This window comes from Corvus hawaiiensis, chromosome 22, assembly GCF_020740725.1.
Source record: "Corvus hawaiiensis isolate bCorHaw1 chromosome 22, bCorHaw1.pri.cur, whole genome shotgun sequence".
NCBI lineage: Eukaryota > Metazoa > Chordata > Aves > Passeriformes > Corvidae > Corvus > Corvus hawaiiensis.
The window spans coordinates 3,861,621-3,931,338 of NC_063234.1; the positions used below are offsets into that span (position 1 = coordinate 3,861,621).

The 69,718-nt window shown below is 54.3% G+C and overlaps 1 protein-coding gene and 1 long non-coding RNA gene across 3 annotated transcripts in view; one reads left to right on the forward strand and one right to left on the reverse strand.

Annotated features, from left to right (window-relative positions):
* Positions 1-2,070: 2,070 nt before the first annotated feature.
* On the forward strand, positions 2,071-40,842 carry AJAP1 (adherens junctions associated protein 1). The gene is made up of 6 exons (XM_048326225.1): positions 2,071-2,176; positions 19,204-19,874; positions 27,110-27,197; positions 30,000-30,242; positions 31,414-31,544; positions 36,195-40,842. Exons 1-5 carry the CDS (start codon positions 2,148-2,150, stop codon positions 31,484-31,486), a joined length of 1,104 nt encoding a protein of 367 aa, XP_048182182.1. The 5' UTR covers positions 2,071-2,147; the 3' UTR covers positions 31,487-31,544; positions 36,195-40,842.
* A 19,253-nt stretch (positions 40,843-60,095) lies between these two features.
* The window catches only part of LOC125337175, a 16,128-nt gene continuing 6,505 nt past the window's right edge, over positions 60,096-69,718 (reverse strand). For both annotated transcript variants that reach the window (XR_007207987.1, XR_007207986.1), the window contains exon 2: positions 60,096-69,718. This exon is cut by the window's right edge. This is a non-coding gene — a long non-coding RNA (uncharacterized LOC125337175).

The following is a 69,718-nucleotide window of genomic DNA, read 5'->3' on the forward strand; positions in this document are numbered from 1 at the left end:
CTGTGCCGCAGCTGCCGTAATCAGCAGCTGAGAGCACTGTGAGTACAATCCTGGGATTGTTTGTAATGAACACGCCGGGGCTCGAGGCTCCTTCCCTTCCGGAGGCAGACTGGACAGAGCCACAGCCCGTTTGTAAGAGGCTCGCTCCAGGAGGTGGGGAGGGGACAGCATCGGCTTTGTGGCACCACCGAAGGTGGGATTCCTTTGGTGAGGGAACCAAGCCCTAACCACCCCAAGAAGTGAGGATCGTGCTTAGTGAAAACCAAACACAGCTCGGCCATTATTTAGGTACTTTTGTAGCCCTGGATCTGCCTGGGCTGGGATGGAAGACTTTGTTCCCCGGGCAGCTGCCGCGTCCCAGGATAAGCTGGTCCGCAGTTCAACCCCCGAGATTTCATCCTTCCCACATGAGGTTCCTTCTGACCAGGAATCCAGCTCCAAGGAACGTGGGGATTTGGATGCTGAGCTACAGCACTTCTAGCGGCAGCTGGAGCCGATCCAGCGGGAGCGCACGTGAGGAGCAGGGGCTGGCAAGGCGTCCAAGGGACAGCGCTGACCTTCCATCCAGCTGCCCTGTTCACAGGAGGCTTCTTCTCTCCGGAGAGTAAGTTTCTCTGGAGGCAGAAAAGAAACCCAGTGAGTCAAAAAGGCAGCAGAGAGACTCATCTCTCCACAAGCCTTGCTTTCCGCTGTGGCTGTTCAGAGCCGAGTGAGCCGTGGTCACTGACGTGCTCCTTCCTTGCAGGTGGTTTGTCCCCGTGAGGAACACCCCGGCAGCGCTGGCTCTGGGCACCACGGTTCTGCTCCTCGCTTGTAGCCAGGAGCAGCTTTGAAGAATGTGTCCCCAAATGCATACAAAAACTTCTTTTATTGCAGCAGCTGAACAGAAAAGCAGCTCGGCTTTTGAGAGACACACTTTTCTTACAGTACACCAGGAATAATGTCGCTCCTTACTGGCAGCACCCCCGGAAAGAGAGAAAACGCATCAGGCTCTGATGAAACACCTCCCAAAATAACCAGCGCCTCTCCCCGCAAGCTCCCCTTTGTGCTCGGCTGTCTTTGGGCGAGCACGGAGCACGAAAGGCACTTCCAGCCGAAGGGAATTCGGTGGTGGCTGCGTATCTCTCGGTGCGGGGGCCCGAGGCGGCGGTGGCGGATCCGCGCTCCCGCTGGCCCGACACTGTACCTGCGGGCCAGCTGTGCAGATCAGGATGGAAACTCTCCCAGGGTTTGGCTCGGGAGCAGGATGCCCGCTCCGGGAGCAGGATGCCCGCTCGGCCGGCTGGTGGAGCCCGCTGCAGAAGCAGCCGGGCCCGCTCCGCCGGGCAGCGGGCCGGGGCTCCCCGGGGCTGCTGAACTGCGGGGGACCCCTCGCCCTGCCCGCAAAGCACGGATTGAACCCGCACTCCCCTGCTGCCCGCCCGGCGGGGACGGGCTGTACGGGACACCGGGGCTCCGCGCGGTGACACCGCGGTCCCGGGATGCGGAGCTGCTGGGCCAGTGCCCACCGGCGGAGCGGGGGCTGCGCTCCCCGGGGCCGCCGGCGAGCGACTGCTCGCGGGGTCCGGGGAAAGAAGCTCTCCAGCGGGGGAAACGGCTGCCGGAGGCGGCGTCCCGGGGAAGGACGGGCCGTTCTCCGGCGGGGTCCCGGCACTGCCCGGCGATCCCCACGGAGACGGAGCCGCAACCGGGTCCGGGCGCGGGTGCCGATCCGGGTCCACCCCCGCTCGGCCGCGGCGCGGAGGGGCCGCGCTCCGCCCCCGCCTCCGCCCCGCGCAACTTCCCCGCGCCGCGGCCCCCCGCCCCCGCCCCGCGGGTGCGCGCACAGACGCGCGCGCGCCCAGCCCCGCCGCGCCGAGCCGAGCCGAGCCGAGCCCCGGTGAACCGCACCGCGCCGAGCCGCACCGACACGCGCATGGGGCGCGCAGCCTCCGCGGGCGCGCAGCTGCCCCGCCGGCGCTGAGGGGCCGGAGCACCGGAGCACAGACCCCCGGTCCTCGCCGCCGCCGCCGCCGGGCATGCCCGCCCCGCCGGCCGCCGCCTGCCCCGCCGCTGAGCGCCGCCGCGGGCGCGGGGCGGCGCGCCCGGATGGAGCGCTGAGGCGCTGAGCCCCGCCGGGCCGGGCCGGGCCGGGCCGAGACGTGACGATGTGGATGCGACGGCTCCCGGGAAGCAGGTAGGGCCGGGGAGCGGTGGCCCCGCGGGGCAGCGCCGGGCGCATCCCGCCGCCGGGCGCGCTCGGGGAGCGGCGGAGTTAAACCATGAACTTGGAATGGGGAGCGGGGAGAGGGCTGGGGAGCGGAGCGGGGTGCGGGACGGGGAGCGGTGTGTGGAGCGGAGCGGGGAGCGCACAGCGCAGCCGGCGGCTGCCGGCGCCCGGGGAGGCGGCCGGTCCGCGCTCCGCTCGGTGCCGGGCTCCCCCCGCCCGGTTTCCCCGGCCCCGCTCGCCCGCCCTGCCCAGGAGATGGATCCGCGGTCAGCGTCCCCTCGCCGGCTGCTCGCTCCCCCCTGGCCGCCCCGGCGGGGGCCGCTCGGGGGAAGGGGCTGGAGGGGCGGCCGGGGCGCGGGCAGATGGATGGATGGATGGATGGAGGGATGGATGAATGAATGGATGGATGGATGGATGGAGGGATGGATGGATGGATGGATGGATGTGTTCGGGAGATTAATCGAGAATTGCAAAGCAGAGGAGACGGAGGCAAAGTGTTACGTAACACATTTTCATTACCGCTGCGAAGTCATCTGAGCCGAAATCTTGTTATTTCCATGGTGCTGTGGCTGGAGAGCCCTGGCCCCGGACCCTGCCTGCGTGCGGCCCCGGGGCCCCAGCAGTACCCGGGCTTTGGTGGCTTCAGCCCATCTCAGCGGAATCGAGTGAAAGCAGCAGTGGGTTAAACAAGTGAGACCCAAAAGAAAAGTGAAATCCACGATCTGTTTCGTTCTCCCCAACCCGGTTTTGTATTTGGAAAGTCCTGGTTTTGAGCGGTTGTGTTGGGCAGGGGTCAAACATCCAACGTCCCTCCACCGAGCGGGACGGTGGTTCCGGCACATCACCTGCTGCTGGGGAGAGGGGTCCCAAGGCGAGCAGTCCCGAGCCGCCACCTCACTCCCGCAGCTCGCAGCGGGCCCTGTGGCTGCTCCCCGGGGAGCAGGACTGGGTGGGCAGGGGAGCAGCGGGGTGAGCGGATGGGTGCGTGTAGCCCCCACCGCCAGCCCTACCCCACGCAGCACCTCGGGGAGCCCATCAGCTCGCGCCGCCCCCCGCGCCCCTGCGCTCCGGCAGAACATGGCTGCAGCGTGGGGGCACGGAGGGAGGCGGGCAGGGCCCCCCGAATCCACGGACAGCGAGTAGTGATGCGAAAAGCCTTTGTTCGCCACCCTCGGGAATCGCTGGAGGCTTTGCCCCTCTGCCCGGGCTGTGGATGGAGTCCTGGAGGGTGAAACCTGAACTGAGGTTTTGTCTGTGCTGAGCAGCTGGGGGAGGCCCTCGGCCTCTCTGTTACACTCCCGTGCCGCGCCGCGTATTCCAGAGGCACGTGGCGAGCCGGCTTCCAATGCCCCCCTGTCTTTGTCCCGTGCCTCCGGCTGGTGCACCCCGACAGCCCGGGCACACCGGAGATGTCTGACATCGGAGACAGCTGCCGCCGGAGATGTCTGTCCATCCGTCAGCCGAGGATGCGCTGCTGCGTGTGGGAAGGACAGAGTCTGTGGTGATGTAGTGACCTTAGGAATTCCTCCCGGCGAAAGCACCCGAGGGTTTTCTCAGGGTGCCACGCGTTTGGATTTATCGTGTGTCCGGTGAAAAGCCCAGTGGAGCTGGAGGGCCGTTTCCCAAGGCTGGCGCGGCAGAAAGCTGTAATCCTGGGAACAGAGGACGCCCTCTGCTTTGTTATTTTTGAGGAGAGTTTAGCAATGGAAACAGGAGCCCTCTGCTTGCTTCCCTCCTCGATTCATTCGCCTTGCGAATTTCTGTGTTGTGTATCCTGGATCCCCAGCACCAGGCTGTCCTTTCTGCCACCTCATCAGCTTCCAGTCCCTCCATGTTTTATTTTTAATAAGAGATAACTTTACTGCTAACCTTGCCTGCTGCTCTCCCTTCTCTCTAACTCTAATTGCTTCTGGCTTTATTTCTGACATTTCCCATGTCATTTCTCCTCATTTTCTCGAAGACTACTAGAAAAATAGCTCCAGGAGAAGCAGTGGAGCTTTGCAGCGCCCGTTTCACCCCACGCAGCCTCTGCCTGGAGCAGCTGCCTGCGGCGGGGAGATGGTACCGTGCTGCTCCTTTCAAGTCGGATCCCTTTCGCCCGGGGCGGTGGCAGTGCCTGACCTCGCGGTGAGACGTGCTCCTCCGCCGGGGAGGGCAGGACCTGTGCAACTGCATTGCTCAGAATTATTCGGTTCCTGTCAAGGGGAGCTGCTGCTCCCCGGTTCAGAGCAGGGCTGAGCGAGCAGCGCTGCCCTGAAAGCCTCTGCCAGGTCCCAGGGATGCTCCAGCCTTGCTCTGCTCTTGGCAGGTGTGGGTGCTGCGGGGCAAAATCTGTTCTTTGGGGAGGTGGCAGTGGCTCTGTCACTCCCTGAGTGTGCACAGACATAGGTGTACGTGCACACGCCTGCGTCAGTGCCTGCGCCCGCCTGTGAGGGCACAGCAGCTTTCTGCAGCATGCCAGGCTTCCAGCGCTGCCGAGGACTTCCCCTCCATAGCTACGAATATAATGTTTTAAACAATATGCCACGGTTTTTACAGCATTGAGCTGTGGAGTGATTTGCAGTAGGAGTAAAACCACCGTTTGCAATTTCTCGGCGATTGTATAAAACAACTCATTAAAAGCATACATCCCTGCACATTGGCTCCGTGGAAACTTTATGGGCCTTGTAGTTACTGCCAAAGAAAACATTTTCCATGAATTTCACTCATCAGGTTCACACTGTCAAATGTAGATTCAGCCGCTCGTCAAAGATGCAAGCCTTGCAGTCTGGGAAGTAATGAGAGCAGTAAGAAGTGGGAGTTAATGGCCTCCACTGAGGAGTCCTTACTCATCCCGCATCCACACAGGGGCTGAGCTGGCTGCTCCCGGGTGGATTGATTGCCACAGAAATTCATCTGGTGTCACTGGCTATGATACTTAACAGCCACAATAATGCTTGAATAAACTGCACTTTTATGCAGCGGTTCGTACCTCCACGCTGGCAGCAATTTCCCAGATGAGGCGAGGGGAGCGGCGCGGGGCTTCGGCAGCCGCTTCCCGGAGCATGAATAATTGTTGTAATAACGCCGGAGCCACTGCCTTGTCTTCATGGTGTCTCCAGTGGGGTGGCGGGTGGGAGCTGTTGTGGTGCCACCGCTTGCCTGGGATGTTTGGGGGCTGCCCCGTGTGGCAGCTGCTGTGCCAGCCTTCGGCAGGCAGGACACGGGACGGGCGAGCTGCCGGCCCAGCTGCTCCCGGTGCCGGAGTGCCATGGCTTGGCTCTGCCTTATGTACATGGTCATCTGCTGGAAAGAAGGAGTTGCTAATGTTCCTTCAGAACCCAGCCTGTAACAGGGAATGGCAGCCAGGCAGAGGCCAGCTCTCCAACCTTGTTCCCACCTTCTCTCACCCAATCTGATCCTCGAGCTCTCTCAGCATGCCTTATTTACCTTGGTATCTATAGGTAGGTACGGATACAGGGCAGTGGTGAGCACTGCCAGCAGCTCCCAAGGGCAGCTCCATAGGGTGTGAATAAGCCGTGGGACTTCCAACAGGTTTGAGGTTCATTATGAAAATGTATGCATGCTTAAGCCTTTAAATATAGCTAATGGGAGAAGGACTGGGAGGAAAGATTACCAAGATTACCGGAACCTCAGTGTGCCGAGCAGGAGGAGCAGGAGCTGCTCTGCTCCGGGTTGTGGTGCCTGTTGTTCTCCTCGAGGGCTGGTGGTGACCAAGTGGGCAACAACAGTTCCAGCCCAACAGAGTTTGGGTTTGACAGCAACACTCTTCTAGCAGGATAATTTCTGGAGGCTGAATGTGTTGGGTGGGATCAGTGGATGGTGTGACATTGTTGGCGCTTTCACCCCCTCCTTTAAAACAAAAGGGCTTTCCTTCTGTTCTGCCTTCCATCCTTCCTCCCTTCCACCTTCCTTCCCTCCCACGCTGGGTGGTGCTGCTGGGAGGGGGCTCCTGGCCAAGCCCAGCATCCCAGCAGCCACCATGGGTTATGAGGGGTTGTTCCCGAACCTGCTGCTTGGCCCTTCCTCACCTTGGCTCACTGTTTTCATCAGAGCAAATTTTATCACTAAGAGGATGTAAACTCTGGACCTGAAGTGACTCCTTAAAAATGGAATTTGAGTTTATATGAATATTTTTCTGTGGCTCTTCTTACTGGGACTTGCACCTACAGACTTTGATAGCTTATATAATTTCCTGTGATGGAGATGTACTTCATCTAATTTCACTTGGAAATGCATTGATTAAATCAGAACTGCTGAGAGATTTAAACTGAGTCTCAGTGGCCTGAACTTAACTGTGGGAGGTTTACCTGCCTTCATCCTTCAACATTAATTTGGTTTTATGAGGATTCCTTGTGAAATGAGGTTTTCTCTGCTGCTGAATCTCTGCTGCTTTCTGGGTTTGTCAGTTGCTTTCTCTGGCCTCAGAGGCTCTGCAAGGCAAAGCTGCGCTAAAACCTCCGTTCAGTGCAGCACTGAGCTCCTTCACTGGGGATGTGGTGGGGACTGACAGGCATTTTGGCTCCATCACCCCCCAGTGCCCCTCGCACTCTGCCCAAGCTGGAGGCAAAGTGCCCACACTGCCTGTGGCGTGGTGGCAGGGCCGGGTGCTGTGCAGTGGGGTGCTGACATGAGGCCAAGGTTGCTGGGTGTGATGCTCTGGGAGCAGGGTGGAGACCTGCCCCAAGTGCAGCTGTGTGGGAGTGTCCTACCGTCAGTGCTGAGAGATTTGGCATTTATGGTCCCAAGCAACACTGAGAAAAGGAGGAATAACCCAGCTTGGCTGGAGGTGGGTGAGCAGGGGTGGGGTCAGTGGGTGATGGGTGCCCAGGGCAGGAGGCCAAAGCACTCACTGGGACTCGCCTGAGGACTTACAAAAATAAATAAAGCACATCATTCACAAAGTGCTCATTTCCAACTCTGATCTGCAAAATGTCTTCTTGTGACTTGGAAATGATGCGTAGGCAGGAGATACGCTTTGACATGCGATGATTTTTGTTGAAGTTTGCTCTGAAGGTCTTTCTTGGCAGCTCCGCTTTCCTGGCAGTGCTGGAGCATCCCAGGGGCACTATGTCCCTGCTGCCAATGGCTGCTGTGTCCCCACGAGCCAGAGCCACTGGGAGCAGAAGCTGTTCCCTGGCACAGCATCTCTGTGGGTATGGAAAGGACTCTTCAGCTCCTGCTGCAGAAACTGGCAGGGAGGAGAAGCAGCGCCTTGGCTGCAGAGCTGCTCCGGACCCCGGCTGAAGCATCCGTGGGATGAGGCTTAGCCGTGGCGAGGCGGGAGCAGTGAAGCTTCGCTGGCCTGGCTGCTCCACTGCTGGAAGTCAGCTCCACTGACTTCCAAATAAAGGCTGAGCAGAAGCTGCTTCAAAGACAACACGTAGCCTGGGAGCGGCAAGGCACTTCCTTCAAAAGGCAAGTCTGGATCCTTGAGGTGGAAAAACAGGAGCTCACCAGAGGGCAGATGCCCTAGCACAAGAGAAGCGTGGAGATGGGAACGTGCTGGTGCAGGGGTGACCGTGTGCCGCAGGACACCGGCAGCACAGCACATGCTGTGTGAGGAACCACCTTGTGCCACGCAGGAGAGCGGATTTGTAGCTTTTATCTACAGCTTGGTGAGAATTGATGGCTCCTGTCCCCAAGGGTATTGGCTGTGCCTCTTCTGCAATATCCTGGGATGGTCAGGAGAAACTCCAGCCATGTTTTATAGCACTATAAATAGGGGGTGTGGCTGTGTGATGCCAGCTGAGGAGCTGTGCAGAGCTGCTGTGCTTGGCATGGGAAGGCTGGGGACATGCTGCTCAGCAGCAGCGTTCGAGGCACTGGTGAGAGCAAATGCCGCTAATTGATGTTGCCACTTCACTGCACGCCATTCAGGTTGAAGATGTGACAAGGTCGGGGGCAGCTCAGGTTGCCCCCCCGGGAATTGCCTGCCTGGCGAGCACACGCAGCTTCCTCAGGGACGCGTTCCATAATTGCCTGAGTCCCGCGCGTGACCCCAGCCCTGCTCCCGGAGCCTGCGATAGCATCTCTGCTCCCTTTGCAGGACTCCAGTAATGAGGCATCAGTTAATTGACATGGATGAGGACATCCACTTAAGGACCCACCGGAACGCGGGTGATGAATGCCAGGAGATGAAGCCGCGCATCCCGCCGGGAGCGTGGTTGGCTCTGCCTCATCCTGGCCAGAGCCAAAGCTTGGCTGAGTCCGCAGTGGCGGGGCGTTCATGTAGGGAAGGTGTGACCATTCCAGATGCCAGCAAGTGTTATTTTAGAAAGAGCTCCCAAAATGAATCAACCTGTCTTCTACAAGTAGCTGTCATTCATGCATTTCCTTACAAAGTTTTTAATGGAAAGGATAAGGATGACTTATTCATCTTCCTGTTTCTTGTCTTTGTAAGGGGCTCTATTTTAGCATCATCCGACATGATACACTCAGGACTTACTCTGGGCTCCTGTCAAAGTGACATATTCTCTGGCAAAATCAATTTTGCTAATTTTGATGGATGAGGATGGATGCGCATAGGTGCCTTTGAAGGAAGTTGAGATTCTGAGGGATGCAGGAGGTCATCCCTTGCTGCCAACCCATTGGAGATAATGCTGCAAAAGTTTAATCTCTCCCGCAAAGGGGATTATTGTTTTTTAATGAGATGCAGAGCGCAGTGATCCCTGACTCACTGGCAGTTGGGCTCTGAGGGGCTGTGCCCCCAATGGCACAGTGTTCTTGAGGTCCTGGAGGCAAATCCTCATCGTCACTTTGATCCATCAGGATTTTGCCATGGCTGCAGTTGGGAGAGCCTGTGAGCTGCCTGGCTTCTGTATGCGCAGTGAGATGGCCATGGCAGGGAGAATGGCTCTTCTCCATGGAAAAGAAACTGCTCGGTGCTAAAAGGGATTTAAAACTCTCTGTGACAGGATCAAGAGTCTTTGCCCTGGAGTTCATTCCCGCTGCCTTCACTTTCTATTTTAGCTTGGCTTTTTCATCATCTTTTTGGGCTGTTCTTTCTCCATGCTGCGTGTCACGCTGACCCTTCTCTGGCAGCGGGATGTCCCTGTGGTGGGGCTGGGCACAGCCGGTGCTGTCTCAGAAGTTGGGGGGGGGGGGCAGTAGCTCCCCAGGACCACCAGCCAGAGCCTCGGCTGGGCAATGCAGTGCCCTGCACTGAGCTCCCAGCTCCCAGGCCTTGGCTTTCTCCAGGCTTCCCTACTGACGAGTCACACCTTCAAAGAGAGCTCTGCTGCTCCATTTTTTCCTATTGTATTTCTTGCTCCATAAAAGCCATCTGTTCCTCTTTCTGCGTTCAGAGTCTTCATTCCTCTCATCTTCTCCATTTCTGTTAGAGTTTATGGAGCTTTTGAAATTATTGACGTGTTGCCTGTGTTCATTCCTGGGGATGGCTGCTGAGGTTTCCGGGCAGGCTGTGCATCTCTGGGCTGCCGGGGACTTCCCAGGAGAAAGACAGGTTTGGATCTCAGCCACTGCAGTGCAAATTGAGAGCAGCTCCACCAGGAGACTGTGGTGCTGGAGTGAAGACCCGAGTTAGTTGGACTTCCATGTGTGGACATCCAGCCTTTGCTGTGGGGAAGGGTCGGCTGGGCCTGTGCTGGTCAGCCAGAAGCTTCCAGCAGGTCAGTGCTTGTCTTTGCTCCTGGGAAAGCAAGGCACTTTGGGAAGCCATCATTAAAAATCCCGTTATGAGGTATTTTCTCCCTGGGTCTGTTCCATGGTTGGAGGCGTTTCCCGTTGATACGGATACCACGGTGCGCTCTGATGCGCGGCTCCTGCGAAGACACATTGTGTTACAAAGCCACCACAGACCTCTTTTAATTGTTTTGTTTTAAAGCTTGTTAAGCTGCTACTTTAGATGTACTGAGCCAACTTATCTTATTTTTGTTTTAGATCAAAGCGTTTCCCGCATTCATTGTAATGACACGCTCGAGCACATTCATTTAGAAAATAAGATCAGTGCTGGGTTATTTATCTGGAAAGCGGTGGGGTTAAAGGGCAGCATAAGCTGTAGCTTTGTGCCATGGTTTTCCTCTCTGTAGGTCCTCCAGAGCCGAGGGCTGGGTTGAATTATTTGCTATCCCTTGGAATCACATTGTGAATATGTATTCAGAGGAACAAAATCCCTCATAAGCTCCGGTCTGGGATCTGGCAGGACTATTGCCATTCTGGTGGGGAGAGCCTCGCTTCTGCCATGCCATTCCCATTCCATCCCATCCCATCCCACCCCATCCAACAGTGCTGGGCATTGCATCCTGCTTGGACACCCCAGTGCAGTCCCTTTATCCAAGGGAGAGACCTGATCATGCTGCAGTTGATTGTACAGGAGGCAGATGTGTGGCAAAGGAAGAAAATTCATGAGCAAAACAGGGAAAGCAGAAAATCCTTGGATGGCAGCTGTGGGGAAGTGCGCTGTCCTGCCTGCGCCTGTGTCCACAGCAGGGAGCCCCTCAGCTCAGCCGCTGGCCCTATTTATTGTGGTTAGCATTAACTAACAGCAGGGATGATCTCTAAGCTCTGGTTTTAATGTGCTTCTACATATGTTGCAGCCCTGTTCCCTCAGCAGACTGATTTTTGTACATGGGGGAGTGTTTTCTGTCCTGTGATGGGGATGGGAGAAGGCGGCACTGTCTCGTGTGCCAGGACCTCCTTGGTCACCATCAGTATGTAAAGCCTGGGCAGCAATTCTGTGGTGCACGAGAAGGTGGAATACACGAGGAGGTTTGGGTAGAAGCTAAAATGAGGGGGGAAACCCCTGATTTCCTTAGGTTTATGGATTGTTTTTAATATCAGCAAGAGCAGAGCTTGAGACTGTGGCTCTTCAACAAGATTTTGGTGGATCTGGATATCTGAAACTTCCCAGCAAGTTGTGTCTGAGCTGGACCTCTTGCTGCTGCCTGGTCCCCAGCGCTGGTGCAGAGCTCGAGGGGGGGGATGAGTGGGGTAAGTTGGCGACAGGTGCCAGTTTGGGCTGGAAAGCCAGCGCTCACAAACCCCCTTTATCCGGGAGGGACAAAAGCCGAGTGTTATCGCTGCCGGGTTGATGAAACGCCCCACTGTCCGTCCCTGCCACGCTAAATGCACGCAGTGTTTGCTGGCTGGGGCGGCCGGGTGGCAGTGGGGGAAGCAACGGCCGTGCTGTGCCCACTGAGGGGGATGCTCCAGCAGTACCCACACCATGTTTGCTGGGAGGGATGCTCCAGTGGTATCCACACTGTGTGTGCTCAGAGGGATGCTCCAGTGGTACTCACACTGTGTGTGCTGGGAGGGATGCTCCAGTGGTACCCACACTGTGTGTGCTGGGAGGGATGCTCCAGTGGTACCCACACTGTGTGTGCTCAGAGGGATGCTCCAGTGGTACCCACACTGTGTGTGCTCAGAGGGATGCTCCAGTGGTACCCACACTGTGTGTGCTCAGAGGGATGCTCCAGCAGTACTCACACTGTGTGCTGGGAGGGATGCTCCAGTGGTACCCACACTGTGTGTGCTGGGAGGGATGCTCCAGTGGTACCCACACTGTGTGTGCTCAGAGGGATGCTGCAGCAGTACTCACACTGTGTGTGCTGGGAGGGATGCTCCAGTGGTACCCACACTGTGTGTGCTCAGAGGGATGCTCCAGTGGTACCCACACTGTGTGTGCTCAGAGGGATGCTCCAGCAATACTCACACTATGTGTGCTGGGAGGGATGCTCCAGTGGTACTCACACTGTGTGTGCTCAGAGGGATGCTCCAGTGGTACTCACACTGTTTGTGCTGGGAGGGATGCTCCAGTGGTAGTGATGGGCTGTGCCCATCACGGAGGATGCTCCAGTGGTACCCACACTGTGTGTGCTGGGAGGGATGTTCCAGCAATACTCACACTATGTGTGCTCAGAGGGATGCTCCAGTGGTACTCACACTGTGTGTGCTCAGAGGGATGCTCCAGTGGTATCCACACCGTGTTTGCTGGGAGGGATGCTCCAGTGGTACCCACACTGTGTGTGCTCAGAGGGATGCTCCAGTGGTACCCACACTGTCTGTGCTGGGAGGGATGTTCCAGCAATACTCACACTATGTGTGCTCAGAGGGATGCTCCAGTGGTACTCACACTGTGTGTGCTGGGAGGGATGCTCCAGTGGTAGTGATGGGCTGTGCCCATCACGGGGGATGCTCCAATGGTATCTGGGCTGTGCCCACTGAGGGGAATGCTCTGGCGGTACCCAGGTTGTGCTTATCGTGGGGGATGCTCCAGTGGTATCCAAGCTATGCCCACTGCAGGGGATGCTCAAGTGGTACCCAGGCTGTGCTGCTGGGGGAGATGTTCTAGTGGTACTTGCCCCATGCCCACTGTGGCGGATGCTCCAGGACCACCCACACTGTGCCTTGCCAAGAGGAATGCTCCAGCAGTACCGTGGGGTGCAGGGCCTGAGCCTGCCACTGTGCTGTTCCCCTTGGGGAGCACTCAGGCCAGTTCATCCCCTGGCTTGTCTGGGACCTGTCTTGCCATGCTGGCAGATGAGCCCGCAGCACTTGCCAGGGAGCCAGACTGGGCTCAGAGCTCCTGCTGCCAGAGTGGTGGCAGATAAATGACCGAGCACTGGTTTTGCACAGAAATTTGCTGGAGACATCTTTGTCTGAAGATGCATGCAAACTTCTGGGCTTCCCACCCACTTTGGCACTTCTCAAATCCTGCCTGAAATAATCCCTGAAGACCAGGGAAAACACTCTCAAGCAGATGTCCTGCCCTCTCTAATCAAGCTGAGTTGGACTGGCCATAATGGGCAGTGTTGGCCAGCTCACTGTGTTAGCTCTCACACTCATCATCAGGCTGCCTGGAGGCACTGGGCCCTTTGTCCCGCCAGTGTCTTTTAAAATATTTGAAAATGGGAACTGAACTTGAAACTCAGGGTTAAAGGTTGGCCCAACTTTGGCAGCAACTGGGCGCAGCTCTTGCCTTCGCAGCGATGCCACGCACGCCTGCTCTCTGCCCGCTCCCTTTTACTCTTCCCCACATTGCTCTGTCAGATCCTGACTCTTCCCACTGTGTGGGTGTGGGATGCACTGGAGACGTCCTGCGCTGGCAGGCCCCAGCACCAGCCCCAGGCGCCTGCACTGGGGCTTTGCCCTGCCTCTGCCTCTGGCAAAGGACGGGTCTGGAGGCAAGAGCAGCCGGGGCCGCGCGCTGCGGAGCCAAAGCTGTGTGCTGACGGCGTTGGCAGGGGCTGCACCTCCCGCATCAGCACATTGGCTGATGGTACCACTGGGTATTAATTATGCCTTCCGCACTCGCGGCTATTCAAATGGTAAAATTGTTTATTTGCAGCTGGGTGAGCTCAAGGCAGAGGCAGAAGAGCGAGCGGCTCCCCCCCCGCCACGGCCGCCCTCCTGCCCCCCTCTCAGGGGGGATCACCAGGGATGGATCCCACTGCCTCCATCTTGGCATTCCCATCCTGGGGGGACCCGTGGCTTCCCAGCCCCACCCAACCCCTTTCTGCCCCGTTTTCCCAGGGAAGTGGGTGTTCACTGTCTGCCTGGCTGCAGCAGCGTGGCGGGGAGGATTCAACCTATTTCACCCTCTACTGATTTCCCTCCATGATAAATCCCATCCCCTCCACCGTGGGAAGCCGCATCAGTTTAATTACTTGTGGGGAGAAAGGGGCAGCGGAGGAACTTAGGACTTGTTTTAAATATCACTTTTATTAGCAGGTAATCCTGAAGCTCAGGACTGTAATATAGATAGGTAGTGATGTGGCACATTTAATTTACTTAGGTGCTATTGTGTGTCAGCCTTTGTGCCTTAAGTCCCAGTCCTGGCTTTAAAGAGCTTGGCAGCCATATTTTCACAAATTTATAATTATCTAGGAAGAAGCTGGGGCTACAGATGGCACAGTGGGTTGTATGTTCCCAATTCCCATTGGGTCTGGGATCAGAAAAACTCATCCCATAGCAGAACACAGCTCAGGAGAGAGGTCTCCATGGTGCTGCTGATGGCAGGGGTGTGGGGTGGGACGTGGTTGACGCCATGCGGGAGTGGTCCACAAGGTCTCCTGCTGATCCCACAGCATCCATCATCCATGCCGCCCTCACACGGGATGGTGCATCTCCCCTCCTCCCAGTCTTGGGGAGGGTCCTGGTCCAGCCCAGAGTGCAGGATGGCAATGCTCCATTTCCATGGTGATGGTTGGTAGTGTGACAAGAAAGGACAGCCGCTGCACTGCAGGGATCATCACACAGGACAGAGGGAAGGAGAGGAGAGCAGCTGCAGTGGTGGCTGCAGTTCCCACCTCAGCGAGGACACACAATCGCGGGCCAAGTATCTGCCACTGAAGTTTTCCCCTCTTCTTCCTGCTCCAGTGTGAAAGTCACCCGCTGGGATGCAGCGGCCTCGTTCTATTCTGTATGGAGCCAGCGAGTTCCTGCACGTACTCTCATAACCTGCCCCGCTCCGAGCACCTTTGTAGGACACGCCGCGCTGCCAAGGATGCTTTTCCTAGAGCTTCCTTGCCTTGTCTTGCCTGGGTCAAGGAAACATCACCCCAGCTCTCTGACCACAGCTCGTGCTCCGGGCATTCACAGGAATATTTCTGTCCCTGCCTCGCTTGGTGTTCAGAGATATGAAATGCTCAGAGTGCGTAAATCACCCCAACAAGGACATAACCTTGATTCCCTGTGCAATACCGATAGATTACCTAACAGGAGGCATGAAATGGAAGAACGGCTCCATTTGTATAATTCTGCATTAAAAATCAGCCTATTCTGCAGTTAATGCTCCTCTGAAGTGTCTCCACAGGCAGGGGAGAAAGGGGCCGATGCTGGAGAGCAAAAAAGGACCTTATGAAAGGGACTGCACTCAAGTGAGCCTTTGAGGCTTTGGGGAAGTGGGTTAGTGCTGACGGGTGGTGTTTTGATGTTTGTCAGAGCCGTGATCCCAGTTAATTTTCAGACACATTACCAGAGCCAGGGGGTTCTGGGAGCACAGCGGGTGCACTGGACTAATCCATGTCCTGTCTACAGCATCAGGGTTGCCTGAGGTGCTGCCACCCCTGAGAGTGCCCAGGACTGGGGCAGGGGCTATTCTGTCCCACTCCATGCTGGATGCTTCTGCTTTCTCTCCCTGCACGTGGAGGTTGGTACCATGTGCGCAGTGGCGGCAGCAGCCAAGCTCCACAGCAGCCTCTTCCCGGCTGCCGAAGACCGCGGCAAGCTCACGTCCTCCAGCATCCTTGAAATTAATCTCTCTCTCAAGAGCCAACTGTCCTTCTTCAAAGCACACAGCTGCACCTGGAAGCATTCAGGAAGGGGTTTCATACAGGGGAGGACTCTGAAAGGTGTGTTGGATGGGGAGGCCGTGGTGGCTCCAGTGCAACACCCACTGTTCCATCACCTTTGGAACCAGGATGGGCTCGGGTGGGCTCAGGAAATAGCCCCGGAGTGCCTGGTGTGCCTGATCCGTGTCATTAGCCCGGCAGTTTCCTTGAAATCTGCTCTCGTGCTTCTCGCAGGTAAATATTTGTGGGAGTTCCATTTCCTGTGTGTGAGCGCGGCCGCCTCACCATCCGTGGAGCCAAGGGAGAGGATTTGTGGCTGCTGGGAGCCAAGGCCTTGGATGAGGAGATCAAGGACAGGATTTCATTTTCTCAAATATATCCGCTCTGTGTTGCTTTATCTAACCCAGTTTCAGAGTTTTATTGAGTTTTTCGTAGAGTTTGAAAAGTATTTTGGGATACCATTCCCATTCACCTCCAAGATGGGAAAGGAAGTAATGTGAAAATTGCCCACGCTCCTCAAATTTCTTTGCAAAATAGGTTGTGTGTGCTTATAGGGGGGTGAGGAATAACCAAAGCCCTGATTCCCGTGCGAGGAGCGTAACCCGATGCAACCCTCTGGCCCATGTGTGCCCCCGGCCAGGACCGGCTCCGTGCCCCCAAACCGAGGCAGGCGGGTTCTGTGTGTGGGTCTGGATGATGTGTTCCCTTCCCTATGACGGAGCCCCTCTTTGAGTGCAGTTAGGGAGTTATCCCATGCACTGGGAGCAGCACAGGGGGCTCTCCCTCTGCTCTGCTGTCCCTGAGGAGCAGCTCGTGCCACTGAGGAGGTGTTTGAGCTGTTTGATGTCTCGGCAAAGCAGGAACGCCCTCCCGGCCTCCGAGCAGCGGTGACTTTGTGCTGGCGCTCCCGAGAGGCGTGCGGTGCTCTCCTGCCTGCTCGGGCGACGGGGAGGCGGAGGCGCGGGGGCTCCCGGGGCGCTGTGCCGGGCCGGGCCGTGCTGTGCCAGCCGCAGCGGGCTCTCCTGGGACAGCCCAGGTTTTCTGGGGCAAGGACAAGGTGGCAGGAGCTCCGGGCGGGATGTATCCCCGCTGCCTGGGTGTCCTTTGGGACGTGTCGCTCCCCCTGCCAGCCTTGGCAGGGTGCTGGTGTGGAGCGGGGGCAGGGGTGGCAGGGGAGGGCCGGGTGGTCCTGCCTCTGGCCGCGCCACGCGCTGCCGCATCCATCCCCGCCGCCGCGCCGGGCACATCACGCTGCGTTGCCACGACAACGGCAACTCCTACACGCTGCTATTTATTCTGAAGGACACTTGCTCTTATCTGTTGTTGCAAAGCCCTCAGAAGATCGCATGCCACGCAAAATTCCTCCGAGGTAACCGGACTTGGCTGCTTCTGTCCCTGAAGCCATCTCCTGGGCACATGCCAGCCGATGTGGTGGCGAGGAGGACACTCCTGGGGTGACAGCCCCTTGGGTGGCATCACTTGATGGGACACTGGCGGGACAGTGACCCAAGCTGTGCTCAGGGCAGAACGGGGTCTGCCCCATCTGGCTGTCCCTTACTGCATCCATCCCAGAGCCTCTGGCCTGGGGAGCAGTGGCAGCAGTGAGGGACACTGGTGTGGGTGTCACCAGCGCTGCCTGGCTGCGCTGGGACACAAGTTTCCAGCATGACCCAGGGGAAGACAAGGGTTGGAGGTTGTTTCTGCCCACAGATCCTCCTGGTGCTGCTGTGAATGATGCAGCCACGCTCAGGCAGGTTCTGCAGGAGCAAGCCCCTGCAAGCTCATGCTGCCATCACTGCAGCCTGGAATGTCACAAGGAGACAGCAGGAGATGGAAGCAGGAGGAGTATCTGTTTTTCCTGTGAGCTGCCAATCCCAAGCACCGGCATTTTGTCTTTCAGAAGTTTCCAGGCAGTGGCTGGGATGCAGCAAGCACCAAGTTTGGGCTGGGCACATCTTCCCTTGCTCTGTTCAGCAACCGTTCATAAAAGTTCTGAGTGTGACAACACAGAGAGCTGGGAAGGGGGTGAGGTCTGGGGGTGTGCACAGATGATGTAAGAGGTGGCACTTAGGGTGAGTGACATGCCAGGAGGTGCCCAGCACCTTTCCTTCCTTGCAAGGAGAGGTGTCAGGTGATGCTGGGGAGTTTGGCAGAGGCTGAAATCAAGCCTGACACACTACAGGAGTGATCCTGAGCATTGCAAAGGTGAGTAAGTGTTTGATGATCCGGCTGGAGCATGAGCTTGTGACTCCTCGCCAGTGGAAGCACGACATTGCCTACAGCACGTGGGGGACACTCTTCGTGCTGCCACCACTCTGCTGGCCTCTAAAAAAACCCACCACCACCACCACGGTTTGGGTGGTTTGTGGTTTTTTTGAAGCCTTGAAATCCTTCCTCCCCCAGCCTGAACTATTTTGGTTTCTGTTGTCTGTTTCTGGCTCTTCCCTTTCTCCTTCTGCGCTCTTTCCTTGCGTTGCCTTCTCCCTCCCCAAAATAAATGCTGTTACGCTTTGAAAAAATACCCAATTAGGAAAAAAGCAGAGATCCTCTGAGCAGAAAAAGCCTGTGCCTGGGAGTATCCAGGTCAGCTCCTTTAGCTTCGCTTGCTCAGGCACGGAGGGAGTGTACAAATGCTTCTGTCAACCAGATGCACATTCTGTCGTGCTCCCAAGGACTGTGCGGGCGCCGCTGCGGAGGATTAGCCTGTTTAGCCATGTAAAGCTCTCATTAACTCCTGCTGAGTTCAACAAAAGTCTTTCTCATGTAAAAGCTGAGTAAAATGGAGGAAAGATTTTTGGGCTTTGGCCTAATAACTTTTTTTTCCGGGGGGGGGAAAAAAAGCAACAAAAATTTGCCTATCAGAGATTTTCTTGCTGCTTTACGTGGGGCAGCATCGGAGGAAACATGAGGCAAGCAGGGCCCTGGTGCTGTGCCACCGGGGAAGGGAGAGGGCTGTGACGTGATGTGACGTGATGGTGACATGAAAGCAAAATTGTAACTACTGAAGCTGCCAGCAGCTCAGGGGGGTTCCAGCTACTCTGTGGCAGAAAGGGCAGCAAAAGGGGCTGCTCCTCCTGCCCTCCGTGTGCTGCAGGGTCGTGTTCAGCTCTGGGTGCCCCACGCCGTGGGAGGGGATGTGCCGTGCTCCGTGGGAGGATGTTCCTGCTGCGGCGTGGGCGACTGCCATAGTGGGAGATGGGCTACACGTGCAAATGCAAGAGCCCACGGACTCATCTGCTCCAGCCCTTTGAGGGACTCATCGTGCTGCCTGTGGGCTTGGGAAGCAGGGGATGGGCTCTCTGATACCCCCACATCTCAGTGTCCCTGGAGTGAAAGCTTGTGCTGCTGGAGCTCCACTGGGCCGTCTGCTTTGGATAATTCACCCAAAAGGGCTGAGTTCAGACAAAGCAGGCACTGGCTGCTTCTCCAAGGTGTTCCCTGGTAAAACCCATCCTCAGGTCATTCCCATCATTCCCAGACCAACTGAAAAGTCACAGTTGCAAATGGGGATCCTCAGCCTGCCATGTTGGCAGTGGTAGTTTTCAGGGGGAGCGAGTGCAGGGTGCCCCACGATGCCATTTTGGGGGACTTTGGCTGGAGAACCAGGGAGGATAATGATACCCATGGAGCTGGGGGATGTTTTGGGTGGCTGGGCTGGGAGATCTAGGGTGTGCCATACTGAGAGGGAGTGCGGGGTTGCCCCACTGCCCTTCTAACACGGTCGCTGTCTGTCCACAGGTCAGGTTGCCCGCTCGGAAGCCATGCTTGGATTTTAATAGCCATGTTCCACCTAGCCATGGACCTTGCCAGCTGCCAGCCCCCAGCCACCGGCACTGGGGGGAGGCTCTCGCCACGGCCGGCGCTCCGGCACAGACTGTCCCGTGGCTCGCCGTGGGGCACGGGGAGCGGGGAGGAGCTGCAACGCCCCGGCCCCCCCTGGACCTGCGCCCCCGCGCCCCCTCTGCAGAGACCCCGCTCCCGCCGGCCGCCCCCCGCTGCCCCACTGCCCGCTGGCCGCCCCCTGCGCCGGCCGCGCTCCCGGAGAGGCCGGCGGCACCTGCGCGGCCGCGGCTTCGCCCCACGGGACGGGCGGCCCACGGCGCTGCCCGAGGTCATCGTCTGGGGCCCCACGGGCGAGGAGGACTCCCTGGAGAGCAGCACGCTGCCCGGCGCCTTCGCCACCACCACCACCACCGCCGCCGCCACCACCGCCGCCACCACCGCCGCCGCCGCCACCGCCGTCACGGCTGCCACGCCGCCCCGAGGGCCTCCCAGCACCCCGGGCCCCGCGCCCGGCGGGGACGTGCCCCGCAGCAGCCCCGGCCGCAGCAGCACCGCCGAGCCGGCCGCCGGCCACAGCAGCGGAGGCAAGGATGCTCGCCCGCCCCGCGGGCTGGGAGACAGCACAGGTAGGGTCTGCCGGGGGCCGGGGTGGTGGCGGGGACATCAGGAGGGCTGGCGGGTCCTGGAGCAGAGCACGAGTGTCCCGGTGGCAGCGCTGCCTGGGACAGAAGTTAGTGTGACATTAAAGAAGCGCTCGGAGGAGAATGGCGGTGCTGATTATCGCTTTTATCCGAGGCGTTTTCCAGCCACTTGCTGTGTTTTCCCATTACAGTCTCCATCCACAGCCCATCTCCCATAATCGCCCTGAGCGCCACGCTCGGCACAGCAATGCCTTCCCCCAGTGCTGGCTGCTGTGTGGACATGGATGGGAAAGCTGCTTCCCATTTATTGCAAATTATATTTGTTATTGCTGATATTAAACCGTGGGATACCGGTGGATAGTTTACAGAATTTACTCACTGTGCATCGACTGCTTTAAGCCCACTGCGATTTTCTAGTCGAAATGAAAAGGAATTTTATGGCCTAATCTTAATCTCAATTAATTTATCCAGCCTGCCCTGCTTGGCAGAAAGAGACGATGCAACCAGGATGTTGTTCCTGACTTAAAGGAGTTATTTATAGCCGAAAAATAACTGCCAGCCTACACACCTTTTACAAAACGCTGGAATTGCCTGGATAGATCAGTGAGGGAGTATTGATAAGGGCTGTGGCTTTTGCTGTCCCCTGCATGATGAGAGCATCAGCCTGGTCTCCCCAGACCTGCTGTGGTCAGTGCCTCTGGCTTCAGTGGCATCACCCAGTCCAGGAGGGTGGGGTCCAGTGGCTTGTTGCCATCAGCCAGCTGCAGGAGCCCCTCTGCCTGCGCCAGCTGTGGGAGGATGGCTCCTGGCATGTGCTGAGGCTCTGGGACTTATTGGAGTGGGCTGCCTTGTTTAGGTGAGGGCGAGCTGACAGTGATGCCACCCACCCGCCGGTGCCACCACTGCTGTCCTGCGTGGCCGCAGAACAACGGGAGCTGCAGCCCCGGCAGCTCCCAGAGGGCCAACTGCTTTAATCTTCAGGCTTTAGCTCTCATTAGGGGCTTTTTCCAGGATCGGAGTTTTTGCTAATTAACTTCTCTTCGAGCAGTGAATGCAATAAACTCCTTCCCGGGTCTAAAGGCCCTGTTTGATCCCAGCTCGTCCACCCTCAATTGAAAAGCTCCTGAGCTCCAGATCCACTTTTCCTTCCAGTGCTGGGGCTGAGCACCCAAGAGAGCTCTCAGTATGCTCCCAGTGGGAGCACCATGCCCCTGCCATGCCTCAGGACAGCGTTTTGGGAGCGAGCAGCCGACACTGTCTCAAAGCAGGGTCTGTGCCCGTGCCAGTTTTGCTGGTGCGGCGCCTGTGCGAAGCCGTGCAGCTTCCCAGCCCTGCTCCACTCTGTTATATAAGCTGTAGCGGCTGGAAGTGTTTGTTCTCTGCTGGGAAAAACATATGGCTACAAATGAGGATGAGGTAACTCGCCTGTACGGTTTATTTGCCTCAGCGAGCATTGCCAGTCCCTGTCCGGTGAGGCGCCTTGACGGGAGCCTGGGGCGGGCGCGGTGCTGCTCACGCTGCCTGTGGTCCCTCAGCTGTCCCTGGCAGCTGCCTGAGGGGCTCAGGTTAGTACCACCTGTGTGTGGCACCCACGGGAGCCGGGGTCACTCCGGGAACTGGCAGAGCTGTGCCAGGGCTCCTGGAGCCATGCAGATCCACACTCTCCCGTGCTCGATTCCATCGGAGCAGGTAGCTGCTGTTGTGCTGCTGCCCCCATGTCCCTCCTGTGCTGTGCCCTTGTATCCCTCTGTGCTTTGCCTCTGGGTCCCTGGTGGTTCTGTGGGACCGTGGGGTCCTTGGGGTGCACGCAGGGTGGTAAAAAGAGCCGCTTCACTTCAGCAGAGGCAGCAGTGCTCGCTGAGATGAGCAATGGGAGCAGCTCTGCTCTGTCAGATCTTCCTCTCGCCCCCCTTCCTCCTCGCTGAGAAGCGAGAGAGAGAGAGAGAGAAAAAAAGCCAGAAACAATGCCTTCATGAGTCGCTGACAGCAAAAACAGGCTTTAAAAAATTCCCCTGGAAGAGGAATTACTCGGCTCATAGGCAGGAGAGGCGGCAGAGGAGCGATGGCTGGTAATGCCTGGGATGAGAGGAGAGGCTGGCGCGTGCCGTGGCCCGGTGGGTGCTGCCACGGGGGCTCAGGTGACCTGCGGCTCAGGTCTTCCTGTCCCGGTGCCACCCCTGACGCGCAGCACAGCGCTGCTGGCATCAGCTGGGCGTGCAAGATGTTCACCCAGGCATAGTTTATGCTTGTGCTTTTCAAAAATGTGCATCCTTCTTCGAGGCTGTCGTAATCATTTTACTCTGGAGCAGGGAAAGAGAGGAATAATTAAAATTCCAGCATGCTGCAAGTGGGAAGGGCTGTGAGGAGCTTTCACCGGGCACTCTCCACGTGGGCTGGGCTCCTCCGTCAAGGCAGAGCATCCCCGGGTCCCGCAGCCTCAGCCAAAGCAGAGAAGAGTGGAATGAATCAGAGCTGTCAGAGCAAGGCAGGAATTGCACTCGCTGGTTTGTCCGAGGCTCCTTTCAGGAGCTTTAGGATAAAGCCGTCTTTAATTAAACCTTTAAGTGCTTTATAAAGCAGAAAACTCCATGTGCTGCCTGCTGCTCTTAGTGGTATTTGATGGCTGGTCGTGGCGCGTTTGGCACCGCGCTCTGTGAGCAGCGAGCTTGTGGCAGAGCTGGTGCTCAGGGACACCCCTTCCCCAGGGCTGCCGTTCTCCTGGGAGGACGTGGGGATCATGTGGGTGCTGGCAGCTGGATCTGAGCTGGTGGTGGCCCCAGGCCACTCACCACCCCCTCCCCACTGCCAGCCAGCAGCGTGTCAGGAATAAATAATAATAGAGGCGTTGCTTCCCACTGGTGATGACCCTGCCTCCAGAAAGAGGGGTGCTGGAGGCGAGGAGATAGTGGATGCAAAAGGCTTCAAAGGAATTAATTAAAGATAAAATGTGTTTAAAAGAAAACCCTGGGCAGTGAGGATGGAGCTGCCTCTTTGATCTGCAGTGCCAAGGAGTGGGGAGATGCCACAGCTGGGGGACGGAGAGGAGGTGAAGGGGCTGGACAGTGTCTCCTGGGCCGGCACCACCGGTCACCCTCCCTGGGAGGTTCCCAAAGGATCCCTTGTAGGGCCGTGCATCAGCTGCAGTTCTCCAGAAGGGTGGAGGATGATGGTGGAGGCAAGGAAGGAGCGTGGCCATCAGCTGAGCTCTCCCTGCAAGGGAGACAGGACACTGCCCGGGATGTGCAGATGGCAAACGTGCCTGTGCGCATCCTCCCACATGCATCTCAGTGAGCCAGAAACTCTCCTCTGCTGCTCTCCAAGTATTTATTGCTCGGTGATATTTGCTGTAACACCTGAGAAGATAAGTCCCAGGGTCTTTAGCATAAGCCTTCAGGATCTTCCTTCTTGGTAAGAACATTTCGCAGCAGCAGCAGTAGTGGGAAGATGTTTTCCTTCTTTCATCAGTCCAGCTCAAAATACCAGGAAGTTAACCAGGAACCTTGGTGGGTTTTTCACTGAAAAGCTGCATTTTCACCTCAGGATGACTAACGCTCCCTCGGCTGGGTTTCGGAGTGATCACTGATTTACCAGGTGGAAAACCAAGGGGCTTTGCTGCCCCCAACTTTGCCAGCAAGAAGGTGTTGGGAAGAGCAAACCCAAGGCGGTTTGTGGTGCGGTGGATTGGGCAGCAGAGGAACTGGCTGTGTACTGTAACAAGGCTTTTCAAGAAGGCTTCTGCTGCATCTCCACCCCTGTATCAGACCCTTGTGGCTTTTGTAAATTATTCTCCTTACAAGCTATTAACCAGCAGTAGGTTCATGTTACGGCCAAATCTGGCTGATCCCCCCTGGGAAAGGCCGGCGGTGGCAGCAGGGAGGCCACACCACGCTCCTGATTGAATTGTTCTGTCCGCAGGCAGCTTTGTCAGGGGATGAGGCTTTAGGGGCTCAGATGTGATTTCTGATGGCTGGGGAAGCTGTAAAGCCTCTTGAGTCCAGCCGGGTTGCCCCAGCTTCTCCACGACGCTGACGAGGAGGCATTGGCATCCTGGTGCCCGGGGCATGTGAGAACAGAGGAAGGAGACTCATGGCAGGGATGAGGATGAGATACTGAGGAGAGGGAGATCCACACAGCGCACCTGTGGGAAGGGGCTGGGGTGCCTCCGGTGCAGCCCTGGCTGGGGGTAGCCGTATCAGGCCCGTAAGAGTAACTCCAGTTTTCTCCCTTTCAAATGAAATAGAGCTGTTTTCTCCTTTCTTTAATTTTATGCAGCTTCAAGGCCTTGACGAGAGTCTTCAAAGAGTTGCAGCTCGTAGCTGTTTTTATTGGGAAAATGAAAAATACAGGCTGCCTAACCAGAGCTGTTGAAATAAAGGCCTTGGGGGATAGAGGTTCTCTTTGTTTTTAATTAAGAGCTTATATCTCCTGTTCGCTGCCATTGCGCGCTCCTGCAGTAGCAAGACATTAGTCTCAAATGGATTTTCTCGTGGAATTAATTCCATTGATGCAGAGCTGTCCGGGAGCCGTTTCAAAAGGTGGCCAGAAAGGCCAAACCTCAGCACTTTCATCTCAGCAGCAAATATATGGTCTTTAAAATAACAGATAAAAAAAGCCCTGGCATTGGCTTGCTCTGAGAAGATTGGGGTTTTGCTCGGGATGTGGGGAATCGGGAGCTGAGTTGTGCTGCCTGCTGGGATTCTGTGGCCCCTCTCCCCCTACCATGGGGATGAGAGGCCCCGGTGAGAGCGGAGTGCACACGGATGGCATGAGAGTGGAAAAACCCAGCGATATTTCAGCATTTCCGAGGGTTCAGAGAGCGCCTTTGAAGAGCTTTCCCTCCTGGCAGGCAGCACGCGGAATTCTGCTGCACTAGCAGAAGCGCAGAGGCTTGGACACACTTTCAGTTCCATTAAATACTTCTCCTGTAATTACCCTCCAGTTAAATGGTCACTGCGTCAAATTGCCTGGTAAAAGCCTTGGCAGGGGGAGCCCTCGCCGGGCCCTCACAGGGCTGAGGCGTTCGCAGGTGCCAAGGCCGGTGCTGGGTGTCCCTCCCTGCCCTCCCGCTGCTGCTGTCCCTGCAGCTCCCGGTTTCCACGGTTAATAACGTGTAATTATGTGGCCGCCGGGTTCCATGACCCACTGGGATCGGAGCTTTTGCCGTGGAGATGAGCAAACAAAACCCAGGCACTGCAATCCCTGCTCCCAGGGTCTCTCTCTGGGGGCACGGGCTCTCCCAGGGAGTTATGCCTGTGCCAGGCAGCTTCCCACACTGGAGGAGGAGGATTTTGCTCTATGAGCTGTTGATTTTATCTTCCAAGTCCCCTTCCTCCATCCAACTGGGCTTTAAGGGCTGTGTCTAAAATACTGCTTTGCCCTTGGCAGCATCTTTCTCCATCTCACCTCACCCCCCAGGGTGCTTTATGTCCCTTACAGGACACTCCCCTCTCAAAGGGTGCCCCATCCATTAACCCCACCCCTCGGAGATTGGATATTTGTTTGATCTTGATCCGTATGGCCCTACATTCTTTGAGGGCCTAGAGGAAAGGATTTGATATATTTATAAGTTAAGAATAAAGACCTGGCAGCATTTACTGCAGCAGGTATCGCTGTAGGGCTTCCCAGGGAACCATCCTGGGCCACCTGTCTGGTCCCTTCCCTCTGTCCATCACCACCACTGAGACAAAGATCTCCTGTCCCCTTGAAATCCCCCTGGCTTCTGGTGCAGAACTAATACATGATGCAAAGGAACTTTGCTGTGCCGGTACATATGGCAACTTATGTGTGTGATGGAGTCTAAAATTATCCAGCCTTTCTTAAAATCCATGTGTCCTGCTCCGAGGAGCTGCCATCCTTCCCAGTGCTCAGCCACCTGCAATCTGTTCTGCCTGTGCCTTTCCCATTACGTAAATGCAAGGATTAATTGCATCGTTAGGTTCTCCCTCGGCCCTGCCACCACTGCCTGAGCTCCCAGTGTTGCGGAAGGTCTTGTCCCTGACTCCGCTTCTGTTTTCAAAGGAATCGGGCACTGGGCTGGTTTGATTTTATTTTTAGAGTCTTTCCTTTTATCTCTCTCAGCAGCGTCCCACTGGGAGCTGCTCCAAGACTGCCGTGCAGGATGCGGCCAGGCTGGCTGCTGCCGGGGTGGGCGTCACTCCTGACCTGGCACGCGTGGGCACGAGCTGCCACCGCGCTCCTCGGGCCCGTCGGGACATGCTCCCATCGTCAACACCCTCTGGGAACTCATAGCATGGGGCCAGAAGTCTTTCTCCATGCCTCACCTTCAGGAGGTGGGGTGCCAGTGGGCGGTGGGGAGCCCCTGTGGTATTTTCCCTGTGAATTCCCCTGGGAGATGAAAGCCAGAGGTGGAGCAGCTGAGGAGTGAGTGCCATGGCTCCGGCTCTGGGTGGAATTGGCTGCTGCCCACCCTGCCAGCACGGGGGCCATGAGCGAATCCTTCCCCATGAGCGGTGGCTGCCCCAGTGCTGCCCGGTGGCCCCCAGGCAACCCCAGCCCCAGCTGAGCTGTGGCCCTGGCACTGACGCCTTCCTTGCCACAGATGCATACAGATATATATACATATAAAACTGCTTATTTTCCTGTCATTCTAAGACTTATTTATTTATTAAAACTACCATCCATCAGGAGCTGCAACATCTGTTTGTGAAAAATAGCACATCCTTGGGCTGCAGCCAGGAAAAATCATTTCATTATGAAATTGCAACTGTAAGGCAGCGCAAAATCACAAACATAGTGTACAGCGAGCTGCTTTTGTTTCCAAACTGCTCATTAGGAGTGATCCACGAGCCAAAATGATACCCCATGGAAGGTGAAGAGGGGGAAATGAGCCCACCCGACCTGCAAAGTGAGCAGCCGTCAGTGCCGTAATTATTATCCCTGGTGAATCCCACAGCCGGTGCAAGGCTGCGCTCGTCTCCCTTTCCGTCCCGGAGGGGAGACGTCTTCACTTCTCTTCCGTTCTTCGTGCCTAATTCGGGCTGACAAGGAACATACTTGAGAGGATAGGAAATGAGGAGCCTGGCTTACAGATTATTTTGTGTAAGGCAGGAGAGAGGATTGCAGCACCGCTGCCGGGGGCTGTGTGTGGCCCTGCACCAGGAAGGGCTGGGAGGGGGTGGCAGGGGGGCTGTGTGGGGAGGGGGACTCTGCCGGGGTCCCCTCAGTTCCCATCCCCACTCTCTTTTTTCTTCTGTCTGCAGGTCTGGCAGTTCATCAGATAATCACTATTACCGTGTCCCTCATCATGGTCATAGCCGCGCTGATAACAACCCTTGTCTTAAAAAATTGGTAAGGTCCCTCCTGCTCTGCTTGGTTTGGGGGCTGGTGTGGGACGGAGACAGGATGGGGATGGCGGTGCCCATCCAGCTGCAGGTGCCAAAGCCCGTGGCACCTGCCGGGATAGTTTTGGAAAGGCATCGCAGGAGAAAATGGGGGGTTTACACCAAAACCTCCAAAGGAGGTTGGCTCATGAGGGTTCGGCTGTGCCCCCGCAGCTTCCCCACCTCACACCACCTGGCCCGTGGCTTTGGGGACCAGCACATGCCCGGGGTTGGGTGGACAGGTCTCACATGGGACACGTGCGCATCGCCGCTCCGGGGCTGAGTGCCTCAGCACGATGCCGCCTGGAGAGGACGGAGCCGTGTGTTGGGCCACAGCGGATGTTCCCAGGATCTGCCCGGTGCCGGCAGCAGCTCCTCCACCGCCTTCCCTAAGGAGCTTTGATGCTGCTCCTAAAATCCCCAGCCTGGCTTGGCAAGAAGCAGCTGCATCTCCTGCCCTTCCTTGGGACCCCAGGGGCTGAAGGGCACCTTTGAAGCCCCTCAGGTGCCACGGTTTGAAGCATGCCCTAACCCCCAGGGCGCTGCTGTGCTCCTCCAGCTTCATTTTCTCCCGTTTATTCTCTCAGTGTGGCTGGGCGTATGGCAAAATAGGTTAGCTTTCGCTCCAGGCACTCCTCACTTTACCTATTTTCCCAGAGAAACTGGCCTACTTTGAGGTCAGCGTTGCTGGCGTAGCGACACGGCTGCAGCACGGGGCTGAGGCGAGAGAGAGCGGCCGCACGGCCCTGTCAGTGGCTCTCCCCTCTGGCCTGGCCAAGCTCTGCGTGGGTGCTGCAGCAAATCGATTCCTGCAGCCAGGAGGAAATTGCAACATCGGGTTGATGAGGAGCCTGCTGGCTGACTGGGATGAGGGAAGAAGCCCTTTGCAGGGCTATGGAGGTATCTTCATCTTGGCAAAGCCGTAATGCGGCGCAGCAGCCGACCAAAAGCGCCGAGGTTCTGGCCCCACAGCTGAACTTGCTTTGGGGAGCAACCAGTGACGCTCTCTCCTGTAGCTCAAGCGGGATTTAATTCACTAAACTTCCCTGGTTGCCACAGTGTTTCAGTGAAGGAGCAGGGAAGATAGTTTATAAAACACTTGTGGGGTTTGTCTCCCGTCGCAGCAGTGAGCGGTACGAGTCATTGATCCGGCTGACCACAGCTTGGGAGAACAGCTCAGTAACTGCTGCTGAAGCCGAAAAGGGGAAAAAATAAATCCAGTGATCAGTGTAGAATAGAAATGCTTTACAGTAAGTGAAATTGAGAGCTCACCAGAGAAAATCCCTGGCAGGGGAGTGTGGGCAGCACCCAGGTGTGTCCCAGGTGAAGAAACAGTACCTGGGAGTTTGCTCAGCTCTGACCAAACTGCCTCGGTTCGTTGGGTGACCCCGGGCCGTGTGTGCGTGCTCCGTGGCCGGGCTGACCCACATCGCACACTCCGGCCCCATCCCCAGCAGGGACACAGCCGCCGTCCCGTCCTTTGGCTGGCGCTTGTCGCCCTCGGGCAGGACGGGTGAGCGATGGCTGCGTGCCAAGCCAGCGTCCTTCTTGTCACTGCTGCTCCTGCACACGTGCCGTGGGGAGACAGCAGTTGGTTAAGGGCTGTCTCTTTCGGTTGCATCAACCGGAGCAGAGCCGGCAGTGCCCTGCTGCTGGCAGATGCTGCGGCCTTGGCCAGCGCCACTCTCGGCACAGCCCCGCGCTCCTGTCCCCAGAGTGTCCCCACGGGTGCCCCTCTGCAGACAGTGCCAGCATCTCCAGCTCCCACCGCCCTCAGAGCTGCCACCTCCCAAAACTCCCGCATTCTGCGAGGCGCTGTCGATCCGATCTGGAAAAAGTGGCATCTTAATTAAATCAGTGTCTAGACCCTGAAATAGGACCAGGCTGATTGAGGGCGGCTCCTGCGAGCTGGGGTTCTCCTCGTCTCTGACATACTGAGCCAGAAGTGTTGTGCAGCCACGAGATCCTGATGAAGCCTCCAGAGCTGGAGGAGCCTCCAGAGAGCAGGGCTGCCCTGCCAGCCATCCCTCTGCTGTGTCACACCAGGTCCTGAGCTCATTTATCCAGAGAAGTTCCAACCTGTTGGTGCCTGCCAAATGGAAAGGGTTTCACTTCATTGTTCTCACCTACATATTTTCACTTAAGAAAAGGCTTTTGCTTCCTGCAGGTACAAATGTGTGACTCATTAAGTAATTCCTCTGATGGGAAAAAGCTTGTGTCTAAAATATAAATTTGATTCTTAAAAAAAAGCACCAAGCCAAATGACTGCTTGTGGCTGATCTTTCCAATTCTGAATTGGAATTGGAATTTCTGAATTCTAATCTAGTATTGAGCAATCTGTAATGACTGGTCAGTCGGGTGAGTCCCCTTGCCAAGTTTCAGGGATACACTATGCATCCTGTCCCTTCTGCTCTGGCCTTTCAGGCCATAACAGACTTATAAAAATGATGGAGAGCAACATTTTACACAGGCAGACAGTGGGATGGTACTGGGGCAATGGTTTTCAGCTAAAAGAGTGAAGACTTAGGTTAGATCTTAGGGGAAATTTCTTCCCTGTGAGGATGGTGAGACCCTGGCACAGGGTGCCCAGAGAAGCTGTGGCTGCCCCATCCCTGGAAGTGTCCAAGGCCAGGTTGGACGGGGCTTGGAGCAACCTGCGACAGTGGAAGGTGTCCCTGCCCATGGCAGGGGGGTGGAACTGGATGGTTTTTAAGGTCCCTTCCAACCCAGACCATCCCATGATTGTCTGATTCTCTGTCCCCCGGCCCAGCTGCGCACAGAGCGGGCGCCCGCGGCGCAACAGCCACCAACGCAAGCTGGACCAGCAGGAGGAGAGCTGCCAGAACCTGACTGACTTCGCCCCCGCCCGTGTGCCCAGCGCCCTCGACATCTTCACCGCCTACAACGAGACGCTGCAGTGCTCCCACGAGTGCGTCCGGACCCCCGTGCCCGTCTACGCAGAGGACACGCTGCACTCGCCCGGGGATTATAAAACGACCTTCAATGGAAACAGGTGAGGTGGGCGCCGTGGTTTCCCGGTGGGTTGGGGAGCGCCATCCCGCTGTGGTGATGGGGTGCTCAGGGGTGATGTTCTGGGAGCATGTGGCAGAGCCACCTGCCTGTCGGGTGCTCACGCACTCATAGTTCAGTGTGGGACTGGCCCCTGACCCCCAGTTCTGGCAGCAGCGCTGGGTGGGTGCCTCAGCAGCCCTTGGCCCTGCAGGGCTGGGCGAGCTCAGCACCACACGGTGTTCAGTTCCCAGCTACTGCTGCTGCTGCCAGCACATAAAATGCCACTGGATCCATTTTTCCAGCGCCCAAGCTGTCTCCTCAGTGGCACCGGCAAAGCTGCCGGGCTGCAAACGAGCGGGTGATTAATGGAGGAGCAGGCGGCGAGAGCCAAATGAACCGTTTGGCTGCTGTGAAATAACGGCGGAGTGTTAATGAGGAGCGTCACTGGCAGCCAAGGGATGTGGCCGTGCTCTGCCAGCCCCTCGCCTGCCCAGAGGGAGGGGATCGGGAGCAGGATGGGGAGCGATGGGGTTGGGAGCGAAGTTTCCCACACCAGAGCCCTTTCACTGGGTGCTGGTGTGGTTTCACCATATGGTAAATGTGTGTCCCCATCAAAGGTAGAGGGGAAGCCAGGCACAGAGTTTTGAGGGAGAAAATAAGCAGCTGATGCTCCAGGCAGCCTCAAGGAACCACGGCATGCGTGGCAGCCACAGCCCATGTCTGCCTGCCCCAAGGACAGGCCTGGAGCCAACAACTTCATCGATGCCTCTTCAATCAGCAGCTCTTGCGTGTGTTTGGGGTTCTGCTCATCCGCATTTTCCAGGGCTTCCTCACATCTTGGAAGGTGGAGAACTGGCAGGGATTGTCACACCTTTTTGTTGGGTACCCACAAGCCTTGGTCTGATGTGAACCCCCCCCAGCCAGGTGACAGAGAGTTCCTGTGTTCTGGTTGGCAGGGATTATGGCTTTTCTGCCAGCCAGGGATGCTTTCTGGGACCCTCTATCCCAGAGCACTTCCAGACAGCCTGGCAAGCCCAGGCCCACTCAAAGCATCACTCTAGAGAGGTGTAATTTTTTCCCCCTAAGAAGCTGATTGTGCAGCAGGCCACCCCGGCTTGCACCGTGTGTGTTACGTACCAGCGTGTACAAGCCCCTCTTTCTGCTCGCTGCAGACCCTCTTCTTCTGACCGGCATCTTATTCCCGTGGCCTTTGTGTCTGAGAAATGGTTTGAAATCTCCTGCTGACTGGCCGAAGCCTGTTTGACTTCTGGGGGCAGGGCAGACGCCAGCGGGCTGTTTCCTGGTACGTACCGCGCTCCCCGCATCCATCCCGCATCCATCCTGTGCCCCCACTGTGCCCATCATACCCTGCCTGGTGCCCTCCTCCCATCTGCACTTCTGTCAGTGTGACTGGACATATTTCCTGCCGTGGATGGGGTGCTGGGAGCCAAATGGCTTTTCCAGGGAGGTTAACTGCAGACAGGCCCACGCTAACAGACAGGGACTGGGATGGACACGGACTCAAAAGCAAAGGGTCCCTGGGGCAGCCTTGAACTTCAGCATGATCCCATGGTTCCAGCCCACCTCTAAAACCTCAACAAGCCACAGTAATTTCCATGCTGGGAAATGGCTTGATCTGTAATTAACCTCTGGTGGCATGATGGACAGCCCGCCTAGTCCGAGCACCAGACATCCGGCATGCATGCTCCATCAGTATCTGAAAGCTCATTTGGTGATGTTTGCTGTCATGAACACTTCCATGCTCACTGCCAGGGTGCTGGGGTCCTCCTCCTCCTCCTCTTCCCTTTCTTCCTCCTCCTTCTCCTGCTGCTCTGCAAAGCCAACCCTTCGAGCACAGTCCCCAGCAGCCAGTCACACCTGGGGTGTTGCTGTGACTGAAGGAGTGCACTGATGTTGTTCTGGTTGCAAGGGTACAATCTTTGGGGATTTTCTTCTTTTCTGTTGAGTTGGCCTGAGCCGTTTCCACCTCCTTGTGTCACTTTTGAAGGGGGCACAGCTGATAGCAGTGGCAGGAAAAGCCATTGAGGTCTGTGTGTGCCAGCTCGCCCTGGGCAGAGGTGCCCGCTCCGAGCCACATGCTCAGATGAATTAATTGCTCTGTCTCAAGTCCCTGCTGTAATGAATCATATATTCAGTGTAAATGAAATTTCCAGCCTTCCCTGGCTGCAGCTTACTCGGAATAGCCTGTTTAACATTATGCACAGCTATTGAACACAGAAATATAATTAGATTAGAATGGAGGGGAATAAAAAGTTAATGGTCTCGGCCGTGCCGAGGCTGGCGGTGTCTGGACAGGGCAGGTGAGGTGTGTGCCAGTGCAGTGGGGCAGAGAGCAGGGGTTTGTCTGGCATGGCCCCACTGCCCCCCAGAGCCTCCTCTGGCTGAAGCAGCTTCACTGGTGAAGGTGAAGGGCTCTCACTCCCCATCCACTGACGTGCTCATGTTTTTTCTCTGACTCTTTTGTTGTGGCCACTGTCTCAGGGGACAGAGGGCGAAGGAACCCAGGCAGGAGCTGGTGCCAGGACTGAGGACAGCAGAAGAATGAGCAGTGCAGTTCTGCAGGGAACACCAGCCTCAGCAATAACCCATTGGGCCTTTTCCACCCTCAGTTTTGTAGTTTGGGATGTCTTTCCATTGACTTAAAGTGAATTAAAAAAAAGAAAAAACACGTAAAGCAAGCCAGCTACACTCAATGCCATCTACAGCTCTCCATGCCTCAGGTAGAGGGAAGGAAGGAGCAGCTCGAAGCACTGTAGGAATCCTCTGTGGATCCCATTGCTCCTGCCCCCAGTCCTGTGAAACCCCAGGCCAAAGACTGTGCCCTGGTCACCTCCACAGATTTCTTTAAATAGCCTGAAGCCGTTCCATTACGCCTTATTAAATCCTTGAAATTCTCATTGACCCGTTTTCATGGAATCCATAAAACGTGCATTGACGTGCTCTGGAAAAATCTATCCGGCTCGTACCTGGAGCATTAGCTCTGTAATGGCACTTCAATTACAGATGCAGTTCTGGAAGCTGCTGTTTGGTTTCATTAACGATAACAAAATGAGATTGATCCCCAAGCTGTTCTACCTGTTCTCTGCGTGTTTACTGTGCATAGGTGTATTTGCACCAGGCTGTTTCTGGGACACACTTGCATAAGTGGTGTGTCCCAGTTGAAACCAGGTGCTGGTGGGAAATCCCGCAGGTGAAATGAGCATTCCAAGTTTCATGTGCCACTGTGCAAGGTGCAGATGGCGTTGAGATGAGCTCCCTGCTAGGCTGTCCCTGCCACCGTGGTTGCCTTGTGCTGTCACCAGCTGCCAAGTGCCAGAGGAGCAGTGGGATGGAGGGAAGCGCCAGAGGAGCAGAGGCATGGAGGATGCCTCTCCAGCTCTTGTTTCTAGAGGAAAGGCTGGTGGAAAAGGAGATGCAGCTGCTTGGGCTGCACCACTTCCGGGGGAATGAGTGTTTCCTGGCTGGCATGCACAGCTGCAGCAAGGTCACCTGAAGGGGACAGTTGCTGTTGACCCACTACACCACAGCAGAGGCAGAGGATGCTCTGGAGCACATGCAGCTTTTTGGCTGAAGGGACTACATGCAGCTTTCTCCTCACAGCCCCTTTGTCCTGGTGTTTTACAAGTTTTAATAGACAGCACTTCACAGCTCTGAGCCGTCTGGTTGGCACATTAGTGCTCCTGATGGTGTGGGGCCAGAGCTGGAGGCACAAGGCAGGTGGCATGTCCCAGGACGGGGATGGCAGGACAGAGGTGCTGCAGGTGTTTCGTTGACACAACCACTGGGAGCCAAGTTGGAATTTAATGTGAACTTCACATCTGGCAGTCCATCAGCCTGGTGTGAGGACTGACCGTGGTGCTGCCCAACTGGCACCCTGGCCTTGGGTGATGCTGAGAGCCTCATCAGGCTGGGCTGAGCACTTGAGGCAGCAGATATAAGGGACAACACTGCGGAGCATCTCCAGCCCGGAGAGCTGCAGGGAACACCAGGGTTGTGTCACGAAACCTGGTGAAACTCATCTAGTTACACAGGGAGCAGATGTTGAAGCTATTTCCTGGGGTCAGATTCCTCCTGCACCTGCAGGAGCCGTGGGGAGGGTTCCTGTGCTGCAGGCATGGTCCCCGCCAGGACACCGTCCCTCCTCACAGCAGGCGACACTGCCCGTGGCAAGCAGCTGGTGGAGCTTTCCAGCAGATTGCTTGTGCCAGCAGCCAGGCCCCACTGGAGCACCAGCTCCTTGGTAGATGTCACACCTCGGTGGATGTCACGCCTCAGCAGTGGCTGCCAGCAGCTACTCCTGCAGGCGGAGAAGCTGGTGCGTCTGCAGCAGCCTGGTGTAGCAGTGCAGCCTCAGTGTGGCCCTGGGCTGGGTAGGTGAGGAGTGGAGCAGTCCGTGAAAGCTCTCAGGAGTTACCTGCAGGGAGGGATGAAAAGGAGAGCTCCCCTTGCCCTGGTGCCAGTGGTGCTGGAGGAGCACCCAGACAGAGGCAGGAGCACTGCCGCTCTGCAGACCAGCACGGGACGTGTGACAAAGACTTGAGTGGCTTTGTCCGAGCACCGCAGCACAGGGTGGCTGGTTTGACTTGATCTCATCCTGGCTCTGGGGCTTTCTGAAATGGAGTTTGAGATTCCACATTATTCTTGTCCTTAATCCCACTCTCTTTGACTGAAAAACCCCATGGAATGAGATTATACAAAAATCTGTAAGGTTGATCAAGCGCTGACCTACTTTGCACAAAGAGGCTATTTGGGATACAATACCAATTGTACATCCTGCCATCGTGCATTAACCAGTGCTCACCCGGAGCCACGGGAGGCTCGGCACCGCTGGCAGGGATGGGGCAGTTTGGGACCCAGCAGCTGTGCTGGTTCAGTGACATCGGCCTGACCCTGCCCTGGCACAGGGCGGTGAGAGCTGACGGCGTTGTGTGGTAATGCCGCGCTCAAACACGGCAGCAGCTGCTGTGCTGGCCCCGTTCTGCCTAACAACAGCAAATGGTTTGTGTTAACATTAACAGATAATGAGTCATCATAAAAAATCCCGGCTTGTCTTCGGAGGAGTAGCAGCAGTCCCAGCACTCCCAGCACAGGAGATTAAGGACTCTGGAAAATCTGTCTCGCTAATTAAGACTTCAGGGTTGTTCTTGGCGATGGTGTATTGGGCATCTTGCTTTAAAATAGTGGTTTTTAGAGAAAGAACCTTGGGACAAAAAGCATGCCACGTTCTGGATGCTGATCCCAGCCAGGCAGAGAGCACAGATTAGGGATGTGTGAATTAGGGATCCTGGGATTAGGGAATCCTGAGCACTGCTGTACGGGTTGTAGGTACCTGCTTGCAGCTGGCTCTGGCACACCCAGCTGTGCTACAGCCCATGAAATGTCACGGACATGTAAAGCAAGTGGCCACATGCCAATGATGCGGAGTGATTGTCTTCACACTGAGGGTCCAATATTGTATACAGAGAGATCTTCCAGTAGACGGTAAATAAATAGCTTAAGGACTTTGATAGGATCTCTGGTTTGGTGCTTAACCAATTCCTTATTGATTCTTTAGATTTAACTTTAGAAAATCTTGTTAGTGCTTGTCATCATCTGCTCGTCTGCCAGAGCACTCGCTGCTCAAGGCCCGAGTGTGAGAAGCTGCAGAATGCAGGGATGATCAGGAGTAAATCCCACTCTGGAAAAGGCCTTGAGGAGAGAGAAGTAGTGGTCCCAATCCCCAGCACAGACTGGCAGCTGCGGAGAAGGAGGAGGAGGTCACTGGTACCCTGCTCCCTCCATGCTCCATTCCCCCAGGAATCCTGCAGCTCCACAGCCAGGGGGAAGGAGGAGGAAACCTCCAGGTAGTGGGGGATCATCTAAGCAGTGACACAAGACGTGGTGCAATTCCCTGTCATGACATAATCTTTCTTTTTCTTCTCGTCCTCAACAGGATTCCATTGGTGAACCTGTAAAAAATATAAAAAAATAATGGGTTACCTGTACCTACCATTTCTGTTTACCAGTAGGAGACTCAAAGAGCAGCGTTCTATGGGCCAAATATATTTTTATAAAAATGAACACGCCTATAGGTAACTGCGTTTTCAAGGAGCGCGTTTTTGGGAGGAGAGAAAGGAAAGTGTGCGAGCAAAGAATCCCGTGGAGGAGGAGGAGGAGGAACCAGCAAGGGATGGAAAGGGAAGGATGAGCGCCTGGAGCCCGGCCATGGACGGTGACTCTGAACCTGTGCCAATAATACCATTATGTGCCATGAACCGACGCAAAGACTTTGCAAAGAGCCGAGTCAATAACGCCTGGAAATGTTGTGGAGGAAGAGTGGGGCATCTCTTCTGGTGGGGTCATCCATTCCAGTCCATACGCGTACATACATACGGTATATGTAGAGAGAAAATATATATATATATATACACACACAAACACTTTTTGTACTGTAGCAATTTTTGAAGATCTTAAATACTCATTTTTAAAGATGATGTCATGGGCTAAAAGTCTCATTTCTTTAACACGCATCATGCAAACTGGGTGATCTGATGTTTTCTACTTTGGCAGCTTGCCTGTCAACCTATATGTGTATATATAGGTAGACATATATACATATATATACGTGTGTGTGTATGTATAGACATATATATGTATGTATACATATATATATATCATTTTGGTTCTTTTTGGAAATGCTTTTCCAGCGTTGCGATGTGACCGTGGTGGGAGACAGCCGGGACTGCGCTGCCGGCGGGAAGCAGAGGAGAAGCTTCCCAAAACCATCCAGAGCGCAGCTCAAGGCAGTGCTGAAGGTATTTCCCGGCTTCTGTATCCCGATAAATCATCAAGGTCGATGGGAGGAAGCCGGAAATCCTGGGCCTGCCCTGTGTCCACAGAGCTGTGATCTCCGCCACGCTAGGCATGACACCTCGGGGCTGGACGGGGCAGATTTTAGGGGCGGACTTCCAAAAGATTGGCCTCTCTTGGCACAGAAGACAAATTTTAGGAGTGGGGTGTGGGAGGTTTTTTGGAAAATGGCTTCTAAATTGGCCACAGCACCAAAGTGTACTCAGCCCTGTGTGAGAAACAAGAGGAAGGGGCTCGTTGCCTCCTGCCCCAGCCTGGGGCTGTGGGATGGAGAGAGCCTCTTCCTTTGTTCTCCTGGTCTTGGCTGGCTCTGCTGCAGCAGGAGAAGACACAGCCATCTGTCCACAATCCTGGAGATCACTTAATAGTGTTTAAAGGGAATTTTTGCCAGGGAAGCACGATTCTGCAGGCTCCGGCTTGATGTGTTGATCTAGAAACGTCCATGCCCATCCAGCTCCTGCTGAGGTGGGTGGTGGTGGTGGGTGCTGACCCTAAACCCTCTTTCCAAGTCTTTCCATGGAGTCGGGTGCTGCCATGCTGTGCTGCACATCGTACACTGGGATGGGTCTCTCTCGGGTCCCTTCGATGTTAAATGGGTGGGAACGACAGCAGAGATCAGACCAAAGTCCTCCAGTTCTTTTTGTAAACTGCCCTTGGTAAATACTAGTGCTTTTTTAGAACTGTCCAGATCCATGTTTCTACTCCCCCACTGATTACTCAGCTCCTTTTCTTTATGATAATGAACGTGCAGTTTAAAAACAAAACAAAAAAAGTAGAACCCTGGTGTTGCGCATAGCCACGCGTGCGGTCTCTTGTTCCCATGTCCTTTTCTGTCCTTTTCCCATGGAATTGCACAGTCTGGATTATTTGTCCTGAATTTTTGGACACTGCCTCAGACAGAAGTCTTCCTTGCCAGCCCTGACAATTACCTGCGGACTCGAGCCAACCATCCCCCTGGGGAGAGCAGTATCTCCTGGGTGGCTCGTGTCTGGCTCTCCAGAGCATTGGATGCCTCCAGGGAGGAGAGGGGACAGTGTCTTGCTAGAGCAGTGGCCCCCAAAGCTTTAGCCGTCCCTGGGGCACATGGGGAGTGTCTGTCCTTGGGAAGCGTGGAGTCTGAGCGACTGCTCCAGCGTCATCTCAGTGTCCTGGGGCTTTCCTGTGATGCTGGTGTCAATGGTGCAGCCCCTGCCACAGGCTCTCCTCCCTTTGTGACTTCATGGGAATCCATCCACGCCAGCTTGGAGCCACGTTCCTTGAGCTTCTCCCCTTAATCTTCCTATTTATTTCATTCCCACAGGTATTCCAGTGTAATCGCGGTAGCAGTATGACAAGAAATATATCTCAGCTCCCTCATTCCAGGGCATGTGAAGCAGCATTCTGTTTCTGCATGGATGGAACCTGCTGCCTGCAGGGGAGTCGTCAGGCAGAGCTGGGGGATGCCAGGGCAGCACGGGCAGCACTAGTGCAAGCAGTGGTGATGAGGAGGCACCTGGCTCCCAGGAAATTCCCTGTGGAGCTGGGGAAGAGGAGGGGAAAGCGTGTGTGTGTGTGTGTGTGTGTGTGTGTGTGTGTGTGTGTGTGTCAGGGAGAGAGAAGGAAGGCGAGTCACTGTGACCCCGAGGATGGTCACAGGTTTCAGAGGGCGGGACTTGTCTGAGCTTCCCCCACAGTCTGCAGCAGGACATGTCCTGGTTTCCCTGGAGCTGAGCGGTGAACCAGGGAACAAAAGTAGATGCACAATCTTCCCTTATTTATAAGGACCAACAGCACTTGCACTTTATCAGAGGAAGCCTCCCCCAATCCATGCTGGGCCAGTGCGGTGGAGGGAGAGGAGGAGGAGGAAGGGCTGGGATGGAGCCGCTGATGCAGTGATGTACGAGGCAGGATCCAGGCGTCCCAAGGTCTTGCACAGTGAAGAGAAATGAACTGTGGTGATTTCATTCCCTCCTATTGATGAAAGCCAAAAAACAAGAAAGAAATGAAAATAGAAAGTCGCATTTCCATGGCATAGTCTATTGAGTAGATCATTCCACCATGGAAAAGCAGGGAAGCGTGGTGTTCTCAGACACGCTCCCATGGGAGCCTTGTCATGTTTTGGGCACATCGTCTCACCCCGAGGTCCTGGAAGCTTAAAAAAAGAAAAGTTTTGCTCCTTGCTTTGCTGTAAGCCCTCAGCCCGCTGCTGCTTGTTTCTTTTCAGTTCATTTTCCGGATTCCTTAGCCCCTGAGTAGTCCCTGAGAAACACACCATGGCAGCCGAGAGGCTGCCACATCCCCAGACGTGTCATGGAGTGTCTGTGTGTCACTTGTGGCTCTGTCCTAGAGAAAGTGGTGTGGGACAAGCCACCCATGGCAAGGAGAGGTTGGTTCTCCTCCAGCTCTGCGGCAAGCCCAGGCTTCCCAGGGCCGTGCGGGACTCTCCTCTCTCCACATCCCTTGCAAACCCTGAGCAGGAGCCACAGGATGTGCCGCTCCCACTGAGCCAGGGAGTCGGCTCCGCTGCTGCCACCGGCACCAGCGGGCTCTGTCCCGCACCAAACCGAGCTGGTTTGGGGCTCTAGGTCCGAGCTCCCATGTCATGGCACCAGCAGGTAGGGCGGGCAGGGTTTGTTCCTCAATCCCCTGACCTTTGGAAGCCGGGGTCCCCTGAGGGCGGCTTCACCCTACAGCACCCCGGGCAGAGCCGGCCCTGGGCAGCCGCCCGTCTCTCCAGATCCGATCGTTTACCTTCACTCTGTCTTCCCAGCTGGAGAAAGGGCGGCCGGTGGTGGTGGCAGGAGCCGTGCTCCAGAGAACACCAGTGCTCCATGGGGCACCATGGGGTCAAGGGCACCGAGCCTGCCAGGAGGTCACCGCAGCGATGGCAGCGCCGGCGCGGGGACGGATTTCAGGTTACCTCTTCTCCACTGGCAGCTTGTCACGAAGGAAGGTAGTTCAGCTGAAACGGTAGTTAAATAGTAGATATTCTACACATAATATATATTTTGTAAAAAAAAAATTAAAAAATAAAATAGAACAAAAATATATCTATCCTATCTCAGCCCGCCCATTTCAGGATGAATGTGGTTGGAATTTTCTTTCAACCAGATATTAAATCTGTACGCGATTTTTTCAAAACCAGCAAGAAATCCCTCGCCATTTCCAAGTCTGTGGGTTTGGTCTCCCGAGCTCATCTAACGCTTCTCACACATTTTTAAGAATTACTCTCAGCGTTTGTAGGTACATTTTTAATAGTGTCACGAGTGGAGATTATATTTACTTTGAAAAAAGTATATGTTGCACAAAAATGTACACTAAGGGCACAGATTTCTGACCCAGATTCTTCTATTTTAGGTTCCAAGGGGTTTATTTTTTTTGTTTGATAGGACATGTACAGTGAAGTTTACACTTTATTTTTATTTTGCCAAAACCCGTTTTCTAACATGAGACAGTTTTACTTTGTAACCGGTTTTACATCACTGAGTACTTCTTTCTTTTCCTGGGAAAATCCTGCACCGGGAGGCATCCGGTGGAAGCGCCGTCGCCTTTTGGCATTGTGGCTGCCCCACGCGCCCACAGCGCGAGCTGGGGCGGTGCCAAAAGGACCTTTTCTTCCCGAGCGGTTTTTAATTTGTCTCTGTCCGTGGAAGCCGTGTATTTGGAAGCACTGTAAATGCCACCCTGTCCCCTTGCCCTCTGTATATTTAGTACTCTGATGTTGCTATTAAAACTGATATGAGAACCGCGCAGCCGGTGATGACTGGGTTCCTCCGCGCGCGGCCGCAGTCCCTGGGGAGGGGACGGGGTTGGTTTGGTGTCCAGAGGGATCAATGTCTCAGCAAGAAGGAGTCCAGAGGCTTCTCTGGGGAAATCCCACTGTTCCCAGCTGTGCATGCCTCGGGTGAGCAGCTGGGAAATAGCCCGGCCTTCGTCCTGGGAAGAGGGTCTTGTGCATCCCCTTGGAGTCTCCGCCATGGCAGCACCACCTCCACACCCTGTGGCACAGGCAGGAGGGTGCCCGGTCTCCAGGCTCACCCAATGTCCCCCAGATCTCTGAGGGGACCCTGTGTGCCTTGGGACAGCTGCTTGCAAGAAGGAAGCCATTTAATAGGACTGTTGGGGAGTTAATTAAACATCACTAATGATGTCTTAAACAGCTCTGCTATGAAATCACTTCACCCAGCTGCATCTTTTACCCAAGGAGGAGTCCTGGCCATGGGCGGGTCACTGGTAAGTGATGGCTCTGGGTTGCACATTGGGTGTGGAGCAGGTCACAATGGTTCACACTCAGGCTGGCCCTGCTGCTGCACTGCTTGACAGATGGACAGACGGATGTGGGGACTGGGCAGCACAAGGAGGGCTCTTGCCAGGCAGCAGGGGCAGCTCCCACAGCCCCCTGTGCTCCCACAGCATCCCCCTTTCCCAAGGCACTGGGACAGCATGGCTGTCATTCCTCACAATGCCATCTGACCTGGAAGGGGGGAAAGCCTTTATTGGTGTCCATGTTGGCTTTGAAGAAGGATGGTCTGGGAAGACAGACATCAGCCCAGCCACCTGCCACTTGCATTCCCAGGCTGTGGCAGCAGCCTTCCCGCAGCGCCAGGACCCTCCACAGCTCTCCGTGCCAGGGCAGCACAAAACCAAGACCAGAGATAATGCCCAGCCCCAGCCCAGACAAACCTCCAAAAGCTCTGTTCTGCAGGAAAATATATAGAAAAATGGGGAGGGACAAAGCGAGCTGCTCTTCATTTTAGGGCCAAATTGCCAGCTTAAATCACTGAGACAATGTGTACAAGCGAACAGGATGCGAATGGCCTCAGAGCTGCATATATCAGCCGGAGAACTCTGTTCATTTCCAGATGCAAGTGGGATTTCAGGGCATGAAATACAGTGTTAAGATCTCATTCCTTTCCCTGCTATTTATCACAGCCGGAAACGTACTCACCAGCCTGAGCTGTTCCAAGTGTCACTGCTGGGAGCGTGGAGGAGAAATATTGTGCTGAGCCGTGGGAGAGGGATTGGGGTGGGACAAGGCAAGCAGCCAAAGGGAAGAACCAGCATCCCTACTCCCTCCAGCACCCATCACCCCAGCATGGAGCTGGGAGCATCCCCTCGTGCTGCTGGTCCCGCCGTGCAGCAAGGGCCAGGGCACGGCCACCACACACCATGCCCTGGGTTAAACAGTGCCACGAGTGGTCCCCAGGGCTGGAGGGGCTGTGACAGGGTCACCATCCCCTTGTCAGCACTGGAGGCTGCCAGCTCATGTCCCTTCAGCTCTGCTCAGCAGGGCGAGGCTGGGAAATGAGGCTGGAAAACAAAACACCACACACTGGTGCCGCAGCACACAGTGCTGATAAAAAGTAGGACTAAGCATTATCCAAGTTTAATTATTATAATTATACCGGGGAGAAGTAATTGCTGGGGATATTTTAAGCTTCAATCAACACGCTATTTTGAAAACCGAAGCCCTGATTTACCCAGGGCGAGGTGGTTACCATCAACAGGCACCCGTGCTGCCGGCAGCCAGAGGAGCCCACCGGGAGGGTTTGTGAGCTGCTCGGAGCTTCTTGTCTGAAAATAGGGATTTGGGAGGGCAGGAGGGTGAGACAAGCAGTGGGAAGGTGGAAAGGGGTCCCCCATGTCCCACAAAGCATTGATTAGAAGCCTGGATGCAGCACCAGGATGGGCTGCAGGAGCAGCATCAGCTTCAGGAAGAAGAGCCATGCAGGATGGGCAACCCCAGCTTGGCGGTGGCTCTGAGGAAGATTGGCTGGAGCTGGATGATGTAGTGATGCTGAAATCATTTAAGCTTGTTATGGTGGTTTCTATGGCTCTCTGGCTGGATGTAACAAATTGTCTGCATCATTTTCCAGATGGATCATTCTTAAATCATCCAGGACAGGCTTCAGGGCTCTGCACCGAAGCAGCGGAAGGCACTTTGGTTCAATAAATGCTGGAACTGTTCTACATCAAGTGCTATTTCTTATTAAAAGTGTAAGTACATCATCCCAGCTGATGGGTCTCCAAGATCTCCACACTCTCCACCCTCTGAGTGCCCTTAGAACCCCACGGGGATGGGAGACAGGAATGGGGGGCCACATGTAGGTGCCTGTGGTGGCAGGCAGAGTGGCTCTGCGGCAGAGCAGAGGGAACGCTGATGGATAAGGTTGTCCAGCAGCTCATCCCTACTCCCTGCTTCCCCCTCCCCAGACAGGTACCAGCCCCCGGCATGCATCCATCTCCTGGCGGATGGCGTGGCCCACGCACGTCTGAACAAAACCTTTTATTAAAATTGCAATTAACTGACCCATCAATAAGTTCTGCTCAGAACGGGGGATTTATCACTGCTGTCGTTGCTGAGGCAGCCCGTGGGTCGTGCCAAGCCCCGCGGTGCCCTGTGGCAGAACGAGCTGCCGACGTGCCCGGCCCCATCGCCGCGCTTGGCCGCGGCCGCGCGCGCCCAGTGAACGACGAGCGCTGAGAGAGCAGTTTGTTACTGCCAGGCAATTTGTGCTAATAAGCAGTTCGAGGCAGCGATGCCTCTCAGCAGAGATGAGTTATGGCCGGAGGGCTTGGAGAGGAAGAGCCCTGAGGATGCCGCAGTGGAGGAGACCTGCATGGCACATGTTGGCACAGACCATGGTGGGCACAGTCTGTGGCGGGGCTTGTCCATGGTGGGCTAAGTCCACAGTAGGCTCAACCCACAATCTCCACATGCCCACCTGGGATGGGCAGTGAGGAGGCTGCCCATGGCTTGTGCTGTGGACTGGCTTTCCAGTGGGTCTTCTCCTGAGGACTCAGGAAGCACATGTGGATGCAGTTCCCAGGTTTCAAATGCCGGGCTTGTATTGGATCTAATCTCGGGTATTTCTGGTGCTGGCAGGGACTGAGCCCCAGGGCTGCGGGACCTGCTTGGCTCTGCTGGCAGTGACATGTCTGTATGTGTTTAATAAACGTACCAGAATGAAATCCCCACTGTTCCTGCTCATTTTCCGAACATGATATTAACTGAAAAGTGACATTTTTCTTAGTTCCTTGTCAGGCCAAAACAGGGACAGAATTTCTTCGGGGGTTTATTTTCTTTCCCTTGCAAATTTTCAAGCGTGAATAAGTGCTGTGACTGGCGCAGAGGATGGAGGCTGGAGCTGGTGGTGGGTGTCCTGGGAGCCGGCTCCTCGCCTCTGCCACAGCAGGACCAGTGCAGGAGGGGCAGGAGCAAAAACCCTGGTGGCACTTGGGGGCAAAGTGACATCCTGGTGTGAAGCCCTGTGTGAAGCCCATGTGACACCCAGGTCAGCAGCACCGGAGCACAGCAGGGCATCACTCAAGCAGCGATGCCAGGGGAAACACGTCCACCTCTGCGGGCGAGCGTGTCCTCTCAGGAGTATTTATTGACCTGTCAGAGGGCTCCGAGGTGGCTGACCGCACTTTCCCCCTGCAGTAATTGATTCCAGTCGGCTTAGGTCAGGGAACAGCTGATTTCTCTGCCTGATACTCGTTCTGGCCTTCGATAATGCAGCGTTTAGGAATAGAACACAGGATTCACCAGCGGGGGCACATGACATGATGTGTCCGATGGACAGCACGAACAGGTATGGCCACATGTGGCCTTGAGGCTTTATTTTCCCAGAAAAAGCCACAGTTAAGCAACACTAATTCAGCCTCTGGCTGCCAGTGAGTGTTTCCAAGCTCTCTGCTAACCCAGAGGACTGCTCTGCTTGTGGTGACATGGGGCCAACCCTGCCTGAAAGCTGGGATCCAGCTCAGTCCTTTCCTCTGAGTCTCCTCTCTCCAACCGTGCAGGCTCTGTGACTGGGGTGATCAGGACTGGCCCGTGCCCGGGCTTCACTGTGAGGGACATGGTGCCTTTGGTCTCAGCCAGGCTCAGTGTGGGCAGTCAGAGTGCAACATCCTAGCTCAGGGCTGGCTGGCCAGGGGTCCTGAGCACTTGCAGGTACAGGAGCCAGGCTGCCACCCTCCCCCCGGCGCCTTTCCAATTACCAGCACATCCTTCTCTACTTAAAAGCCCAGCCAGTACTCTGCCCTCACACTATAAAAAGCACAGCTTGACATTTGTTTTTCCCTATCTATTTCTCATCCGTGTTTTCCTTCTCGTCGCTTCAGCCTCCGCGACAATGTCCCAGCCAGCAGCTCGGCACAGAGCAGTGGCTTGCAGCCAGCACCATTTGTGAAATGGGTCTGGGAAGCCATGGGAAGAGCCATATCCATATAACAGTCCATAAAGTTGTCCATCGGAGCAGTTAGCCATGCTCAGCCCTGGGAGAGAAAAAGCCCCACATTCACCAATTTGCTCTCAATCAGCCCCAAGAGCCTCTTGGCTGAAACCATTCTGTGTCCATGGATGCTGTTAATGCTGGGGCTCGTATATTTGCCCTGGCATTCTCCCAGGGGCTTAGGAGACGGGAACCCTCAAAACCTGGCCGTCCTGGGCAGACACTGGCATGCTGGAGCTGTGTGTCCCACATTGCCTGGGAAGAACCTGGCTTGGTGTCCCTTGTCCCACCAGCAGTTTTCAAAGTCCAGCAGAGAGCGTGGCTGAAAACCAGGTGCCAGGGGTAATGGTTTAAATGCCACTGAAACCTTTTCCCTGAGTGTTGGCAGGCTTTAGAACTGTCTGGCGTCAAATAAGGGACTCCCAAAGACACTGAAGTCACCTCTCCTTGGGCAGAGGGGAGGGCAGAGCAGTGCTGGGCTGTGCACGCATAACAGAGACGGCTCTGCCTGAGGAACGACTCTGCAGGATGGGAGAAGAAGCAGCCAAGAGCCCAACAAAACCCTCTCCTGAGCCCACAGCACCGCTCGGTGCCAGGGAGGCTGGGAGTGGGTGAGCAAGCCCCTCTCCGGGGAGGCAGCCTGCTGGCAGGGACAAAGGCAGTGACAGCTGAGTGACACCGAGCAGCAGCTGCCAAAGCCCGGTAGCATCCTATCCCCAGGGGGCTGGGAAGAGACCGGACAGCGCAGCCTCGCTGGCGGCAGCCGGCCAAAAGCGCTGGGCACACGGAGTGAGCAGACAAAGCAGGGGGACGAGAGCCCCCGGAGCCGCTGGAGACCTCCGAGTGTTGCTGGGTCCCACTGAAAGGATTTGGAGCTGTTTGGCAGCCAAGCACCACCCTCAGTCCCGCCGGCGCGACATGGAGTGTCAGATCCAGCCTGGCTTGCAAAGAGAGGAAAGAAAAGGGGAAGTGAAGGTTCCCAAGCTCCATGAAATTCCTTCCCAGGGTCCAGCTGCAGTCCCATGTGAGGGAGCCAAGAGGGGAAATGCAGCATCCCTGCCAGGGCCAGTGCCGCAATTCCCAGGGAAGTGAGGACATTGAGGCTGTATTTTCAAGGTGAAAAGGATGAGAAAAGGGAAAGGGGTAGGAGAAAGAAAGGAGATGAGGCATCGGTAGGATGCAGCAGCAACGCCAAATGGGCACTTCTCAACTTGAGGAAAGTTTGGGAGAGCCATTAAAGCCAGAGATCAGTGAAGGGGGAAATTGAAATGTTAGGGGCTGGAACGGAAAATTAGGCTCAGATAATGGCCCTGGGGTTTAAAACACCCTCCAATAATCTGTTGTGAAGAGCTGTTAAACACTCCCATTGGAGATGTCTCTGTATCCAGCTGTCCTGGCAAACAAAATCCCCAGAGCTGTGGCACGACAGGCATGGGGTCACAAGGTCCTGCCAAGCTCCCTGGCATCACTGATCAATGCTATGGATAGCATCCAGAGATGAAGGAGAGGCTGGAAATGCTTGGGCAAAGCAGCAGCAGTGAGACCCAAAGGACAGGATTTCCACAGCCAAAAAAGCCACCGAAACCGTCTGGATTGCTCTGGACTTGTCCCCTCTTGCCACAGTACTGCCAAGGAGATGGGACTCGTGACACCCACAGGGAGGTCCCGCACTCAGTGCTGGGGCAGCAGCAGGAATAGCCCTGTGCCTGGGAAGTCCTACAGTTGGACTGGGAAGACAGGAGGACTCTGGAATTAGGCAGAGTCAAATGCCTTTGATCTAAAATGGATTTGGAGTGGAGCTGGATGCGCTTGTCCATCCATGTTTTTGCTGCCAGGAGCATTTAGCGTGGCTGGCCTCCCTCTCCCACCAGCACTTCCAGCCAGGCTTTCCAACAGGCTGGGGCTGTTCCAGTAGGACCCTCAGAGTAAAAGGAACAATGGAACAACCTGGGTTTGTGGAAGGTGTCCCTGCCCATGGCAGAGGGTTGGAACAAGATGAACTTCAAGGTCCCTCCCAACCCAAACCAGTCTGTGATTCTGTGATTCTAAATCCCTCCTGCAGCTTAAAGGTGCTGACATCCGCTGTCAGCACTCCCACAGCAAACACAAGTGCACGTGGAACATGGACACAAGCACAGCAAGCTGCTGCAGACCCTCTCCCTGCTCACATGGACTGTGGGAAGCTGAGGGAATCGTGAACATGGCACACACGGATGTGCCAGAGGCTACAGCTGGACACAGCTGAGCCAAAGCAGAGCTCTGGAAGTCAGCTCCTCTCACAGGCAGGTGTGCAGGAAAGCAACTGCCTGTGGGGTAGGAGCCTCCCAGGCTTGATTAGGCTGGGGGAGACGTTATTTAGGAGCCAGGTAGGGAGCCAGTGCTGTCTGGGGCTCAGCCCGTGCTTGTCCCTTCTAGGGGCCCAGTGGCAGCTCTTCCCTGGCAGGTATGTGGCAGCTGGGGGGAATTGCTCCTATTTCCCAGCTGGCATCACACACATTCCCTTCCAGCCCTCCTGCTCGCAGTGATAAGCCTGGCTTAGGGAGATGTGCTAATCTGGCAGTTGCTATGAGACCCACTTGATGTCTTTGATGCAGTGTGGAGGCAGGTGAATCATTAGGAGGAATATCAGGTTTTCTGGCACAGCTTGAGGAGACGCTGAAGTTTCCCCATGGTCGGCAAGATGCAAACACTGAGGTCCCAGCAGCTGGGAAATGCATACCCCGGAGAAGCTGGGAGCATCGGCTTCTCCCTGCCACGGTCTCTCTTCCTTGTGGCTTTCCAAACTGTCAGCCTCCAGCTGCTGCTGGCTCCTTACAGAAGAAATGTTTCCCAGAGTGGATTCTGAGGAGGGGCAAGCTGAGGATGTGCTTCACTCTAATTCCGGAGCCATCTCTGCCAGCTGAGCCTGCTCCTGGGTGCAGCCTGGGGCTCTCCAAAGCAAGTGCAGATGGAGAGAGCAGGGAATGATGGCTGGAAGAGGTGGGAATGCCAGCCAGGAGGGCCGGTGCTGGTGCACTGGGGGCAAGGGAAGGGCGCAGCTCATTCCTCCTGGTCCTGGCATTTACCACAATCAGGATCACCAAGCTGGGGTCCCAGCCATGGTGCTGCACCCTGCACAGTATTTTATGTAACTGGGGGAAGGAACCAGCACAGCAGAAATTTTTAATTATGTATTTGACTGGAATAGTCTCAGTTTGAGTTCATGCAACGTTGGTTAGTTACCTCAGATAATTAGAAATTTTACAGCTGGATAAAAAGTTTATAAAGCACTGAAAAGGGTAGGGCATTTGGGATGGAGATATTTGGTCCCTCTGCTGGTTCTGGAGAAGGGAAGAGTTTTGGGCTCTCCGAGGAGTCCCAGTTCCCACTGGCCCCTGAAGGTGGTTCTGCTGGCAGCTATGGCCCCGCTCCCTCCATGCACAGGCTCCTTGGCTGGGGACAGAGGGTTCAGTGTGAGCTACTGGTTCAACCCAGGCACAGACTGGTGGTAATTAATGGGAATCAGTAGGCCCTCGAGCTGGGGATGGGTGGTTGTCCCGGCAGCGGGGATTTAGGGATGGTCCAAGGCCAGAAGATGGTCAGTTTGGAGGGCTCATGGTTCCCCCATTGTCTGTCAACACACCCTGAAGTGCTAATTCAGGTTTTGTCAGTGAGGGTTTTTTCCCCCTTGGCATCCCTTTACTGAAGGGAGCAGAGGTTCAGGGAGGATGTTAATGATCATCTTGATGTTTTCAGTGTATCAGGGAGGGGTGTTTGCTCCCCCAGTGAAAGCCCTGGGGGTGCTGAGCCAGCGGGTGTTGCTCTGCTGACGGGGTTCCGCAGCAGTAACGCAGCAGCCTGCCCCATTCTGGTCCTCGGGGGAAGAGGGATTCAAGGAGGGAAGCATTAAAAAAGTACCTGTTGTAAAGGAGTGGAACAGCGTGGGCCATTATTTACATTCAGAGTAATAGCTCAGCACGGCAGCAGCTGAGAGGTGTCTCAGGGCGGCACGCGGGGAATAAAACTGATGGATGCTGCATTTCCCTGACACACAGGGCTCGTGGTGGAGGGACAATGCTCCTGTGAGCAGGCACTGGGAGCCTGCTGGGGCTGGAAACCTGGCGGGGAGCAGCCCTGAGCTGCCTGCAGAGGTTTTGGCTGCTTTTAACCCCAGGATCTCCTGGGGCATCTCCTGGTGCCTGGCTGGGCTGCTGTCGCTGTGGGTGCCCATCACCCTGCATGGGGAGCAGCTCTTCTCCTTGAGCAAACCTGCCAGGATCCCTCCCTGGACAAATTCATGTCCATACAATTTAAATTCTTCTTTAAAGCCTGTGTGATGACCAGGTTTGGTGCTATAGATAGGAAGAGTTACCGTGGGTGAAGGGTTAAGTGCGTGGTGGCTCACGCAGATGTGAAGTCTCCTCGCAAAAGTGCAGCCTTGCAAATGGAATAAAAGTGGTTTTTTGAGGTATTTTAAATCAGTTTTGTTTATGTAATCTGACAAGTTATTATGTGCAGTCCTTATCTGACTTCATGATTTATGGGAAAGAACCTCAAATCTATATTTAAAATTACTATTAAACACAATTTTTTTGCCTCTTCAGCTGAGATAGAAGCACCATTAGCAGTTGTTGCCCTGGAGCTCAAGTACTTCATTAGGAAAATGAATTAGGAAAATTAATTTTTCCCATTAAATCTTCCTAAGATCCTGATGCTATATTTGCTTGTAAATGTTCAATAATAATAATTATTTTTAAAAATAAGGTTCAGCTAGTTGTGATCTTTGGTTTCTCTTCTCTTTAAGCTCCTGGGGGTGTGTGGCTGTGGGTTGAGACCAGGGGATGCCACTGCCAGCATGGTAGGTTTGTGTGGGCAGACTGAGACCTGGTAATGGAGAGGGGGAAGAAAAGGCCTGTCTGGTTCAGAGAACTTCATCTGGTGCTGCTTCTTGTTCAGTTTATTGATCTTTCAGAGCATTCTGGGAAATGCTGGAATTTCCATGGCTCTCGTTTTGGTTCAGCTCACGTCCTGGGCACTGCGATGCTGGGTGGTGGGAGATGCTCTGGAAGATTGTGGTGCTCCTGTTCTCCATCCATCTGCTGCTTCAGTCCTGCAGAGAAGTGGCTTTTCAAGTGCAGATGAATCTGAATTCATTTGGCTTTCTCTTCGTGAGCCCAGAGAAATGCCAAAGCCTCTTCTCATGTCTCAGCTACTTCTGGCAGGTTTGAGCTCAGATAGGAGACGGGTTTCTGTTTTCATGTTCCTCCAGCTTCAGAACAAAAGAGCTGATGGCATTTGTACATACATACACATGTATTGCTCCCACCTGGAATATTAATTTACGCTGAATTCAATCACATTTTGTTACATCTTCCTAGTTTAATTTTTTTCCCCTACTTGAACATTATTCCTACATTTTGATTTTAAAGTTGCTGGAGTTGGGGTGCACGTCCCCTCCAGAGGCTTGTGTCTCTCCGAGGATGCTGCCAGCATCATATCCACAACCACATAAGGATTGTGGAGGGGAGAATCCCAATGCTGAGCTGAACAGGAGGCAGTGGTTGTGTTCCAGAGAGCCAACCTGTGCAGTGGGATTTATGGAGAGATTCAATTATGGACAGCACAGTAAATTTCTCTTTAATAGAGCCTTAAATATTCACTGGCAATATTTATATAAGCATTGTAACAGCTGCAGAGGAATCATTAAGGACTACTCATGGAGATAATCTCGATTTTAAAATTCCTTTGATGTGCATTTTCAGAGAGATTACAGCCACAGCTATCTGGTCAATAAAAAGCCTATCCTCCTTCACAGGGTCTGCAAGCAGACTGGGAGGACAATCAAAAATAACCAGGCAAAAGTATCTGGATTGAGCTGGGATTTTTTTCTGGCTCCTGTTAATTTTTTTGGCATCCAGGTGTCATTCCAGAGGGATGTCATGTGTGGCAGTTAGACACCAAAGCTGTGCAATCAACCACACCCAATCAAATGACCAATGGCCCCTGTGAAAGGTTTCCCCATCCAGCTCAGTGGCTGGAGTTATTTGTGTTTCCATAGAAATGCAAGAGGGATTCCCCTCTTCCCCAACTCCTGCAGAAGGCATTTCCAGGATGTTCTACAGGAACTGCTGCCGTGGCCAGTTACTGATCACTGAGCTGTTTCTGGGGCCAGTTTGCTGTTGCAGGTTGGTTTGGTTGGTTGGTTTGCAGTTTTATAACCATCCTTGGCACCTCCTGCTGAAACCCTGCCCTTGGTACCTTTGGCTCAACTGCTGCTGCTTCTCTGTCTTGTGTGCAAAGTTTAACCTCCTCAGAGCCTTGCCTGAGGTTCCCATGCAGGAGGTTTGCTCCATGGCTGCTCCAGGAAGAGCCGGGTTCCCATCTGAGAAGAGATGGAGAGACCCCAGTTCCAAAGGCTCCCGAACCCGTTCGGCGATCGGGCCGTGTGTTAACAGAAGTTGAGCAGACTCTAAAGGCTGGAAGATCCCAACTCCTTCTCCTCCTTCAGCAGCTCAGTTGGCCGAGTGTGAGAAGACACTAATTTGAGCTGGCAGCAACTCATGTTCACTTTGGAGGAAAACAAGGCATCAGAGAATAGGCAGGAGCAGAGCTCGGCTGCAGAGCGGCTGCGAGGCGCGGGGAGGACTGGGGGAGCTGCTCACGGTGGATTCCCAGGGAAAAGGACATACTAAGATGCTGGGCTCTACCTAGCAGCTCAAAAGCCTTTCTCCAAGGCTTTGTGAGGTGCTGGTTTATGTTTTCCTGGAGGGGAAGGAGTGGGAGATAAGGGGTGCGAGGCAGATGTTGGTAAGGGCTGTGTCTTCTGCAGCCTCTTCCTTGTGCAGGTGGCTGAGCAGAGCAGTGAGCATGGGCTGTCTGCAGACCCATGTGCGACCCTCTGGCAGGGCTGGCACAGCAGCACGAGCCTTTTCTCCCTCCCCTTGATCTCACAAAATGGGAAGATTTCAAGTCGGAATCACAAATATGAATCGTGTTGTTTTACGAGTTTCCCACATGGAACAGCACTTTAAATTAAGCACCATAAAGCTCAGCTGAACGTGGTGAAAGAACAATCCAGGGCTGAGCTGAATGTACAATTGCCTTTCCCTTTCCTTTTCTTCCTCCCTAGTCCTGGTAAATCCAGGACACCAGGAACCACAGTCGGGAGCTGTCCCTGGTCCCAAGCAATGCTCTGGGCTGAGTTCTGGCAGAGTTTGGCCCCAGCTGCTCACCTCAAATATTTCCTTGGAGTTTTACATGGCAGCTTAGTCCCAAACCTTCCCAGTGAGAGCTATTTCAGTAACTCTGCCCTGCCTCCGCATCTGCAAAGTTTACAGAATAAACCTGTTTGGCACTGGAGCTGGTTTGGAATGGCTCTGTGGGAACAGCCCTGCTTCCCTGAGCCAGGAATGTTTGGTTTGAAACCTCTCTAGTCCCATGAACTTTTTCTGCCTCCCAGGCTGGGGTCTGGGCCTGGCAAGCAGCCCTGCACTCAAGGACTTGCTCTGGAACAAGCCCAAATGCAGGGAAAATGTGTTTCCTACACAGGCAAGCCTGGATTTCCTTCTGCTTATTCTGCCCCAGCAAGTTCTGGTTCCAGCAGTGATGTCCCAGAGCCACTGAGGAGCAGCTCCTTGGCCTGTGGAGAGAAGGTTTTGGAGGCTGCTGCCTTGAGCTGGTCCTGGGGATGGGGATGGCAGCCAGGGGGGTTTCCAGGAAACCCAGGGTTTGTCTGGGCAATGCCATGAGGATTCTGTGTGGCACTGCGGATGCTGGCAATTCCAGGGCTGTGTCCACCTGCAGGTGGACATTGGGAATCTGGCTCCATTCACCAGCTCCAGGAACATACCCCTGCTCTGAGGTTCACTGCAGGCTGGGGGGGCATCTTTTCCCACATCCCACTGCGGAGGCTCGCTCATATTTAAGACCCTGCTTTCCTCCGAGCCAGATTTTCATCCCTGGCTCCATAGAAACCGCAGTTTTCCTGGGCTGTCAGATATTGTTTTGCCTGTACTCCCAGAGGAGACAATGAAAAATTTCAAAGTAAACACTTGCCAGTAGGTGTAGGGGAGAGACCCACCAGATATTCTCCCTCTCTGCCAAGACTATACATGTTCATTTTAATTTCCAGAGGTATTTATAGCTCCTTCCTTCCTTTCCAATTATCACCATGAGAAAATGGTGGAGGGGAAGAGAAAGCAGGAGGGAACTGGCTCTGAAGTCTGTCATTGGGATATTTCCTCCCTTCCTTGTCCATTGTGGTCCCTGCTGCAAACATTGGAAGCTGGAGCATGTGCCACAACCTGGCCAGGGCCAGAGAGGCATCCTGGTGCTTGGGAAGATCCAAAAGGTGCTGGCCCGGGTGCTGCCTTCTCCCCTGCAAGAGAAGGGAGCTGGGGAAGGAGAGCAAAGGGCAGAAAACAAGCTGTGATTGCAACTTGTGATTGTATTTGGTTTGTAACAGCCAGAGCAATAATCGTGTTTGTGGAGCTGAAAAGGGAAGGGAGACAAATGGTCTAATTTGGATCAATATTAATTTTATGCAATTTAACTTTTTATTACAGCAAATCGTTCAATTATCGTTCTAGGGATCCATCAAGGGAGAAAAAAGCCCTTTTAGCTCAGAAAATGCCCAGCTGAATGGGGAAGGTGTTTGTGGGCTGAGGGAATTTTTTTATTGCTGCATGTTTGATCAGCCACACGCTTCTGTGTGGAAGGAATCTGTGCCTGCAGGAGCAGCAGCAGCTCCACAGGGATGGGAAAGCAGGGATCACTGCCAGGATCGCTGTGGAGAGCGAGGGTCAACGAGGCACCTGAACCTCTGCTCCATTGCTGGCTTTTCCCTGGCACTTGAGGCAGCCTCTAATCAGGAAAATGTCTGAAAATTTAGGAATTAGACCCCTGGCATTTGCTTAGAAAGAAGCAGCAAGAATCCATGCCCCTTGTCCTCTCTCTGAGGAGACATCCATGCAATGAGTAATTAAACTGCTGTGGGCTAATGAGAAGCCTTGTTGGCATCTCTCATCTTCTGCCGGGGCATTGCAATCCACCGGCTCAGGGCTGACATTGCTGCTCTGATCCAGCCCTGGCCTCTGGTGAGAGCAGGGACCTGAATAAGTTTCTGTTTGCACTAAAACAAATGATGCTCGTAAATTGAACAAACCACTGTGGTTCCACGGCGAGTTTCACATTCCCCACTGACCTTTCACAAACACGGAAAGGCTCCTGTGGACAAACCCAATCTTTTCCTTACAAGTCTGAGCAAGGTGCTGCCTGTTTTGCTGAGTTTAAAGACTTGAGAAGGTCATCAAGACCGGTATGTGCTCGGTTTCAGCGGTGCCCCAGCACCGTGCTGGTCCCAGTGTGGCTCCTGCAGTGGGATGTGGGGGCTGGACAGCACGTGCTTGGCACATCCTCGGGGATGTGCTGTCTTGATTTGGCATGGAAGGCCAATTCCTGAGTTTGTCCTGGGGAGATGTGGCTGACAAACCCAGAGTGTTGGCATCCTCTAAAGCCATCAGTGTGAAATGCTGTGAAAGGAGCTCTCACAAGTGCCTGGTTTAGCTCTTTCCCTCCTCAATCTGCAGCACCACCTCACCAGTGCAGAGACATTAGCTGGGAACCACTGGCACCGCCTCACGCACACTGAGGATGCAAAGTGTTAAACACAGCATTTGTCTCTCTGAAAATTGGTACAGGCTTTGAACATTGATTTTTACCTTAGGGCTAACGTGTTACTTTGGGGAAAAGACTGTAGAATAAAGGATGTTTTGATCTGTTTTTGCTTTAACCTTTTAAAATACATCTCGAGCACAAATGCTGACTGCTCGTTTGTTGCCCATTTTTGGTCACCTGCAACCCTGGGAGGGAGAGTGGTGGGAGATCAGAAGGACAGAGGGGTTATTGCTGCCTCCAGCAGCTCAGGCTGCAGGCTGTGGCACAGCGTGTGCCCACTCACCTCGGGCCCTGCCACGGGGATGGCACTGGGCAGATGCTGAGCCCGTGACTGGAAGGACCAGCTGTGACACAGAGTGGTGGCCGGGCACAGCCGCCACACAGCCCCTGTGCTGCCTTGGCATTCATCTCCTCTACCTTCAAGCACCAGAAGCTTGGTTCAGTGCCCTCAGCATCCCCCACCAAAAGGGAAGTGCCTGCAGGGGCCTGGGGATGCTCACCATGTTCAAACCCAGGTGTGAGCACAGGGGTACCTGGGAGCCATCACTCCCCTCCCACCAGCTGCTGTGACCGTGTCCCCAAGCCTCATGTGGGGCAGAGCTCAGGGATGGGGCAAGTCCTCAGTCCACAAAGTCGTGAAGAAAAAGCTGCCTTTGGGCCAGGTCCTCGCAGAGGGCTTCTGTCCCTGCGCTGACACAGAGATGCTCAGGCACTGCTCCAGCCAAAGATTTTTGGCAGGAGCAGCAGGACAGCCAGAATAGCTCCTGCTTTCTGTACAGGCCTGAGGGAGGTCTGTCTCTGTTACTTCTTTCTGAGAACCACAGAGAAACCCATCAGAGACAGATGTCCGAATTTTAAGGTCATTTGTTCCCTTTTTATATAGTAATATATTAGCTGAGCAGTGCAATACTCGGTAAGCGCCTTAGGACAGCAGAGCTGTTTTAGGGAATTGGCTGAGAGATACTATCTCTCCCTTAAAGTGCAATAAATAAATGTAGTTTCCTCTTCAAAAAACGTGGGGAAGCTGTGCCATGAATCTTCCAGAAAGTTAGAAGGCCTTTGAAGCATTTGGCTTGAGACATAATCGCTCATGTTATGCATTTAAAAACAAGCAAACCGAGAAACCAAACTGCAAACCTTTCCTTCATGTGCAAAAGTTTGGGAAAGTTTCATTTGTCAGGGTGAGTGATGGCAGAGAGGGCCCAGCCCTGTGCCCAGATCTGCATACGGATTGCCTTAGGGGAAAATTTATGGGTTTGTAGCATCTTTTACATGCTCTACTAAATTCCTTGTGTTTTATGCCGCGCTCTTCACAGCACCGAGTTTGTCGGGTTGTGTAACACCTCTGGAACATTTATGGATGAGCTCCTGGTGCCACGGGAGGGGCTCTGCCCTCATGCCATGGCAAGGGAGGCTCCGGCTGCTGCGCTGCTGCGGGAGTCCCCAAGGAGCCAAATCACCAGCCAGAGGGGCAGGGGCTGGGAGCAGGCACAGGGTGAAGACTCCAGCACCACGACAGATCCAATGCCGTGGCGGAGGCAGCGTTACTTGTTCTGAATGCTCACACTTCAGCTGGATCTGGTTTTCACGGATGCCATTTCCCTAGCAGGAGGTTCCAAGCATGCATCTCCTTGGCCGGGGTTCCCCTGCTGCAAGCCAGGGCTGGGCCAGAGAGCCTGGCTAAGGGCTCGCCCTCCATCACAGCCATGTCTCAAGGACCCTGTTCATCAGCAAACACAAAAGCAGGGAGCAGAACCAAGCAGGAGTTTTTCAGGACAAAGCAAGCCAGCATAAAAGACTGTTTGGAAATAAAACTTATTTGGAATTCATTGTTCCCTTGCAGCAAATCGCACTTTTAAGGTAAAAAAGCCTTTTGACTAAGTGCAAAAGCTTGTACTGTGTTCTCCTGTAAAGAAAAACGTGTGATTTGTGTTGCTTTTAGTGCAGAGCCCTCCCAAACCTACAGAGCAGGACTACGAGTGGACTCTGGAGACGCCCGGGGCGGCTGCACCCACATCTTGCCCAGGGATGCAACACAGGCTGGTGAGTGCAGCATCTGCCCAAAAAAGTCCCAAAAATGCTGCCGGGGAGCCCAGGAAACCCTGCTCCAAGTTTCAGCAGCTTCCCAAGACTGGGATCACATTGAGCACTTCCCTCCATCTCTCCTGCCCCTCCTTGGTCGTTCCACCCCATTCTCACTTCAAATGCAGCAGAGGTCACAAATTCCAGAGGAAACAGCCTGGCATCTCTTTCCCATGAAATCTCCCCAAAAGGAGGCAGAGCAGCCAAGTATTTTGGATATCTCCGCGAGGTTCCCACAACGCGTGCGGTCTGTCCTTGGCCGCTGCTGTGCCTTTGTCCCCGCTCTGTCAGGAAGGTGCCGCTCCCCACCAGCACCCAGGGGGTCTCCAGCTGGGTCACGGTGGTGTTTGTAGCCTGAAACAGGGAGAACCACAATTTGTTGTGTCCAAACTTCTCACTTGCAGTGGCATTCACCGTCCCGAGGCAGCAAAGTGCACAAAAACTCTGCTGGTGAAGTGGAACAAGGTGAAGCAGCCCCTTCCCAGGGCTGCAGTTCCCAGCAAGTTTCGCTCATTTCAATAATAGAAAAACACTTCAGTGTATTCCTGACATTTTCACATCAAAACATAATTATGTTTCACTATTCAAATATTTAGAAGACAGTTCTTAACCGATCCTTGCTCCATTAATTTTTCCTATTAATTATGTATAGATTTATAAATAGCAATATAATTAATATTTAACAGTATTTTTATTAGAGAATTTCAAAAGCTTATTGAAAATCTGCATATCTGAAGCCCTACCTTTTAAGTGGAAGGACAGTTGGCTGCTTCATCTTCTTCCTCGCTCTCTGTCTTATCAGCTTAAACACTGGCCACACTTCTCCCAGGGGAGATATTTTTAGTTCGGGGTTTTTGCTTTTTCATCATCATTTGTAGTGGGATATATAATTGGGTGCTGCTAATTACAGCTGATCCCATGCAGGTTTTATTCCCGAGTGGGAGGCCAGGCAAGGGCTGCGCCTCTGCCCCGTTCTGTCCCAGGGGAGTGCTGCGCCTGAGGCTATGGCTGGGTAATTAATCACTGTGAAGCTGATTGAATTCCTCCTGCGATGGCTCAGAACAGCCTGGCGATGTCCTTCTGACTGCCTGTAGGCTGGGATGTGCCTCGGTCCCTGCTGGCACAGGGGCTGCCCTCATGCCCCGCTCATTTCCAAGGTCCTTCTCTCTATAACCAATGCCCACCGAGGCTGAGTCGCCGTGGAACCCCAACGACTCCGTGCTGGGCTGTGCCATTCGGAGCCCAGCAAGGAAAACAAGTGATGTCAAAACAGGGGCCCCAGCAAGCAAACTCTGGGTGCCCGGGTGCCAAGTGGGTGACTCAGTGCAGACCTGCTGTGCCACTGTGCCACAGTGCCAGGTGCCACTGGTCTTAAAATCAAGAGTCATACACAGTTAGAAGGGGAAAAGGGATTTTACCTTGGTATTTATTTTAAGGATCCTCAGGTGCACACATCCAGGTCATATGCATCGAGATGCACCCTGCCTGAGTATCCCCAAAGATCGGGTATAACATTCTAGGTGTTACTAATTAGCACATCTATCACAGATTCTCCAATGAGAGGTTCAAGTGAGCCCCCCTCCCCAAGGAACCTTCCCCTGGATGGTTCTATCTTGGTTTACAGAATGTGTTCTGGAGAGGACCTTGGGGTCTGGGGCACACTGATCCCTAGCTACAAAGTTTCTAAAATGTTTAGTCTCTTAGCTTGACAGACAAGTCCAAGAATGTAGGCAAAAAGCACTAGGAATACAGAAGTTGTAAAAAGGTATAACAGGGGTGTAAAAGAAAAGGCAAAAATCTTCATGGCATCACCATAACCCAACCCATCTGCATGTTTGTTCCATTCGTGATGCCTTTTACTTTCCCAATGGCATTTCCCTCACCTGAGTGCAGCATTCCTTGCCTTGGAATACCGGCACAAGCATTTCTCAGCCCAGTCTTCCTTGACTCATCACTTCCTCGCTGTTTTCTGAAACAAAATTCCAGGTTTTGTTGGTGATTCTATGCAGAGCGTAAGGTTACCCCAGCGCCGCTATCCCAGCAGCATCCCTGACTGCTGCGCTCCAAGCCTGTGTTATCCCAGCGGGGTTATCCCAGCACTGTTATCCCAGCGGTGGTCCCCAGGCCCTGGGAGTGATCCATGGCTGCGCTTCCGTCTCACGTCTTGCGTCGTTTCCAGTCTTCCATCACTTTGCTGAAATCTGCGTACAGCGATGGCACTTGGGTCATCAAGATTAATAACACTAGAGTTCTGCCGGCGTTTAGTCAGGGTAAAACACCTGGAGCTGCTCTTTTATGACTGATTAATGAGGGGGGAAAAAAACCGCCGTGGTTCTAATTGGCATTTGAGTTCTTTCTGAGTTTTAACATTCATGCTATGCAAATATATCAATTCCTAACAATGTCTAACAAGATCATTTGAAAATGAGTCTCCCCGGGGGATTGCAATCACGGCTTTGGGAAAGGCCTGAGCCCGTTTGCCTTCCATGGATTTACAGAAGGCGACAAGAAAATACTATCTCCTGTTGGATGGCTGATGCACTTCCACCGGGTTCGACCCAGGTGTGGGAGTGACCCCACCAGCCCCCACCTCAGCTGTTGCCCACCCTGGAGTGTTGGGAGATGTTTCTCATCTGATGCTGTGTTCAGTGCCAAACTCTGAGAGCAGCAATGGGCTCCCGGTCATTTTTGACCTTCATCTTCACACCACCCCTTTGTTTTATCTCCATTTCCTTCCCCACAACCTGCCAACGGGAGCCAGCGATGCTGTCCCAGCAGCTTGGAAGAGGAGACTCCAGCCCTCTCCTCCCTGCCTGGCACCAGATGTGTCAGCAGAGGGAACAGAATTGCCCATAATTAATTTATCCTCATGAAAATTCCATATCTGACTCCAACTAAGAGCTGGTGCTCAGGGTGTTGCATAACTTGGCTCCGTGAGGGAGAAGAGGGACCCACCAGTTCTGCCTCAGCAATGTGAGGTGTTCCCAGGGGTCTTGTTTACACAGGAGTGGTAAAACAAGTCCTCGACACACTTTAATGTGCTAATTGGGGGTTATTACGGCCCTTTTTATTTACGATTAGATTACGAATGTAATACTCCATCTCATTTTGCTCTGCACTAAGAGCTGTGAAAGGATGGTAATTACCTCTCGTGTAAACCTATACTTAGATAGAAAAAATGACGTGTGAAATGAAAGGCCTGAAGAAACGGCATAATCCATGTTTGCTTTGCGCAGACGTGCGGGAGACGCGCCCGCTCCGCTCCTGGAAGTGCGTGGTGTTCCTGCAGGACCCACGGCCCTGCCGTCTTCCTCCTGTCTCCTTAGTACTAAGGTGGCCCTTTTGCATGGAAATGCTGGCTGGGAGGGGATGAATAATTCATCACCAGCACACGGAGCACACTAGACAGATTTTGCCTCAATTTCCCGCCTGGTTGGAATTCTGTGTGAACCGGGCATTACTGCCAGCCCCAGAGCCTGTCACAGCATCCAGAGGAGACCAAGATGTCCAGAGAGCATTGCCTCCCTCTCCTGTTCCAACTAGGTTTAGGACTCCAATGTTTTTGGCTGTGGAGGATTTGCTGGCAAGGGCTCGTGCTGCCCCACGCTCAAGATCCCCCTTGCCTTTGTCCATCTTGTTGCATGAAGTGCGTCATGCCACAGCAAGAAAGTGACCAATGGATTTGTGTTTTTAAAAAAAAAGTCCAAGTTGAAGGCTATAAAAGCCAGAGGTTGGCAAGGAGCAAGAGAAGGGATCAAGCACCCGAGTAGGCTGCGACTCCCACCCTGTGTCTACAGGAATCCAGCGTCAGCTCCCAACACTGGCAAGAGAATCACTGCTCCAGCAATTCCCTCACTGCTTTCGCTGTTCTTTTCCCCCGTTTTTGATCTCCGAGGCCTCAGGGCGATAATTCTATTTTGACTGGAACAATAAGCCGAAGCTCTGGCCTGGCAGGGATGCACTGGGGTTGCTGTTTATTTTAACTGGCGGGGCTGATCCGCGGGATGCTCAGCTCTCAGCCGGGTGCTGAAGGCACAGCTCAGTTCATCCTTGTGCTCTGCTGCTCTGCAGGAAAGGTCAATATTTCCTTGGGCACAAAGTTTCTCCGAGCCTCGTGGGCCATGACAGCCACTGCTCCCAGCTCGAATGTTCGAAGGAGATTTAACAGGGACTCTGGTCCCACCACTGTCACCGCACCCCGAGGTCCTTGTGAGGGTCCGTACAGCATGAAAGCCTCAAGGGACAGGGGGGATCCCGGAGATGGAAAATCCGGTGTTTGTGTCTCCTGATGGCACCTCCATCTCCTGCTGGGAGCGATGACGGTGAGGCAGAGGGATGAGGTGGGCACTGCTGGGTCCCCTCCAGCCCCAGTGCCATGCGAGCATCCTGTGGGGAGCAAGGTAGGACCCCCCTCAGCACCCATCTCGTTTTGGCAATAGCGAGACAGGGGCGCATCTCCACCGGGTTCCATCAAGAATGAAATTCCACATCAATTTGAAGGCATTTTTCCTCCTGGTTTGAAGTTTGCAGGAGACTCGCAGAGGCAGCTAATGGAGAGGTTTAAGCCTTTGCAGAGCAAAGCCTGCTGACCCAGTTAAATCACCTGTCCCCAGCATAACGAGATGTCTGCTAAACCCCTCAGTGCCACTGGGAACCACTGCAAATCCTCTCTGACAGCGTGCAGCAGCATACCAGGGATAGGACAACGGGGAAAGCGTCCCACTGGCTGTTTGCACAGCCACATCCCACCCTGCCAGGTTCAGTTTGGTCCTAGGAAGGACAGGATCCCACCAGCACGGATGCTTCAGAGCTCCACATCCCACCAGCACGCCCGCTCCTCTCCCTGCATCCTACTGGTACATGAGCTCCAGTGCTCTGCATCCCACCAGCAGGCGAGGAGGACGCTGACAAACCAGGAGTGGACACATTGCACGTGTGACCACGCAGGGAAACATCTCTGCCAGGAGCTGCCATCATCCTCCCAAATGTTTGCATTGCAACAGATGTTCCTTTCTGCGTTTCCTTTCCCTTAAGCTTGTGGTTATTACGGAGAGGCGGAGGTGCCAGGTGGGACTGTAACTACCAAAATCAGGACTCATTCAGTGCTTTGATGACATCCATTAGCTCCAGGATGCAAGCACCAAGATTTCTGCAATTACAGCAGGTAACTCTCTGCGTCTGCAATAATCTCACTTGAAGTGCTTCTAATGGGTTCAGTTTCTGGGTTTTGGAGACCAACATCCATATGCACCTATAGCTCTGGAGCAGAAAACTACTTCCTGTGCTCTGGCTCCTGCCTGCCCAGTCTGTGTTTGCATACGCAACAATATTTTGGGGAAAAAAAATCTCTTTTCCGCTGCCATCTGTGTCAGGATTGAGACTCCAGTGGAGGTCAGTTCAGGGAGGTTTCAGCAAGAAGAAAAATGCCTACTCAGACAGAGCAAGATGGGACATTCTGTGTGGCCACTGGGAACTTGTTTCTGGATCACTGTGGGAAAAAACCCAGGGGATTGTAAGTAAAACAGAAAAAAAACACCAAACCAGTCAATTTTCAAGATGTGAAAGATGAATTTTGGGCTGTCTGGGGAATCTGTTCCCTCAAGGACTCTGTAGCTGGATAAATAGTACCAGTTTTCTCATATTTACTCAAGGAGGGAGGAGCTTGGTGCTGCCCACCAGGATCCCCAACAGCTGAATGGTGTTGGGATGATGGATGGGCTCCCAGGGAGATGCCTCTGCACTGGGCTGATTCCTCTTGAGCTGTTCAGCCCAAGCAGGAGAAGGGAATAATTCGTAGGTGTTCCTGTTTTGGAAAGTGCCTGATTTCCACGCGGCTGAGAACAGGGACTGTGGTCTGGCTGTGCAAGCAGTGCTGGGACAGAGCCAGGGAAGCAGCCTTGTTGTCCTTGGTGCAACTCTGTGGTGGATAAACAGCCCCATTTAATCTTCAGGGCCTTCGCTCAGGCACCTTTCATCAGGACTGTATTCACTTCTTTCCTTTTTTTAATGAGGGAATTTTAAATCCAAGAGGATTTGCAGCAGAAGTGAGCTACATATCCCAATTTCCGCACCCAGGAAATCAACTACTGAGTCCAATTGTTGTCAGAAACATTTACCAAAAAAAAAAAAAAAAAAAAAAAGAAAGAAGAAGAAGAAACTCAAAATCTACACAGAAGAAGAAACCCAGAGTCTTTGGTGTGAAGGGAAGAGGCGTATCTCCCTGGAGAATATGATAATTTATAATGAAACATTATCTACAGCCCCATATGTTACATTTTCTATTTATGGCTAATTTGCTTAAGCATTTCTAATGTACCCCCCAAGGGAGGACAGTTTGTCTTTGGGCAGCTGGCTAGCGCCGAGGGAAGAAATGAGGCAACGTTTCATCCGCGCACGCCGGCAGCCGGGAAGCAAACAGCACCCGCTGGAAAGGTGCTTGGAGATTCCTTTGGACAGCTGCTCCTGCAGCCGCTCACTGAGGGGGTGCTGCCATGGCAGAGGGACACTGGGGTGGGAGCTGGGGGGACCTGGCCATCCTAAACATCCCATGGTCTCTGATCACTGCCGCAGCCCCCAGGCTGAGCTGCATCCACGGGCTCCAGAAGTTAACATCCTGCACTTAAAACTTCTGGTAGAAAAAACATAGGGATCAGCTTTTCCTGAGCCACAGCATCGCCCTGGCCTTTCCCATGAGGATGTCATCAGTCCTGGCTGGACCTGCTGGATGAGAAGCCAGGGAAAGGGCTGTGGCCCACCCTCCTAGAGCAGCTGGGTCAGATCCAGGAGTGGCACTGAGTGAGGGAGCCCTGCCGCAGAGCAGAGCCCCGGTATGAAAGTGATGGATGCTCCTCTCAGCCTTGCTGGGAAGCTGAGGAGACCCTGGGATATAAACATGACAGTCTGTGTGCCAGTGTGACTGCTCGGCTCTTCCCAGGTGATATTCAGCTACAAAACATTTCAATCGCATCCTCAGTGATAGGGGGATAACCTGGATGACTCTGAATCACTCTCCGCATCACTAAAATATTCTCAGATCTGATCCTGGGTGTCTCAACAAGATGTTCACAAATCAGCCCAGGAAGACTTGTCCCTGCTTCTGATGTTCAAATTTTGCCCTTGAGCTCTAAGAGAGGGAAAAAAAAAGAGCTTTTGAGCTTTCCTCCTGCTATTTGACCCAGATGGCTCCTTGCAAGCACACGGAGCTCATCCGGAGCCCAGGGCGCCAGTCTTGAGCTCCCGGCAGCCACGGCCCACGGCAGGAGAGAAATCCATTTGGCAGAAGTGAAGTTTGCCAGCGCAGCCACGGCTCGTGGCGGTGACGTGATCTGACTTCAGAGTGAGGTGATGCCTCCTTCGGTGAAATTGGGGTTAAGGCCCTTCACACCAGCAGGGATGCAGAGGCACTTCCTTCCCGTGTCCCTCATTCCATCTGGGCTCGTGGCTGCGCACATGAGGGACAGCGAGATCATTAATTGATCAGCAGCATCAGTAATGAGCTCAGTCTCAGGGAACGGGTGCCAATCCCGCATTTCGACGTTGATGAGTGTGCATGAACGTGCACAATTAGCTGGAATGGTGATCCACAGTGAGGGGAGGGGGCGCAGAGCTGGTGCTGGTGGGGGTGTGTGTGTCAGGCAGGGATGTGCACTTGGGAATGAATAATCTGGCATCACCTCCTGCCTTTCCCGGGCCAATTACAGCCCCGTCCAGCTAATCAGCAGTGGAGAAGCAACTCACCTCCCTGGGTGCTCAGATGACAATTTTATGGATACTGCACACCCCTGCAACATCAATCCAGCTCCCAGCTTTGCCCAGATTATTGATTAAAAGTGTATTAACGATCGATAGCTGGACTAATTGCACGGCTGCTGTAATGGCTGCCTCTCGCAGGTCTCCACTCCTGCCACAGCCACGATGCTCCAGAGTGGTGACAGCAGCATTCCCTCTCCCTCACTCCTGGAAGCTGCACAGCTGCCTGATGTGTGGCCAGGGATCTAACATCTCCCAATACAATATCAGCCTCCCGGAGTCGATTTCAATAGCAGAAATCAAAGGGAACTATTAAAACTCATTACCATTTTTATCTCCAGTGCTGCAGATTTGCTATAATTTTATTTGAATCTGAAAGCAGATGGTATTTGCGCAGGGCACCCTTTCCTCTCCCCCTCGTTGTAAGGAATACTCAGTTGTACCCATCAGTGGCAGAGCAGCCACCACTCACATCCCTTTCCCAGGCTGGCTCTGGAGAGACGAGCAGGTTTGCAGTGCAGAGCGCGGTGGGTGGCAGCACCGCTGGGAAGTTGAACCGCAGGGAACAAAGTTCCACAATGTGGGCAAACTGTTTAGCACGTTGAAGTGCCTTAAACCGCTCGGTGGGTGCACTCGTTGGTGCTTTTCCTGTTGTCTCTGAGCTGCACAAGGATGAACAGCAAAAATGAGCTTGATTAAGCAGCTGCTGGGCTCTGGGAGCTCCCACATTCCCCAGCCTGGGCATCTCCTCAAGCAGATGCTGAAGTGGCTTCCTTTTGCCAAAAATCAAAGTTTAGCATCTGTTTTTACTGTAAACCCTGATGCTGCTTCTCCAGTCCCTTCCAGTGCCTTGGCTTGGGTGTGCTCCTGCAGGAGCTTCCTGATACCTTGCCAAGATGTCAACAGGTGCTGAGGAGCTGCCCTGGTCTCTCTGTGCCCCTCTAAACAGACAGACCCGAACCCCACTGTGCCCAGGATGCTTCCCCAGTCCTTGGCACCGCCTCAGGCACAGGGTGCTGATGCTCAAGCGCAACGTCAAGAAACTCAACACATCCTACTGGGCTGTTGAGACCAGCTGCTGGGAAGAAGACGATCCAATTCCCTCCTCGGAGGAGGGATGCCAGCCAGCAGCGTGCTGGAAGGAGATGGCTTGGCAAACATCACCACACAGGGATCCTGCTGGGGGCCTGCAGTGGCCACCTGGGTCTTGCTGCCCCTCCCCACCTGGGCAGATTCATTTTCACGCTGCCCCCTCCCCGGGAGGAGCTACACGGCTCCCCTCACATCATGTGTGAGCTGCGTTTCACTGCAGCCCACGAGCTGATTAAAGTTAGAACAGTTTAACGCGATGCTGGCACTGAGTCGTCGCTCCGAGCAGCACGGAGCAGCACAGGGAGCTGGGGTGAGCGCCCCAAGCCCTTGGGAGTGCCAGGCTGGCCTGGGGCCAGCAGCAGGAGCATCCCACAGGATGCTGGAGCACAGAGTCATCTCCAGTACCAAGGTTCCCGTGGTGACAGCAGCACCACATTTCCCACACTGCCAGAAATTACCATCAAGTGGCAGATTAACACCTACCCTTCAAGTTCCAGAAAGGGAGAGCCACACGCTGTGAGGAAAATCACCTGTAGAAGACTTTTGAGCCATTTTCCTGCACTCCCTGGCTGCAGGAGGATTCCTGCAGTCACTGCTGCCTGTGCCATGGGACACTCAGTGCCTGACACATCCTCACAGCTCAGCCTTGGACAGGTTTCTGCCAAAACAAACTGATGGGTCAGATAGGGATTGATGGCCATTCCTTGGGAAGGCACCTGAACCCATCCATACAGGAGCAGATGCAGGCTTTCCCAAAACTCCATCTTTTCCGGTGAACTCCTACCCCCTCCCCAAGTGTTAGCGTGGGAATCTAATCTTTTGCAGTGAGCAGAGGTTCCTTTTTGACAGAGAAATTAATATTCATTAGCCATCAGGAAGAAAACGCTGAGCTGTTTATCATTGCTTCATTAGATTTAGCCAAATACCAACTAAACATAATTACTTACATAAACTCCTGTGGCAGAGCTTGAAATTTGTAGCCAAAAGAGAAAATGTAAGGAAGAACAGTGGAGATTGGCCTCGGGGTCTGAGCTCACTGCTGCTCTTGGAGCAGCCGAAAACAGACACAGCTTCAAAAAGCGTCTCCCAGCCTTTGTCATCTCCTTTTCTGCTTGTTTATAGCCACTGAGAAAACACACCAGGTGGCCCCAGAAAGGAAGTGGAAGAAGAAAACATCCTCACTTGCTCTCTTTGGATGCTGTTTTACTTGGTCCACCCTTGGGGGATCACAGGAAGGCTGGACCTCCCTCCAGTCTTGGGTACGGGCCAGAGCAGGGCCAGCAGCTCCCGAGGTGCCCTGTTTGGTTTTGTGGGTGGGGAAATGCAATCTGTTCCCACACGCTTAATTAAACTAATCTAGCCTTCCCCCTCCCCTTCTGCTTCTCTTCCAATAAAAGCAGTGGCACGGGGCTGGATGGGCCCCAGCAGTGACGTCCTGTTGAAGCTCTGATCCATCCCAGCCCACCACAGGACACCTTGGGATGTTCTGCAGTACATGGTTATCATCGTGGGATGCTCTCCAGCATGAGGAAGGCAGGTCACCACCGTGGGATGTCCTCCAGGGCACATGGAAGCCAGGTCACTGCCATGAGATGATCCCCAGCGTGAGGAAGGCAGGTCACATCTCCTCCTGCCTGTGTCCTGACCAACGTTAAACACCTTTGGCAGACACCTGAGGGGAAGCAAAGGCTCTTCTCTGCCTTTCAGATCCACTCTCTAATTACAAAGCTCGTTCATTTTAGCACCCTGCTATCCCATAATTGATGTTGGGTACCTCTCACAATGAGCCTGATTTAAATGTATACATGTTTCTCCTTCTCCTGAAACCCTGCTGGCTGTGAGACACCTAATTAACAGCAGAGCTTTCAAAGTCTCCCTAACAAATGCATCCCCGTGTTTCTGAGCACAAGGACTCTCATTAGTGAAGCTGTGCTTTGTGATTATTTATACCCCTTCTATAATTAAAAATTCTGAAAACTAATTACAATAATCCATCAGTTTTCCAACATCCCGGGACTGGAACCTTCACCTTTTTTTTGCCATTGCTTTTTTCTTTTACCCAACATTCCCTCAGGCATGGCCACCCACGAGTCCACTCCCAGGCCATGGGTGATCCCTGTTCTTCCTCTTCCCTGGGGCTCCTTCTCATGGGGCACCCACTCTTCTGATGTGATTTGCTCCGTTGTTGCCAGGATCCGTGTTTGCTTTGCCAGGCAGGAGTGGAAGCAAACAGCAGCGATCGCTCCTGGCTCCAAGAGAAGCTCCAGGGAGTGTGGAGATGCTCACACGTGTGTGCAAGGAGTGGCAGTGCCGAGGAATGGCACACGGTTACCATCCCTCTCCCAGGACCAGGTGTCCCCTGTGTGCTGCCTCTTGAGGCTCTGGACAGGTATTCCCATTGCCATGGCAACAGACAAGCTGAGCTGGGTGCTGTCACCCATAGCCCCCACTTTCCCCTCATGCCATGACCCCCCCATGGCACTTTTGGGTCCTTCAGAGCAGCACTGAAAAGGGACTGTGAAAAATGACTTTGGAATCGAGTGAGTTCCCTGATCGGGCTGAGTCTGGGAAGTCATAATCTTAATATGAGCATCTTTAAATATCCTCACTAATGGGCTCATTCTTTAATTTCCTGAAGCAATGACAGTCTCAACAGACCCTATATCACAGCTAAGATGGGATCTGTCACTGAATGGCTGAATTATATTTCATCCTTTATTTTTATCAGCTCTGCTGACTTATTTATGACAGTTAGAGTCTCGGCTGGCTTTTGTCTGGCCTGTACTTTGCTGCTGCTCAGAGAGGAAAAAGCAATAGTTTATAAAGCCATTTTCACAGCATCCCCATAATTTTAGGCTGTGTCTGAGGCTTCATTTTGAACGAAACTCTGTAGATAAACTGTTATTCATGGCAACGCCTGCAAAGTCCTCAGCAGCCCCCAGAGAATGCTGCCTGCTCAGAACGGGCTTTCCCTCAGATTTATTTGCGAAGAACAAAGGGCAATTTTCCCATCCTGGCAGCAGCAGCCCACGTGGCAGATGCCACTCAGGGGGGTTATCTTCCAGCACATCTTTTATTGAAAACATAATCAAATTCCAGGCTGTGTGTGGCAGGGGAGTGAGCCCTGGAGAGCACTTCCCACATGGAGCTGGCTGGGTTTGCTGTGGGTGGACGCTGCATGGCCAGTGCCAGCCACAGTTCCACCCTGGGCAGGTGGCAGAGCAGAGGGGCCCCCTCGTATTTCCCTGCCGGGCATCCTGGGGTGGTCTGTCCCACATGGCAGCAGGGCAGTTCATCCCAGTGTGAGGACAAGAAGGCGACTTCCCACTTGCCTTGTCCCTCGCCTCACTCCTCCCAGAGCCTTGCCCCTCGCAGAGCTTTGCTCCTGGCAGCACAGCCCACAGTGAGTCTCAGCCAGGCTTTAAGCATCTGGGCATTATGAGTCCGGGTGTTCCTGAGCCAACAGAGCAGTTGGCCGTGTTGTCCTGGACACATTCCCATGCTCCCTGCTCTGCTCGTGAGTTGGCTCTGGGGTCATGAGAGCCCCTGGGAGCAATGAGCATCTCCCAGCCCAGGCACTGCTGGCCCAGCTCAGCTGCTCTGTGGCACGGGATGGCTGAGTGCCATCTGCCAGCCTCACCTCGCAGGCCTGGGCCGCTCCCGGTGGGGCACAGACGAGCTGCTGGCAAATGTTGGTGACCTCCAGGCAGCCGCAGTTTGGGGACAGGGAATTTTCCAAGCAGAAGGGGAGAGCATAAAGGAGCCGGGGGAGCGGAGGCGAAGCACAGGAGCAGCTCCAAGAGCTCCTCCCGAG

What these genes read in the sequence shown, in the direction of transcription:
- AJAP1 (XM_048326225.1), top strand. Translation starts at nt 2,148, where the DNA reads ATGTGGATGCGACGGCTCCCGGGAAGCAG. An exon ending in CGACGGCTCCCGGGAAGCAG is followed by an intron (nt 2,177 to 19,203) that starts GTAGGGCCGGGG and finishes GTCTGTCCACAG; the next exon opens with GTCAGGTTGCCCGCTCGGAA. An exon ending in CGGGCTGGGAGACAGCACAG is followed by an intron (nt 19,875 to 27,109) that starts GTAGGGTCTGCC and finishes TTCTGTCTGCAG; the next exon opens with GTCTGGCAGTTCATCAGATA.